We start from the raw sequence: 72,089 nt of genomic DNA on the forward strand, positions 1-72,089 counted from the left end.
CTTCGACCACAAGTACTTCAAGTAATACAAATTAGATGTTATTTTTATGTCTGCAAAATCATACTTCTCATGTTTGTTTAATGTAACTATCATGATAAATATGGAGGAAACTTTATTCAATCTCATTAAAAGTACAAGACATTGTACAGATCATAGGATTTTACAGATCGAAAAAAAGGCTTGGTTTTCCATTCCAAGTGCACACTCTGACACACTTACACATTAAAGAAAATTTTCATTTTCTAAAATATAAATTTATTGTATAAGCCAAAAAACTTATGTTAGCATGTACTGTACCATCAGAAATAGCAACTTGACTGACTTCCTTTGTCTTATAAATGATGAGATAGCCACTCAGAGTAAAAGTTTAAAAGCAACTTTGAAAAATTTGGAAACAAGTAAAAGCAGTATGTGAAAATAACTATTAATCGAAGGAGATCATCACACATGTTCTCAGAATGTTTCCATTCTGGTCCAAGCGATGGGTGGGACAGGGCTAGTTTCAAGGCCGACAATGAAGGATCACAGACTCAGTGACCTGTATGGCATTTCACCAGAAGCTGTGTTAGCATAAAAATGTTTTGGCTTTTCCCTTCTGCTCTGCCAGAGAAAATAATTTCCTCTGAGAATCTCTAGCTCAGAATCTAGGTTAATGGAAGATTTTTTCTAAACCAGCCAAATTTTCTTTTTCAGAATGAAACCACAGAAGTAAATATGGTTTGAGGTTAACTAAATCCCATAACGAGGAAGAAGGAAGTTCGGCAAATAAAAGCTCAAAGGGATTTTTGATGAAAGAATTACTTAAATTCCCTTCTTTTTCCCCCACTAAGAGAAAGAAATTCCACAAGCATATTAAGCCTTCACACATTCAATTATAAAACCTTTAAAAATGAAAGTAAAAAAATATATGTGTAACAATTAACTAACCACTTCAAAATTAAGCAATATTAACATATTATATTAGCTTTAGACCTTTTTTAATGTAAAAAATGATATAGGTACTAAAACCCCACTGGGTAATCCTCTTTTTCCCTTTCATTGCCAGACTCCTATAATAGTGTCATTCTCATTAATGTTGTGAACTAATGAAATAAAGTTCCTATGTTAAGGCAAGACAAGAAAAACTTAACATAAATTTTTTTCTCTGCCCATTTCAGTCTCCTCCCTCCTCTCTAGTGTGCATTATTCGTCTGGCTTATGCATTAACCAGACCTCCCCGATGGCAAAAATACCTGCTCAGCCACAAATTTCCATTTTTCTTCTTCTGGCACCAGCCATGCAACTCCTTTAGAAGATAACATTTCTTTCTCAGTCCTACAAAGGGTCACAATGACCCACCACTCGCCTTCTGTGCTCAGACCTCTTTGGTGAACCTAGGTGAGCAATGCCAATATATCATCTCCTTTAAAGATAGTGGTTGGTGCTCAGCAGACTGGTCAGACAGGAAGTTCTTAGTGTAAATACTTATGACCTTATTAATATTACTAGCTATACTGTTAGTATTCTGCCTATTTTATAAGATTATTGCTTCTTGCATTATCAAAATTTGTGACTAAGTCTCATATAAAATTAAAGTTGATTTGTTGTTATTTAGATGCTAAGTCATGTCTGACTCTTGTGACCCCACGGACTGTAGCCCACCAGGCTCCTCCTTCTTGTCCGTGGGATTTCCCAGGCAAGAATACTGGAGGGGGTTGCCATTTCATTCTCCATAATGTTGATTAGGTGACTTGAAATGATTGATCAAATATATAGTCCTGTAACGGTCTTTTCTGGTAGCTCATCTGGCAAAGAATCCGCCTGCAATGCAGGAGACCCCAGTTAGATTCCTGGGTTGGGAAGTTCTCCTGGAGCAGGGATAGACTACTCACTCAGTATTTTTGGCTTCCCTGGTGGCTCAGAGAGTCAAGAATCCCCCTGCAATGCAGGAGACTGGGGTTGGGAATATCCCCTGGAGGAGGGCATGACAACCCACACTAGTTATTCTTCCTTGGAGAATCCCCATGGACAGAGGAACTTGATGGGCTACAGTTCATGGGGTCACAAAAATTCAGACATGACTGAGCAACTAAACACAGCACAAGACAGCCCTGAGATCGATGATAGTAAGAGTGAAATTCTAGACATGGGAAGAAGCAACGAGAGGGGACCGTTTCTTGAACCGTAACAGACTAGGAAGGCAGGCAGTCCAGAGAATTTTGGCTATAGTTAACAGGGTTTAGTGCAATAATAGCACATTGAGTCGCTATTAACGAAATCTTTGCCTGACCTGGGAATGAGCATTCCAGCACTGTGGGACAAACCGGGCACAAAATGCCTCCCAAACCTCGGTTGAAATTAAAACCAGAAAAGAGGGGTTGTAAAATAAAGAATATTGCCCACCATCCAATTCTCCAAGAATCAAGTCACTAACCACTGGGGTCACTGACCTATAGTAATCCTGAAAGCAATTCATGGTGAAGATCAATATGAGGCACTGTGTGTCCTAGGAAAATTGGCAGAACAGGTCCTCAGACAGATATTTTCAGAAACAAGTATCCTGCATCTTTCCATACTAAAAACACTAAAACTATTAGCTAAGATATTCCTTGCAAATGGCAGTATCTTTCTAGCAAGATATGAGCTTGATTGCACATACACCTTCCTCAAAATCACATAAATAATAGCCACCCCTCTTATCTTTTCAGAACAGTCATCAGAGTTTTCTGAAAGATTGTCTCTGGATTAAAATCCTAAATTTGGCTTCAATAAAATTTTCCATTTCTATTTTAGATTGACTATTAAATTTTCATCAACAGAACCTTTCCTGTAATGCATGTTTCTAAATAATAGACGCAATACCATTATTTGGAGGCTTAACATTTACATGAAAGGCATTGTACTGAACATATCAGTTTTTTAATTCAAAAGTCTGCTTTAATCCAAATTAATCCAAGTATTTAATAGATGGAGTAGTTACTCTGTATCATGGCACTGTTTATTAAGTTAACTATTGAGGGACAGTAGCTGTCTCCACGATTTACTATTATGAGCAGTGTTTTATGAGCATTCTCATACATCATTTCTTCTGTACATGGTTGAGAATTTCCCTAAGACAGAAAGAAATGATAATACATATCTTCAATTTCAACCCAATATTGCCAAAGTGATTTCCAAGATGACTCTGTGCATTTACACTCTCTTCAGTGAGGAGTTCAGTCATGTCTGACTCTTTGTGACTCCATGAACTATAGCCTGCCAGGCTCCTCTGTTCTTGGAATTCTCCAGGCAGGAGTACTGGAGTGGGTAGCCATTCTCTTCTCCAGAGGACCTTCCCAATACAGGTCTCCCACATTGCAGGCGGATTCTTTTACCATCTGAGCCAGCAGGGAAGTCCACACTCCCTTCAGCCATGTCCAAGTTCTCATTTCCCCACATCCTCACCAAAAGTCAGGGTTACCAGATTTACCAATTTTGGACCACCTAATGGATATGAAATACTATCTCATTGTAGTTTAAATTTGTTTTTCTTTGATAATGAATGAAACTAAATATCTGTTAAGTTTCTGTGAATTACCTATTCACATTCTTTTTTATTTTTCTATTGAATTGCTTGTCTTTGTCTTATTGATATATAGCATTTGTTCTACATTCCAGATATCAATTGCAGAAGAATGAAACTTTTATTGAGACCATTTGCAAGCACCAGTTTCATTTTAACTTCAAGTGAAACTTAGTAGAAAAATTTTACAATTTGTTTCACTTCTGATTCTCAAGACTTACTCCTCAATATTATACAATGTTTACTTACCTATTCTAAATCTATTCTATAGGTTTACTTACCTATACCTTGAAACATAGATGGCAGAAATGCTAAGTTAGACCCTTTCCTAGGAGAGGCAGATCTCTGGCAGGTGACTTTGACACTCGGATTCTGCAAAGACCTTCCGAAACTTCCTTTGCCTGACAGTACAGTCTAAAATACCTCCATCCAACATACCTCCATTCCCCACATCACCCTGGATCAGACCTGCACGTGGTCTAATGACACTCCCTGTCTCCTCCAGCTCACTCCACTTTCTCTCAAATGCATTTAGCCTAACATACTTCTTGCATATCTAACCATGTCTACATCTGCTTCTCAGAGGATCTGAACTAACGCACACAGTTATGAGCACATCTTCAACTGCTGCCCCCCTTGCTATCTCTGAGTTAAGACAGTGTCACGGATTTCATCATCCCTTCCACATACAGTAACCCTCGATTCTATCGCCTCGGTCCACATTCCACAGTGAACTCTTCCCTATTCATCCACATTCTCTTATTCTATACTTTCTCACAGAACATTTACTCATTATTGTTTCAAGATTTCTTTTTATTGAGGTGTAACATACGTACCAAAAAGTGCACATATTACTAAGTTTAAACTGAACTAGCTCTCAGATCAAGACACAGAACATTACCAGTACAGAGTCTTCTTTCATCTTCCTTTCTAATTACATCCTGTGTCTCAAGGGTTATCGTAATTCTGACTTCTAAAAGCGCACATTGCTTTTTGCCTATTTTTCTTCTCCATATAAGTGCAATTGTTTAGTATATAGGTCACTGTGTCTGGTCTTTTGAACTCAACAAAAAATAAAGTTGTAAAAGTCATCTATATTTTTGCATATAATTGTAGATAGTTTATTTTCAATGCACTAACACTGTAGAATATGTGAAAATATCATAACTGACATGTATTTTATGGCTATAGACTTTTCAGTAATTTCCAATTTAGCACCATTACAAGTAGTATTGCTGTGAACATTCTACTACATCTTTTTTTAGGAATAAGTGTGCAAAGTACTATTAAGGTTACCTAAGGAAACATTTACTGGATTATAAATCATGTGTATGTCAGCTTTAGTAGATGCTGTCAAACAGATTTTCAAACTGTGCTATTTATGCTTCCATCAACAGGGTTTGAGCATTCTAGCTGCTCCAAATCTTTATCAAGACTTGGACTTGTCTGTCTCTTTATTTTTGCCATTTTGATGACTGTGTTCATTGCTTGTTTGTACTTAGATAGATCTCCTATTGCTTTGTTTCTGAATAGTTATATCACAGAGAGGGATTGCTATTGATTCTTATTCTGCTCTTCTACTAAGTTCTACCTGGCCTGTGAATGAGAAATGTTGCTAATTTTGTGTCTTTCTGGTGAATAGAATAATAGTTATCTTCCATTCCTCCTCCAGTTCTTTGCAGTCATTGATGAATAAGATGACTATTTCCTAAAGCAGTGCTTAAGTGATAGATCAGTGATACAAATTTTAGCAACTTACAGTAACCTGGATGTGTTCTTTGGAAATGATTTGCTAAGGTAATTCCTTGCAGGTATTGTCATAGCTGCCACACCCAAGGTGGCAGAAGTGCTATGTTCCCCTACTCTTTTGCCCTGAGGTTTGCCAAGATAAGAGCCTCATCCAGGTGGTTTCCAGTTCTACTGGCTTTGCAAGGATGAGTGACTTCTCTCTCATCTTCTTTCTACCTTTCTAATTTTTTTCTTTGCTATCCCAGAATGTAGAAAATGGCAACCCACTCCAGTATTCTTGCCTGGAGAATCCTGTGGACAGAGAAGCCTGGTTGGCTACAGTTCAAGGGGTTACAAAGAGTCAGACACGACTGAGCAACTAACAGACACAATAAATGCACCCAGCTTTGTTTCCAAATAGACCCAAATTCATTTTATTTTTTCAAAAACATCAAGTAACAATAGAACCTTTATTTGGCATGTATTCTGATCCCCAGCATTTGAATCTTATCTCCAGAACTGAAAGACTTCCAGAAGTCTCTTAAGTGAACTAGTTCTGCTTTTTCTTATCATTCGACTGATCTCTAATTCTATATGCCTTGATTTCAGACCAACAAATGCAAATTCTGCCTTTTGACTAGAGTTAACAAAAAAGAATACCAAAAAAAAAAAAAAAAGAAAGTGTAGGTGTTCCTCTTGGTTGCATAACTTGTTTTCATGATCCCAAAGCCATAATATATGCTAATAATCAAATCATTGCAGACTAAATTCTGCTCTTGTCTCAATACTTTTTTACCACAATCACCGTTACTACTGCGGTAAACGTAGGTTATGTGCTTAGAGTGGATTTACGCAAACACACAGGAAGAATTATCTTAGCAGGCTGACACAAGTCACACTTCTCAAGCAAGAGACCAATGATTTGCAACTTTTAGAGTTTCATTTCTTTGGATTGTTTTTCCAAGAACAAGTGACTAGATGATTATTAACAACCCTCTCAACTCTGCATCTCCATGATTCAATGCTTGGCAAAATCCCTAAAGGATGTAAATATATGTTTTGTTTATTTTGCATGTTTTATAGCCCTCACAACATTTGGCACATGTCATGGGCTCTTAATATATTTCATTCCAGTTTCTGTTTTTAAGAGAATAGTTATTACTACTTAAGAACTGAATTAGAGACTGAAAATTCTCTTTAAAAATAACACCTAAAGTTCTTAGAAAAGGAGTCCACATTTTCAAAAGTGATTTAGTAAGATGGAATATCAATAGATAATAACCACTACAATCACTGCCACAACAATAGCAGTAAAATATGATCTTGATCTGTCTACCATATAATATCATTTCTAATAATTACACCAATTCCTAACGACATTCCATCATAATTAAGTCCAGTACTTTTCCGTAGATACTAGTTACAGACTGCTGAGTATGATTATGCTGCAGTTCAATGAAATATTAATTTTCTCATTTGATATAAATACACTGTCCTCAGAGAGTGAGGATGAGGGAAAGAGAGGGAAAGAAAGGAAAATATAGTGAAAACAAAATATTTTGCTTACCAGGGTTCCCTATAAAATTAAAATTGTAATTTTCAACATAAACACAAATAGAAGATGAGCAAACGGAGGCATAGCTGAGTTTTCCAAATGGTACTAAATGTGAGTGAAATTATTGCATGTGAGAAAGCAGAAGAGTTTGAAAACAGAGGGAAAAAGAGTGGAAGAAATGAAGCAGTGAGATGTAGATTACTACATGATCTTCATTGGGCCCCTTCTCCCCCAAGTATTACTATGTATGATAGGTTTCTAAGTATAGAGACAGTATGGAACTTGAGAGTGTATGTTTAGGTATGTAATCTGGGGAGGACTTGGAGTTTTCACCCCAATGAATGAAACAGAATGAGTAAGTTCTAGAATCTCACAAAATTAATGCAATAGATTCTGGACTCTAACAAAGTCTTGAAAATTGTGCATAAGTCAAGTTTAACCAGATGCCCAAGGGCAGGAGGGCTCTAGCTGACATCTGGTTATAAAGATAATGGCTACAGTCAATTCAGTCAGTTCAGTTGCTCAGTCATGTCCAGCTCTTGGCAACCCCATGGACTGCAGCCCGCCAGGCCTCACTGTTCATCACCAACTGCCAGAGTCTACCCAAACCCATGTCCATTGAGTCGGTGATGCCATCCAACAATCTCATCCCCTGCAGTCTCCTTCTCCTCCTGCCTTCAATCTTTCCCAGCATCACCGTCTTTTCAAATGAAGTCAATTCTTCACATCAGGTGGCCAAAGTATTGGAGTTTCAGCTTCAACATCAGTCCTTCCAATGAATATTCAGGACTGATTTCCTTTAGGATGGACTGATTGGATCTCCTTGCAGTCCAAGGGACTCTTAAGAGTCTTCTCCAACACCACAGTTCATCAATTCTTCGGCACTCAGCTTTCTTTATAGTCCAACTCTCACATACATACATGACTACTGGAAAAACTATAGCCTTGACTAGACGAACCTTTGTTGGCAAAGTAATGTCTCTGCTTTTTAATATGTTGTCTAGGTTGGTCATAACTTTCCTTCCAAGGAACAAGTGTCTTTTAATTTCATGGTTGCAGTCACCATGTGCAGTGATTTTTGGAGCCCCCCAAAATAAAGTCTGACACTGTTTCCATTTTTTCCCCGTCTATTTCCCTTGAAGTGATGGGACAAGATGCCATGATCTCTGTTTTCTGAATGTTGAGCTTTAAGCCAACTTTTTCACTCTCCTCATTCACTTTCATCCAGAGCTTCTTTAGTTCTTTGCTTTCTGCCATAAGGGTGGTGTCATCTGCATATCTGAGGTTATTGATATTTCTCCCGGCTACTTGATTCCAGCTGGTGCTTCTTCCAGTCCAGCGATGTACTCTGCATATAAGTTAAATAAGCAGGGTGACAATATACAGCCTTGACATACTCTTTTCCCGATTTGGAACCAGTCTGTTTTTCCATGTCCAGTTCTAACTGTTGTTTCTTGACCTGCATACAGATTTCTCAAGAGGCAGGTCAGGTGGTCTTGTATTCCCATCTCTTTAAGACTTTTCTATAGTTTGCTGTGATCCACACAGTGAAAGGTTTTGGCATAGTCGATAAAGCAGAAATAGATGTTTTTCTGGAACTTTCTTGCTTTTTTGATGATCCAGCAGATGTTGACAATTTGATCTCTGGTTCCTCTGCCTTTTCTAAAACCAGCTTGAATATCTGGAAGTTCATGGTTTACATACTGTTGAAGTCTGGCTTAGAGAATTTTCAGCATTACTTTACTAGCATGTGAGATGAGTGCATATTGTGCAGTAGTTTGAGCATTCCTTGGCATTGCCTTTCTTTGGGATTGGAATGAAAACTGACCTTTTTCAGTCTTGTGCCACTGCTGAGTTTTCCAAATTTGCTGGCATATTGAGTGCAGCACTTTCACAGCATCATCTTTCAAGATTTGAAATAGCTCAACTGGAATTCCATCACCTCCACTAGCTTTGTTCATAGTGATGAACAAAGGCCCATTTAACTTCTCATTCCAGGATGTCTGACTCTAGGTGAGTGATCATACCATCATAATTATTTAGGTCATGAAGGTCTTTTTTGTATAGTTCTTCCATGTATTCTTGCCACCTTTTCTTAATATCTTCTGCTTCTGTTAGGTCCATACCATTTCTGCCCTTTATTGAGGACATTTGACTGTACTTATGTCAAATAGCAGTACCTATAGCTACTTCCTACCCAATACTTCCTAAGAAATGAATTGCATCTTAGTCACTCATATATAAGTTTACCTGAAGTTTCCAGCACAGAGATTAATAATGCATGTTTGATAATTAATTCTTGTGAAAATGATTTGAGTGAGTTTAATAAGATCTTGTGATGTAATGAAGAGAGAGGATTGACTTAGGGATCAAAAGACCTAAATTCAAATCTTAGTTTGAGATAAACTTTAGTAAGTTTCTTAGACTTTCTGAATTTTAGCCTTTTCAATTGCAAAATGGTATTTTATTACCTTTTTCAAAGTATTGCATTAGAATAAGATCATAAATTTACCAATTAGATAACGAGTTTATGAATGCAACACATGTGCTTAATTTACATTTTATTGTGAGGACTTCAAAGATTGTAAGTCTGTTACTCTACAAATCCATAGGGTAAAGGACTATCTTTCTTATATTTTGAACAATCCTTTTGCTTAATGCTGTATGGACCCTGGGTCCCTGTGAAAAGAGGTTCCATGAAAACTTAATGTGAAGTTTTCATTATAGTTTTTAGTATATCTATATACAACTTTTAGTGACCATACTCTTATCTCTGAGTAGTGAAATAACTAATAAATACACATGGTTCTTTTACAGTGTAAAATGAAACACAATGATTATTATCTTGAGAAGAATAAGTAGTTATTTATACTGAAAGTAAAGAAATATTTTTTTAAAAACAATTTTATCACTAACTTTTGCAATAATACAGTGCTTGCATAAAATATCTGACATTATTTGTTCACTATTTTCTTAGAAATTCAGAATTCAGAAATAACTTTACTGTTGCCATTAGCAGTGTATCCTCTCAGTAGCTATGACCTTTTTAAGCTTCTAGAGGAAAAGCTCAGCACTGCAGAATCCTGGGAAATTTTAAAGGCCTCATGATGACTATTGCCACGTAGACTTAGGAATACGTTCATTCTAAGCCCAACTCAAAACTGTAAATGCTTTTCAAATCTTTATATAGAATAATACCCATTTTTCTGTGGCTTTTTTAAAATAGTCTCTTCACAACTGGGCTTCGCTTGTGGTTCAGGTGGTAAGGAATCTGCCTGCAATGCGGGACCTGGGTTCAGTCCCTGGGTTGGGAAGATCCCCTGGAGAAGGGAAAGGCTACCCACTCCAGTATTCTGGCCTGGAGAATTCCATGGACTGTATAGTCCTTGGGGTTGCAAAGAGTCGGACACGACTGAGTGACTTTAATCTCGTGTTTGTGGCGCTTGCCATCTTATTTGTTTATTTCTTCACAGCCAGTGATTCTTGGGAGGGGAATTTCAGGAGATATTGAGCCACCTCAGAGAGCTCATTTAATAATTCAACATTTTTCTTATGAGTCCTTGGACCTTGTATCATATAACAACCACTCCTGAGTAAGAAAATAATCCCCACATGGATCCAGGTGTTCTTTGCATTTTGCCTCTCAAAATTTTGCTTCTTCATAAAAGTACATTTCCCTTAAAGTCGAGAACATCAGATAATACGAATCCTTCAAATTAAATTGGGGAAAGATCTAATATCACAAAAGTTATAACACATGTGATACCAAAGGCCCAAACAACAAAATAAAAGAAGAGGTAATTGGACTTCATCAAAATTAAACACTTGAGCAACTAAGAACACTCTTAACAGAGTGAAAAGGAAGCCCATGGAATTGAGAGAAAATATTTGGAAATCATATATCTGATAAGGAGTTAACACCTAGGTTATACACAGAACTCCTACCTGTCAACAACAACTAAAACAACTCAATTTAAAAATGAGCAAAGGACTTAGACATTTCTGCAAAGAGGATATATAGATAGCCAATAAGCACAGGTAAAGCTGCTCAATATCATTAATTGTTAGTGAAATTGAAATAAAAATCAACCTGAGATATCCTTTCATACTGATGAAGTTGGCTATAGAAAGAAAGGGGAGAAAGAAAGAAAAGAGAAAGAAAGAAAGAAAAAGAAAGGCAGGAAGGAAGGGTGAAGGAAAGAAAAGGAGAGAGAGAGAGGAGAAAGGAAAAGAGGGAGAAAGGGATAAAGTAAGGAAGGAAAGGAGAGGTCGAGGAAAAGAAATTATGGATTGGTGAGAATTTGGAGAAATTGGAATCCTATGCATTGCTGGTGGGAAGGTAAAATGGTGCCACTATGGGGAAAAGCTGTTGGGTGTTCCCTCAAAAGACAGAATTATCATTTGATCCATAAATTCCACTTCTAGGTATATTCCGCAAAGAATGAAGGCAGGAACTCGAACAGGTATTTGTACACCAACACGCAGAGCATTATTCACAATTCACATTCATAGCATTATTCACAGTAGCCAGAAGAAGGATATGACCCAATGTCTATCTATAGATAAATGTTTGAATAAAATGTATGTACATACAATGGAATATTATTCAGTCTTAAAAAGATAAGAAATTTTTACACATGGTACAACAGAGATGAACCTGTGGACATAGTGCTAAGTTACATAAGCTAGTCACAAAGGGAAGATATTGTAGGATTCCACTAGTGGTAAGCACCTAAACTAGTCCAATTCATGGCAGTGGAAAAATTGAATGATGGCTACCAGCGGCTGGAGGAGAAGGGCAAATGGAGAGTTACTGTCTAATGGGTACAGAGTTTCAATCTGGGAAGATAAAATTGTTAGTGATTATAGTGGTGATGGTTTCACAATAACATGAACACACTTAATGCCACTGAACTGTAAACCTGGAAATCATTGATGGTATATCGTGTTATATTTTATCAAAATAAAAAGTAAGTTTTAACACAATAGGCAATACAGGTGACCCTTGATGGATAAATGACAGATAAATAGCAGAGTAGATAGACAGGGGACTTTTAGAATTATTTATAAATGTCCTAACTTGAATAAAAAGGGTGGTAAACATATATAGGGCAGCTCTGAATCTGAATTTCTGTTTTGTAAACTGTGGAATCCAGTACAGCTTATCCAAATTCCATTAACTATTCCTCACCTATGTCTACTAAACATAGAATCAGGCTGTCTCAGACAGTCTCTGTCTTGGGTTGTCATGTTCTTTGTTTTTAGGGTCCAATTAAAAAAAAAATTCAAAATTATGTCAGAATTAAGCTGGAGGATGTTCTGAACAGTCAGAGGTAGACACAATACAAGGGGAAAGTTAAGGAGGTACCTAGAAATTCAATCTCAGTTAATACATCTAAAGAACAAGCGGGGGAATGTACTTAAAAGGAAAAAGAAATGACCAGAAGCTGAGGTTGCTAACAGAATGCAAGGCGAGAGAATATGTGGTTCAAGAAAAGTGGTTTGTTGGTTTGTTGCTTACATTTTTATTCATCCTGCCAGCATTAACTTAAAAGCTTGGAGAAATTGAAGCTCAGGCTTAGGGCACTCTTTGAGCCACTTACAGGTAGCTGGGGGAAATAGAGTGGAAAGGAGGCAGTCACTAATACTTTATTCTCTTAATTTCTTTAGTCCTTGCCTTGGACTTCCCAAGGGGTGCAGTGGTAAAGAATCTGCTTGCCAGTGGAGGAGACTCAAGAGACATGGGTTCAATCCCTGGGTCAGGAAGATCCCCTGGAGAAGGAAATGGCAACCCACTCCAGTATTCTTGCCTGGGGAATCCCATGGACGGAGGAGCCTGGAGGGCTACAGTCCATGGGGTCACAAGGAGTCACACATAACTGAGCATGTGCTTTGCCTCTATTTTGTTACATTTCTTTTTATTAATAATTGGGCTTAGTGTAGAAGTGAAGAATAATTTGACTTTTAAATCATGTTTATTGAAAAGCACTTTATTTGTGTTTTTCAACTTTCTCCACCATTCCATGTACAAAGAAATGAAAACACTGTTAACTGATCCAGCATTAATTACCCAATCTGAATCTAAGGCAAGTAGTCTTGAATGGAACCATGGAACTAATTAAAGAAAGAAAGCCTGCCATGGAATTGCTTAAAGAAGAAATGCTGTAGTGCCAGATTTAACTATCAGATTAAAAAAATTCGTTTGAGCAATTAGTTTTTATCAGTCAATTCTGCAGTCCAAACTGCCAGCCAAAAATGTTTCACTTGGCAAGTTCTGTGTTTAAAGATGATTTTAATTGTTATGACTCCAGGCAGACCAGTTCACCACAATTCCTATAACCTCTTACTGATGGTACTAAGCTATTACATACATTTTTCTAACATATTTCAGATATGGCAGGTTCTCAAAGCATGGCATTCTTCAGTAACAGACTTCAAGGAAGGGAAGACAAAACTATATATATCTGGTTAATGGTCAATTTAGCTCTATCATTGCATAAGCGACATGATTCCCACACACCACCTTCAAAGCCCAAGTTCCAGATTCATTTTTTACTGGTCAGTCAGTCAATTCAGTGACTCAGTCGTGTCCGACTCTTTGCGACCCCATGAATCGCAGCACGCCAGGCCTCCCTGTCTATCACTAACTCCTGGATTACTCAAACTCATGTCCATCGAGTCAGTGATGCCATCCAGCCATCTCATCCTCTGTCGTCCCCTTCTCCTCCTGCCCCCAATCCCTCCCAGCATCAGGATCTTTTCCAAAGAGTCAACTCTTCTCATGAGCTCGCCAAAGTATTGGAGTTTCAGCTTCAGCATCAGTCCTTCCAATGAACACTGAGGACTGATCTCCTTTAGGATGGACTGGTTGGATCTCCTTGCAGCCCAAGGGACTCTCAGGAGTCCTCTCCAACACCACAGTTCAAAAGCATCAATTTTTCGGCGTTCAGCTTTCTTCACAGTTCAACTCTCACATCCATACATGACCACTGGGAAAACCATAGCCTTGACTAGACAGACCTTTGTTGACAAAGTAATGTCTCTGCTTTTTAATATGCTATCTAGGTTGGTCATAACTTTCCTTCCAAGGAGTAAACGTCTTCTAATTTCATGGCTGCAATCACCACCTGCAGTGATTCTGGAGCTCCCCCCAAATAAAGTCTGACACTGTTTCCACTGTTTCCCCAACTATCTTCCATGAAGTGATGGGACCAGATGCCATGATCTTAGTTTTCTGAATGTTGAGCTTTAAACCAACTTTTTCACTCTCCTCTTTCACTTTTATCAAAAGGCTTTTTAGTTCCTCTTCACTTTCTGCCATAAGGGTGTTGTCATCTGCATATCTGAGGTTATTGATATTTCTCCCGGCAATCTTGATTCCAGCTTGTGCTTCTCCCAGCCCAGCGATGTACTCTGCATGTACTCTATACATGTACTCATGATGTACTCTGCATATAAGCTAAATAAGCAGGGTGACAATATACAGCCTTGATGTCCTTCTTTTCCTATTTGGAATCAGTCTCTTGTTCCGTGTCCAGTTCTAACTGTTGCTTCCTGACCTGCATACAGGTTTCTCAAGAGGCAGGTCAGGTGGTCTGGTATTCCCATCTCTTGAAGAATTTTCCACAGTTTATTGTGATCCACACAGTCAAAGGCTTTGGCATAGTCAATAAAACAGAAATAGATGTTTTTCTGGAACTCTCTTGCTTTTTTGATTATCCAGAGGATGTTGGCAATTTTTACTGGTAGAGAACTACAATTTACTACATGCTGTAGGTTTTTCATTTCTTTATTTTTGGTTCCCTTCTCCCCACTTATTTTGTTCAATAAGCATTTTTAAAGAACAGTTTTAGATTTACAGAAAAATTAAAAAGATATTACAGAAGAGTTTTTCACTTCTCATATATCCCATACTCTGTTTCCACTATTATTAACACCTTTACGTTAGTAGGGTACATTTGTTACAAATAATGAGCCAATATTGATACATTACTGTTGTGAACTGAATGGACTCCCCAAAATTCATATGCTGAAATCTTAATCCCCCAGTGAAACATTATTAAGAGGTGGTGACTTAGGGAGAAAAATAGGTATCAGAATGGAAGCCTCTAGAATGGGGGTTAAGATTACCCTCATGAAAAGAGCTTGCTCAGGCTCTTTGCTTCTTGCCATGTGAGAATACAAACAAAAGTAGTCAGACTGCAATGAGAAGGAAGGTCCTCACTAGAACTCCATCATGCTGCACAGATTTCTAGCCCCTGGAACTGTCAGAAATAAACTACCAAATCCATAGTACTTTCTTACAGCAGCCTGAACTAAGACAATTAATATTAACCAAAGTCTAAACTTTACTCATATTGAATGTCCTTTTTATGTTCTAGGGCCAATCCAGGAAACACTACATTTAGTTGTCATGTCTTCCTAAGCTCCCCTTAGATGTAACAGTTTCTCAGAATTTCCTTTATGCTGACCTTGATAGCTTTGAGGAGCACTAATCAAGTATTTTGTGGAATGCTTCTCTGCCAGAATTGTCTGTTTTTCTCATAATTAGACAGGGTTCAGGGGTTTTTAGGAGGAAGACCACAGAAGTAAAGTGCCATTTTCACTACACCATTGCATTTTATCAATATGCATTATCACTGTTGCTGTTGGCTTTGGTTGACATGTGTTTTTCAGATTACTCTACTATAAAGTTATTCTTCTTCCCTGCATTTCATGTTATATTTTTGAAACCAAGTCACTATGTGCTGATAACCCTTCAGGAAAACATAGTTATTTATCACCTGCTTGGGGAAGAAATGTCTATATAAATTCTTTGGAATTCATCATTTGTCTCCTCCATTTTTTATTTACTCAACCATTTATAACAGTATGGACTCATGAAGAGTTGCTTTGTGCTTGGGGTTATAATACACTATTTAATTTTGTTCTCAGCTTGGTCTAGTTCGAGCATTGTTCCAGCTGTCAGTTGGCTCCTGTTACCTTTTGACATAGCTTTATCAGATTTTTTTTTTTTTTTTTTTTTTGAGAAAGGCATTGCCTTATTCTCTGATGCTAGAAGATGCTCAAGGCTCCTCTTGTACACTTCCTTTCCAGTCCTATGAGCAAGGAACTTTGGTCCACTGTAATGGGAAATGGTTTCAGTAACCAAGATCTCAGTGCTCAGTTGCTGTTACTAGAGCATCAGTGCGTCTAGATCCTTTCGGCTAACAAAGGAAGGAAACGTGTTTACTAACCCATCTGTATACACGTAACTGTAAGTTCTTCTATATGTAGCCACCTGTATCTATAATATATTAAGCTAAACATGAATTCATACTGATTGCTCCAACCTTAATTCATTACTACATGGATGATGTTATTCTCTTCCTTTTAGCTTATCTGAAAATTTCCACTTTAACAGGGAGGAACCTGGCTCCCATTATCAGCCATTCATTAACTTAATTGTTCAAGTAAATTGTTCAGGTACTGATGTAACAGTATCAGAATTGTCAATCCATACCCTGTCTGACCATGGATATTTTCAGATGCCAAAATTTCAAAAGCTAAATCTAGAGAAACTAATGTATTATATTATGTATAAAGGATTAGTTCCTCGGTCATGTTCAGTTCTTTGCAACCCCACGTACTGTAACCTGCCAGGCTCCTCTGTCCATGGGATTCTTCAGGCAAGAATATTGGAGTGGGTTGCCATGCCCTCCTCCAGGGAGTCTTCCCAACTCAGGGATCATACCTGGGTCCCCCATATTGCAGGCATATTCCATCTGAGCCAGTAGAGAAGCCCATATGATGTGTAAATCAAGTATAAAAATGGCATTTACTCTATTCCCAATAAATCCACACAGAGCATAGCATATTTTAAAAAGAGAGCTTATGCATTTTTGTTCATTATAAAATACGGCCAAATTATTAAATAATTGGAAATGGTATGGATTAAGAAACTACACATAACTTATATAAAATTTATAGAACATTACATGTGGAAGGTATCATTTGAATTTCAGTAAGTAGATATTACTAACTTTTATCTCTATAAAGAAAGCTGAGCACCGAAGAATTGATGCTTTTGAACTGTGGTGTTGGAGAAGACTCTTGAGAGTCCCTTGGACTGCAAGGAGATCCAACCAGTCCATCCTAAAGGAGATCAGTCCTGGGTGTTCCTTAGAAGGACTGATGTTGAAGCTGAAACTCCAGTACTTTGGCTACCTGATGAGAAGAGCTGACTCACTTGAAAAGACCCTGATGCTGGGAAAGATTGAGGGCAGGAGGAGAAGGGGATGTCAGAGGATGAAATGGTTGGATGGCATCACCGACTCAATGGACATGGGTTTGGGTAAACTCTGGCAGTTGGTGATGGACAGGGAGGCATGGCGTGCTGCAGTTCATGGGGACACAAAGAGTTGGACACGACTGAGTGGCAAACTGAACTGAACTGAATCTCTATGTTATATCTCAAAACTGATCTCTAACATAGAGGTTCAGTTCAGTTCAGTCACTCAGTCGTGTCCAGCTGTTTGTGATCCCATGAACTGTAGCACACCAGGCTTCCCTGTCCATCACCAGCTCTGAGAGCTTGCTTAAACTCATGTCCATCAAATTGGTGATGCCATCCAACCATCTCATCCTCTGTCATCCACTTCTCCTCCCACCTTCAATCTTTCCCAGCATCAGGTCTTTTCCAATGAGTCTGTTCTTCTCATTGGTGGCCAAAGTATTGGAACTTCAGCTTAAGCATCAGTCCTTCCAATAAATATTCAGGACTGATCTCCTTTCGGATGGACTGGTTGGATCTCCTTGCAGTCCAAGGGACTGTTAAAAGTCTTTCCAACACCACAGTTCAAAACCACCAGTTCTTGGGCACCCAGCTTTTTTTATGGTCTATCTCTCACATCTATACATGACTACTGGAAATACCATAACTTTAACCGTACAGACCTTTGTTGGCAAAGTAATGTCTCTGCTTTTTAATATGCAGTCTATGTTTGCAATAGCTTTTGAGATAAAACAAAACAGAATTGTATTCAGTTGGGAGAGTGAAAAAATTCCTTCAGAAATAAAATATAGTGTTAGACAAGGAACAAGGAGAAGTCTTTTCATATTAGCAAAGGGACCTCACTCAAGCTTTACAGGAGGATTTTGTAACCATGAGATTTTTTAAAAAATCAAAGTATATAATTGGAAGGAAAGATATGACAAAACTAGACAGAGTATTAAAAAGCAGAGACATCATTGTTGACAAAGGTGCATCTAATCAAAGCTACGGTTTCTCCAGTAGCTATTTATGGTCAATTCTAAAGGAAATCAATCCTGAATATTCATTGGAAGGACTGATGCTGAAGTTTGGATACTTTGGCCACCTGATGCGAAGAACTGACTCATTGGAAAAGACCCTGATGTTGGGAAAGATTGAAAGCAGGAGAAGAAGGGAATGACAGAGGAGAGGTTGTTGGATGGCATCACCGACTCAGTGGACATGGGTTTGAGCAAGCTCCAGGAGATGGTGAAGGACAGGGAAGCCAGGCGTGCTGCAGTCCATGGGGTCGCAAAGAGTCAGACATGACTGAGCAACTGAACAATAAGAAATGTACAACCATAAGAGTTGGACCATAAAGAAGGCTGAGTGCTGAAGAAGTGATTTAGAATTATAGTACTAGAGAAGACGCTTGAGAGTCCCTTGGCAGTGCTTTAGAATTATGGTACTAGAGAAGACTCCTGAGAGTCCCTTGGCAGTAAGGAGATCAAACCAGTCAATCATAAAAGAAATAAACCCTAGATATTCATTGGAAGGACTGTTGCTAAAGCTCTAATACTTTGGCACCAAAAACCCAACCCATTGGGAAAGACTGATGCTGAGAAATATTGAAAGCAAAAGGAGAAGTGGGTAGCAGAGGATGAAATGACTAAAGAGCATCACTGACTCAATGTATATGAATTTGAGCAAACTTTGGGAGATAGTGGAGGACAGAGGAGTGTGGCATGCTGTAGTCATAACATCACAAAGAGTTGGACAAGACTTAGCAACTGAATAACAAAAATATAATTGTAAATAGAAGGAATAATAACATTTCACTTAAAAACATTTTGTAACAAACTGTTTACTGACATGGCTGGCATATACTAGAGAAGAACAAAACAAGTGTGGATAGTTGATGGGGGGATGATTCACATGTCATGATGAGGTTGTTAGAGACCTCTAAGGCCTGAGAAGAAAACATGGGTTTCCCTGGTGGCTCAGATGGTAAAGAATATGCCTGCAATGCAGGAGACCCGGGTTCGATCCCTGGGTCAGGAAGATCCACTGAAGAAGGGCATGGCAACGCACTCCAGTATTCTTGCCTAGAGAATCCCATAGACAGAGGAGCCTGGCAGGCTATAGTCCATAGGGATGCAAAGAGTCAGACATGACTGAGTGACTAACACACAAAGGATTCCTGTATGGGGGCATGGTGAATACCTGTGGAAGCATAAGGAAGTAAATCTAGAAAGTAAGTAAATCTAAATCTACATTTAGAATGTTTTCCCATAAACATGCTACTTAGGGAAACACTGAAAATATAAATGTGAGGATATTTTGAAAAGCATGGGATGAATACCAGACAATTAATTTAGGATGCAGACAGTGGAAACAATGAAGTCAGAACATGTTGAAAACGTTGGCTAAACCATGCCCTATGAAATAGAATCACTAGACACATTAAAAGCTTATCTTTAGCACTAGTACCAAGATCTTTTACAAACCTATTAGAATATTCCTCTAGATAAAATCTGAAGGAAACTTTGAGTGGAAGTATCTATGAATGCTTCCCCATTTTCCAACATGTTATGATTTTAAGTCCATCTATCATTTTAACTGCATAATGTTTAAAAGTCTTGAAACAATAATATTTCTCCAACATGATTTTTATCTATGGGAATGCAAAGACTATAGAAAACCATCTTTCTCTACTCATCAAGAGTTGGGTTCTTTGACCCTTAAGTAATCTTCTGGAGAATTTCTGGTTGCTCCATCTGTAACTCTTGCGGGAAGTAATAAGCCTGCTATTTACTCTGTTACATGGAAAAAATCCCCATTTGTTGTCTGATCTCTGCTCTGCAAATTCAGCAGATGGTTACCAAACTTGGGGCAGTTGCTGTCTGACCGATTTTTGAAGTGGGTAACGGAGAAATCACTATCTAAGCTTTTTTTTGTTATTGTAAGGTTAATACAGTCTTAGGCAATTTTTGAAGTTTTATTACTACCACAAGCAACAATCAACACATTAAGTTTTGCATCCTTTTTTCTGAAGTTTTCAAACATAGCCTGGACGCAAAATAGGCATTTTACAGTATCTAATAGTTATCTAATTATTTACTAAAACCTTGAATGAACAATTTTGCTTAGGTGACTTCAACCTATGAATCTACTTTCTAATGCAAAAAAAAGAGGCAATTATGAAAATTACTTGATTTGCAGGTTGGATGTACAATATATGTGTTACAGTATTTTGCACTTAATTCAGTGTGAAGGTGAACACTTTATCTCTCCATACTTTTTAAATTCTGTGTACCTCTATATTTACATTTGTATTTCTATTTGGAAAATCTTGATTTGTAATTTCTAATCCACAAAAGTGGATTAAATGCATGGGGTATTTTTTTTCCCTAACTTTGCAAAATATTTTATTGTGAGTATACCATACAGAGTAAAGGTGTATAACTGTGAAAATAACAAAAATCAAAGGAACAACCTTGTGCTTATCAACCAGGTTAATAAACAGAACATTACTAATATTTTTGAAGGCTACTGTATGCCTGTGGGGCAATTGATTGTTTGCTGAACTTTAGTTTAAATCTGTGTCTATACATATAAAACTTGTGTCTATATACATATTTTACTAATATAATTGAAACAAAGCAAAACAAAATTTTCAGTTCTGCAAATTTACTGGCTTTTCCTTCTCTTGTTCTCACATCCTCTGTTACTCTTTCTCATTTTTCCTTCTTGACTTGTTTACATGATGCCTAACCTTCAGTTTGATCCACTTAACTGCCTTTTCAATGGAATACTTTGTTGTCTTACGGATAGTGACAATATAGATGAGAGAGTGAGGAAAATCATTTGGCATATTTTAAAAGTGATTAACAATGAAAATAAAGAAATAGATTTTTTAAAGTATTCATTATTAAGATTCACCAAATTGGTTAGATGTCTGCACTTTGCCCTCAGGGTTGTATATTTGTCATATTAAGGATGTATACAAAACATTAAGAGGTTTTGTATAATGTTGAGAGTATTTTTGATAATTCAGCCCCCAAAATGACATTTAAAAGGCCCCAAGAACAGACTTTAGGTTGCTTTGTATGGCTTCCCATTTCTTTTTTGGAAGGAGACCCAGGAAATAGAATAGCTTATAATGCTCACCATTTAAAATGAAGGTAATGAAAAATAAATAAATAAATAAAATGAAGGTAATGGAATCCATTAGAATTTTTCAATTCCATATCCTAGCCCTTTAGACCTTTCCATTGTCCATTTAGCGCAATTTTATCTGTTAACATTTGTTCCATTTCAGGCCAAAATCCACTCACCCCCAAATTCTTTCACTTCTCAAATCACACAAATTACTTCCCCCCTTGTCTTCTAGTCCAGTCTTCCCACATGGTCTTCTTCCCTTTGTGTGGCTAACCCCTACTCATCTTTCAGATTTTAGATTTTCTCAGGACAGACTACCTAGGTTAGATAACTCCTTGCTGCCTGCTCCTGAAGAACCCTATATCTCTCCCATCATCATTTTATTAAAATAATTTGTTATCTGTTATATTCACTTTGTATGAGATCCACAAGATGACTACAAATGTGGGTAGGACAAGGGAATTATAAAAAATCCAACTGGGGTCTGAAGAGAATACTGGACATGAAATTTAAGCAGAACTCTGAGGAAGATGAGGCCCCACAGCATGGCTGGTAAAGATCAATAGGCAGAGAGAGTTTACCTCCAGAGGGAAACAAAGTTTTGAAGAACAGAAAACTACTGGCATTGAATTTTCAATTGGTTCCTGCTTGTGCATCACTCTTAAAAATTCTGTATATATGGAATCTAGAAAAATGGTACAGAAGAATTTATTTACAAGGCCGCAGTGGAGAAACAGACATAGATAATAAACTTGTGGACTTGGGGAGAGGGGAGGAGAGGGTGAGATGTGTGGAAAGAGTAACATGGAAACTTACAATACCGTATGTGAAATAGACAGCCAAGGAGAATTTGCCCTATGACTCAAGAAACTCAAACAGGGACTCTGTACCAACCTATAGGGGTGAGATGGGGAGGGAGATGGGAGGGAAGTTCAAAAGGAAGGGGATATGTTTATACCTATGGCTGATTCATTGGAAGGACTGATGCTGAAGCTGAAACTCCAATACTTTGGCCGCCTAATGCGAAGAGTTGACTCATTGGAAAAGACCCTGATGCTGGGAGGGATTGGGGGCAGGAGGAGAAGGGGACAACAGAGGATGAGATGGCTGGATGGCATCACCAACTCAACTGATGTGAATTTGAGTAAATTCCGGGAGTTGGTGATGGACAGGGAGGCCTGGTGTGCTGCGATTCATGGGGTCACAAAGAGTCAGATGTGACTGAGCGACTGAACTGAACTGAACTGAACTGATGGCTGATTCATCTTAAGGCTTGACAGAAAACAGAAAAATTCTGTAAATCAATTATCCTTCAATAAAAAAATTAATTAATTAAAAAACATTCTATTATGCTGCACATTTTTGTGTTAACGTGGATTGGGAATTAGAAAAGAGAATGGGCTTTGCTCCACACTGTTGATAATGTTGACTCAGAGAGAAAATGGCAGTTGCATGCATCTAGGGTGATTGAAAGGAGCTAAACAACATAGGAAAATTGGACTGCAACATGAACTAACAAATGAAAAAATAATAGAGGACTTTTCCTCATCCCAAAATGTGTAGCTTTTTATAATTAAAAAAAACAAGGGGACTTAAGATAACCACATCAATAGTAAATGTGTGCAGTTCAATTCAGTTCAGTCGCTCAGTTGGGTCCAACTCTTTGCAACCCCAGGGACTGCAACACCCCAGGTCTCCCTGTCCGTTACCAACTCCTGGAGTTTACTTAAACTCATGCTCATTGAGTTGGTGATGCCATCCAACCATGTCATCCTCTGCTATATTCTTCTTCTTCTGCCTTCATTCTTTCCCAGAATCAGGGTCTTTTCAAATGAGTCAGCTCTTTACATCAGGTGGCCAAAGTATTGGAGTTTCAGCTTCAGCATCAGTCCCTCCAATGAACACTCAGGACTAATCTCCTTTAGGATGGACTGGTTGGATCTCCTTGCAGTCCAAGGGACTCTCAAGAGTCTTCTCTAACACCACAGTTCAAAAGGATCAATTCTTCGGTGCTCAGCTTTCTTTATAGTCCAATTCGCATCCATACATGATTACTGAAAAAAACCATAGCCTTGACTAGACAGAACTTTGTTGGCAAAGTAATGTCTCTGCTTTTTAACATGCTGTCTAGGTTGGTCATAACTTTCCTTCTGAGGAGTAAGCGTTTTTTAATTTCATGGCTGCAGTCACAATCTGCAGTGATTTTGGAGCCCAGAAAAATAAAGTCAGCCACTGTTTCCACTGTTTCCCCATCTATTTGCCATGAAGTGATGGGACCAGATACCATGATCTTAGTTTTCTGAATGTTGAGCTTTAAGCCAACTTTTTCACTCTCCTCTTTTACTGTCATCAAGAAGCTCTTTAGTTCTTCACTTTCTGCCATAAGGATGGTGTCATCTGCATGACACCCATTCAGATGAGAAAAGCCCAGCCTTTCTCATGATGTACCCTGCATATAAATTAAATAAGCAGGGGAACAATATACAGCCTTGATGTACTCCTTTTCCTATTTGGATCCAGTCTGTTGTTCCAAGTCCAGTTCTAACTGTTGCTTTCTGACCTGCATACAGATTTCTCAAGAGGCAGGTCAGGTGGTCTGGTATTCCCATCTCTTTCAGAATTTTCCACAGTGTATTGTGAACCACACAATCAAAGGCTTTGGCATAGTCAATAAAGCAGAAATAGATGTTTTTCTGGAACTCTCTTGCTTTTTTGATGATCCAACAGATGTTGACAATTTGATCTCTTGTTCCTCTGTCTTTTCTAAAACCAGCTTGAATATCTGGAAGTTCACAGTTCACATACTGTTGAAGCCTGGCTTGGAGAATTTTGAGCATTACTTTACTAGCATGTGAGATGAGTGCATATTTTGTGGTAGTTTGAGCATTCTTTGGCATTGCCTTTCTTTGGGATTGGAATGAAAACTGACCTTTTCCAGTCTTGTGGCCACTGCTGAGTTTTCCAAATTTGCTGGCATATTGAGTGCAGCACTTTCACAGCATCATCTTTTAGGATTTGTAATAGCTCCACTGGAATTCCATCACCTCCACTAGCTTTGTTCCTAGTGATGCTTCCTAAGGCCCACTTAACTTCACATTCCAGGATGTCTGCTGGCTCTAGTAAATGTGCTGGGAGTTGGATAAACATTCAAGTTCTAAGATCCTTGTTTTTTGGCTAGAAATATAGAGTTAAGAATTGCCAAGTTGGATTTCTTAAAACTGATTGTTGTTTTTATTGTATGATTTCTGGATAGTTTTTGACCATTCACTTTAAATGTTGGCACTTTGCTCTCTCAACTGCTTGTAAAACTCCAATTGGACATCAATAAATTTTATCCCTGATTCTTCTATGTCTTTCTTTCTCTTTTTCTAATTTACTACATCTTTATATCTCTTTGTATCTCTTTAAATTCCAGATAAAATTTTTTGGATTTATTTATGATCTCTAATTTTCTTTATAGCTGTGTTTAATCTGTTATAAAACTCATCCACTGAGTGTTTTGGTCTTTTTGTTGTTGTTGTTGTTAGACTGTGGTTTTATTTTTAAGAGTTTTGTTTGATTTGTTTTCCAATATGCTCGGTCTTTAATTATATTTTAAATTTCTTTGTCTCATATGTATCAGTTTTCCTCAGTTAGCTGAGAAGTGCTTTATAATGAGTGCCCTCTTTCCTTTTTTCATGGAGTGTCCAGTTGGGTTAAGCTGCACAAACACCTATGTTATCTGTTGAAAATCTGAAGTCACCTTCATTTAGTAAAATGGTATACAGTGGGAAGTTGAGAAAATTTCCATCATTCTATGGAAAACACTACTGATTGTAATCTATCTCTGGAAAGGAGTTATGTTTATCTGCAAATATATTTCCCACATAATATATAAAATATTAAGGGTAAGTATTTATATGTTTTTTAAATTGAAACATGAATTTTAACATAAATGAATACAGCAACAAATCTTAAAACTACCAAAGAAAAACGAAGACAAACTCCTGATGACTCTGACAATGAATTTTATTTTAAATGTCTTATAGTTATATTCATAGTTTTGTACTATCAAAAACAATAGAAAGAACTGTGAACACATAAGGGCATCTTAAATTCAAAAATAAAATTGATGTTGGAATACACAATAACTTTATGAGATTCTAATTATTCAGAATAAATAAATAAATAATACAAAAAATTACTTAATTCATATTGCCTGGTAAATTTTTACAGATTTAAGAAAGATAGTCTCAGGATTCACATGATTCAACACATCATTGCATAATAAGGGCAAGACCAGGCCAGACATCTCAAAAGTAGGACTTCCAGTTCAATTAAAATTTCAGATAAATAATTATGTATTTGTATACTAAAAGTTATCCATTGTTTATCTGAAAGAAGAATTGACTGAGAGTCCTTTCTGTTTGTGTCTTTTAATTTGCTAATCTGGTAACTATGATTACACTATAACAATCTTGATCAAAACATCACTTAATATATAAAATTGTATAAATTTACTACCATTATTATACTATCTTTTCAACAATGCTTCTTTTCCATTTCTCCAAATTTGTGCACAAATATTATTACATTTGAAACTTAAATAAATATATAAATAACTAAATAAGTTACACTTGAAAATAATTTACATGACCAAATAAAAGTTAAAGTGCTTCCACATGTCCTCAGATCTCTGCGAGGTAGAAAGGTGGCTAAGACTTTTTTCTCCAATTTAGAAATAAAGAAACCGAGGCACAGTTGAACAGGCACTCGTGAATCCTGGCCAACAGTCTAGGGTTGCAAGATTAACAAAAACCAAAAACAAAAAAGCAGGATTTCCAGATTGATTGGAATTTACAGTATACAATGAATAGTTTCTCAAATATAAGCATGTCCTACATGGAACAATGTACCTGTGACACTGAAAAAATATTCATTGTTTTACTTAATATTCAAATATAATTGGACATCCTGTATTTTATCTGACAATCCTACACCAGACCCACACAGTACATGAGGCACTGAAGTAGATTTGCTTTGAAGTTTCATTGGCATCTTTACTGAGGAATTCTTGGAAGCAATGGAAAAAAGATTTTTGGTTGTTTTTTCTTTTTCATGGATCTTGCTTCTCTGCTCTGAAAATATATAAAATAAAACAAAAAGTTTAAAAATTAGCAATGTTCTAATAAGGAGAAAGGTATGGTTCCTAAAATATACTTAATATAGAAATTAAGAGAGTCTTAGATATTCATGTGAAAGAAAAGCTCTATATTTTCAACTACAGATAGAGAGATCAGATAAGTTATCTAAACTAGAATATTTCTGAGATTTATAGGGAGCTCTACTAATGACTTCTCTGGACAAACTGAGATATATGATCTCCCAGTCATGAGTACAACAAATTCACTATTGCTGCTATTTTTTTTTTTTAATCAAAGAAGCAGCTACTTAAAATAATTTTCAGCAGCCGCAGAAAATTTAAAGGCTGACCTTGGGAGTAAATGTCACAGGATAAATGAAGGATATAAATTCAAGAAAAACTTACCTCTTCACAAATACCTCCACAATCTTCTGCACCCACTTTTCCTTGGGGTCTAAGCAGACCTCTTTTCCGTTGGTAAGCTTAACACTGAAATGAGAGATATATGATTAAATTCAATATTTAACGGGCTTCAAACACCACCTTGCCATTCAAGTCATGGCTCTTTGAGTACAGGCATAAAATGGAAGTCCAAACTAATTTTTATCTCTGAGTCATGGAGAGTCTCATATTTAAATGCCATGAAGACAAAGAGTTTTTCCTTTCTATTTTTCTCACTATGTATTCCTAGTACCTAGAACTTCGTTGGATTCTTCCACATCTCAATTCTAGGCTGATTAAGTAAAATATCTAATCACTTTTGAAATTACTTACATGATTTCTGAATTTTCACAGTGTGGCCCACGCTCAATCACTCTCAGTTCTTTGATATGTTTGGGGTGGAAATATGCGGAATGTGTTTTTATGCATTGGCATCGAAGCTCGGTACTTATTCTTAACAGAACTGCAGCTGTGGAAAAAAATTAAGCATTTATTTCATCCATAAGCACAACTTGGCCAGCTTCATGCTTATTAATTCCAATGTGATCATTTAGTGAGGATTTGTTTGGTAAACATCACATCTTTAGCAAACTTATCCCTGAAACTGATGGCTGGATAGTCTCCCAGCCTCTGATTTCAATTTTTCTCTTTGTTTTAAAAAGAATCATTCCTGTCAACATTGAATGGTGTAAAGACTTAGAATTGTCTTTGGAGAATGTTGACATCTTCATGGTACATTTTCTCATCCTCAACACTGTATAATCCTCTATGATACCGCAATGTTATTAATGGCAGGCAAACTAAGATACACCAAAAGGGAAACTGCCTTCAGGAGGAATTAATAGAAATATATGTGTGTTACCCAGAGATTGTACTCTATCTTAATAAAATCCTTAATGTTTAAGAACATATATACATATGCCATATACCATATATAATGTTTATGGTATATGCCATAAACATTCTAAACTATATTTCATAAGAGTGCCTAAAGACAGATTATAAACTTATTGGCATCCCTGTTATGAAATATGGAATTCTCCAGGCCAGAATACTGGAGTGGGTAACCTTTTCCTTCTCCAGGGGATCTTCCCAAACCAGGGATCGAAGACAGGTCTCCCACATTGCAGGCAGATTCTTTACCAGCTGAGCCACAAGGGAAGAGCAAGAATACTGGAATGGGTAGCCTATCCCTTCTCCAGCGGATCTTCCCGACCCAGGAATCGAACCGGATTCTTTATCAACTGAGCTATCAGGTAAGCCCAAACATTCTTAACTGTATTTCATAAGAGGATCCCAATAAGGTTTATAATCTGTCTTTAGGCCAAAGAGCATGATAGTTGCCTGAAGCTACTCAATTGATAGTACATGGAGTAAAATAACCTGAGTTACCTTACTCAATATTAATAGATAATATGGGTAAATGTGGTCTTCAATAAAATATACTCTAAATTATAGATTTATGCTAATTATTTGTATACTACAGAGTATGAATGATGATAGGAACAGAATGTTTATATAAATCAAACTTTATAACTTTCTAAATATTTTGATACAACCTAAAAGATTAAAACTTCAATTTAACAGTAAATGACTGCAAAGATGGTTTGCTTGTTATCCAGGCATGAAGGATAATCTTGCTATCTGAGCATCACATTTAGACACAGGAAACTTCTATAGAGCAGAAGGGTATGCTCACCTTCACACAGAGCTGCAGAAAGCAGGAAAGCCACCAAGAGAGCAACAGCCAGCTTGGAAGTCATATTTGAACAAGATGCTTTTGGTTGGGTTTCTTCTGGCTCGTGTTCTAGATGCCTGTGAGCTCTGCTGTCCCAGAGGACCTCTGTTGGACAGGGAACTCCTGTGGCTTTTTATATCATCATAAGAGTAGGGAACAAGTGCACCATCATGCTTGCATCATGTCAGAGGAAATTCCACAATATGCAACCATCCGCCCTTTGAGAGCACATCTGAGTCATCTGACTCCTCTAGTGATTGGTTTCTTATCAAATTTTCTGTGTGACCCAAGTTTTATTTGATCTTTCAAATAATTTTATTGATTTTGTTTAAAAACATGTTTCTTTTAAAACATTTTAAAAACTTTTTTTTAATAGTCAAGTTTCTCAGTTTGGTACATTATTGTCAATGGTAGTCTTTTTTATTTGAGAACTTTATCATGGTCCCATCTGGCAGCTGTTAGAATAAGCTCATTTGTGATTGTTCTTTTATGGCACCGTCATTTCTTCAGGTAAATTTTATGTACTGTAATGATAGATAAGGCAACCTAGTCAACCACTTTTAATGGGGACACGATTTACAAGAAGTCCATTTCTAAGCATTTTGGAAAGTTTCCAGGACCAATTACTGCTCTCAAGGAGCATGTTACAACTTTTCCAAAGATTTGGTTCTCTAATATGTGTTTAACAGAACAAAAGGGAATATCTTTCACAAATATTTATCAGTTCCACAAATATTTATTGAGTAACTTCTGAGTAATGTGAGAAACTGGAGACAGATAAGACTAAGTACTTGTTTTTAAAGAATATGGTCTATCAGAAGAAGAAAGCAATATAAGAACCAGGATATATTACAGAACAGACAAGTGATACCAAGATATTTATTCCAACAAGAGCACAAGGGCAGAACTTTCCATAAGTTTATAGAGCAGGGTATTGAAGTATGGAGGACTCTAACAGAGAAGGATGAAAGAGAACACCTTCTAGATAAGGACACTGTTGAAAGATTCTCAGGTGGTAAAATAAAGAATTGTTTATGTTCCAGGATGTGGTTCAAAAGGAGTTACTTGGTTGGGGTGGGATGAGGTGATGTGTAATGGAAAGGTAAGCAGTATATGCTTAGTGGAAAGAGCATTTGGGTTTAAACCAGGGATCAGCCACCTACTTTTGTGTAGCTTTTAAGCTTTCTGAGTTCCAGTTTCTGTATTTATCAGTTCAGTTCAGTTCAGTCACTCAGTCGTGTCCAACTCTTTGTGACCCCATGAACCACAGCACGCCAGGCCTCCCTGTCTATCACCAACTCCCGGAGTCCACCCAAACCCATGTCCATCAAGTCGGTGATGCCATCCAACCATCTCATCCTCTGTCATCCCCTTCTCCTCCCTCCTTCAAACTTTCCTGGCATCAGGGTCTTTTCAAGTGAGTCAGTTCTTTGCATTAGGTGGCCAAAGTATTGGAGTTTCAGCTTCAGCATCAGTCCTTCCAAGGAACACCCAGGACTGATCTCCTTTAAGATGGACTGGTTGGATCTCCTTGCAGTCCAAAGGACTCTCAAGAGTCTTCTCCAACACCACAGTTCAAAAGCATCAATTCTTCGGTGCTCAGCTTTCTTTATAGTCCAACTCTCACATCCATACATGACTACTGGAAAAACCATAGCCTTGACTAGATGGACCTTTGTTGACAAAGTAATGTCTCTGCTTTTTAATATGCTGTCTAGGTTGGTCATAACTTTCCTTCCAAGGAGTAAGTGTCTTTTAATTTCATGGCTGCAATCCCATCTGCAGTGATTTTGGAGCCCAGAAAAATAAAGTCAGCCACTGTTTCCCCATCTATTTGCCATGAAGTGATGGGACCAGATGCCTTAGTTTTCTGTATTTATAAAATGAGTTAACAACATCCACTTGTCTCATAAAGTGAATTTATGTAAACTACCTAGCTTACCTTCTAAACTGGTAAATTCCCATCTACCCCAAGAGCCCTGGTTTGTATTTCTCATTTTTGTCAAATGACTGACTTTCAGACTACAAAAATATTTACCAAAAAATTATTTCCTAAAAAATCTTATTTGTCTTAGAGGATTTTGATGAAAGACTGACTTTTGAAATGCCAAGTTGAATCAGGTTACAGTATATAATTCAATAATAGAATAGAATAGAAACAACATCAGTGTGAGTTATGATTTACTAGAATGTAAAGCTTGAGATCAAAATCTGTTTGTATTAGAGAGCAAGTGACCATTTCAGATTGAAAATCTGAAGTACAGAGTCTTAAAAATCTATGTAATTCCAGAATACTTGAAGAAATAACTAGTTTAAATATTTATATAGGATTAAATTAAATTCTTTGACAAAGAGTTGTTGAAAATTAGACCAAGGGTAATGATATTTCAGAATGGGAATGTCTATGGTTTGGGGAGAAAACTTCCATTGTTTAAAGTTTTGTTTAGTGACCCCAACTACCTTCTTAAGTATCACTTCAATTTGCTTGATACCAGAGACTGTGTGTATGTGTTTTAATGACAACAGTAGGACGAGTGAGAATGTCCTCATTTTACTCATGAGGAAACTCAGTAACGTCTCCATGTTCATATGTCTAAGTATTAGTGGAGCTGATAGTTCTGGTTCTGGTCTAAAACACGTTTACAAAAGGTAGTTGAAATGACTTTTCTTCAGAACACTGGGACACAAAACCACCTTTGTATGACTCAATGACATTTCTTCATCCCTCATGAGTGTTGATTAGTCTAGACTTCCTTGGGAAGAGAATCCTAAGGGAGGCTGCATACAGTAGTGAAAGTCTGTCCACCTCTGGGCAAATACATAGCTTATAAAGAATGCAGCTTGATTCAATATCTTCTTTCCTGGAAGCTTGATAGAGCAATGAGCTTGTCCACACAAGTGTGTGTGGGGAATAGTAATGCCGTGTTTGAGGGCTTTCCAAAGAGGTTATTAGATTTCTGAACATCCATGTTTCTTTCTTCTTCCTCCAACTGACGGAAGACTAGAAGACAAGATAGAACCTTACATCAACTTCTGTAGCAATGCAATCCTTACTGTTTTTAAACTTACTATTTTAGGAACTTGATTGTTCACTTATTTATTTAATATATATTAATTATCAGCTAATGCCAGTCTTGTAGTAGGAGATGTGACTACTTTGTAAATAAGATATAGTCTGTGACTTTCAGGAGTGGAGGCAAAAGCAAATACAAGGTAATGAGATGTAAGACAATATGGCCCAGTTGGGTTCCTGAAATTGGTGAGCATAGTACAGAAAACATTTATGGAGTGAGGAAAGGAAAAGTTGGGGCCAGATATGTAAGAACAACCTGAATTTTAAAGAAAATTCACAATCTCTTTGCTTCAGTAATGCTGATTTCTTCAGCAAGGAAATATTCTCATATGGAAGGACCCTGAGGTGACTGGCTCTATGCATCATCATTAGGACCCAATTTTACCAGCAGTACCACTAAGATGGGGCTTCCCTGGTGGCTCAGACAGAAAGGAATCTGCCTGCAATTCAGGAGACCCGGGTTCAATCCCTGGGTCAGGAAGATCCCCTGGAGAAGGGAATGGCAACCCACTCCAGTATTCTTGCCTGGAGAATTCCATGGACAGAGGAGCCTGATGGGTTACAGTCCATGAGATCACAGAGTTGGATATGACTGAAGCAACTTGGCACACGTGCTCACACTTTTCTCAGAATGGAGCATTCATTTATAAAGCAAAAGGACATCTTTGCAAGTGTTGTTGATCTCTCATAATGTAACCTGGATGCGTTATGTCCTCAGTCCATCTATCAGAGACAAGGATGGACAAAGAAAAAGTGACTAGATGGGACATAATTCTGGTCTTGTCCCCCTTCTGTAAAGGTAACTCTATGAGCCACTACATAGTAAGTCGAAGGTCTAAATCAGGTCAAATGTCGGGGAGGGGGAAGGCTAATTAGCTTGTTTGAGGAAATATTACTTCAAAATAGGGCAAAGTGAAAAATTTAAAAGAAGAGAAAAGCTGCACATAAATACAAGTGACATTTTGTCATCCTCTAGGACTGAATGCACAGTTCATGGGACTCCTGACCATTGATCTGTTTATTTAAGTTCCACCCAGCACATAACAAAGAGCCTCCAGAGTTCTTCACCAAAACCATGGGACCAAGTCCATCATCCAAGAAAGGGAAGAGCTAAACAAAAAGCCAAGACAGACAAAGACGGGCATGTCCTTTTTCCACCTTGACAAGTAACTCTTCTTTCATCCAACCCTTCACAGGAAGGCTGAATGTCTTTTTGATGTGTTAAACACTTTAAGTCCCACCTGCATTCTTCACCCCACTTCCACTTCAAAAAGGTATTTTAGAATTAGGGCTTTTTTGTAAGCCTAAACTAAATTGTATTCACAAAATAAAGCAGAATGTGGTGCAAAGAACTTGGGTTTTTGAAGTGAGATGAAATTGGGTTTGACTATTCCCCCCACAGATTAATCAAGAGACTTTGAACAAACTAATGCTATGCTGGTATTGCATCTGCTACTGTTAATATCTGAACCATCTTTCCCAAAACCCATACTAAAGTTTGCATCTGGAATTTTTTTCTTCCCTTGAGGAAATTAGTCTCAGCTCAACAATCCTCAAGGTTAAGAGAAACATAAAGTGAAATTGTTATTCAGTCAGCCGTGTCTGACTCTTTGTGACCCCGTAACTTGCTAGGCTTCTCTGTTCATGGGATTTCCCAGGCAAGAATATTGGAGTGGGTTGCCATTCCTTTCTCCAGGGGATCTTTCCAACCCTGAAATCGAATTCAGGTCTCTTACATTGGAGGCTGACTCTTTACTGTCTGAGTCACCAAGGAATCCATTTAAGAGAACCATAGACAAACGCTAAATACATATCACTCAATTTTAATCACAGCATTGTTAATGCCAAGATCATAAACATAAAATACCTGCCCCCTGAAGCTGGTTGTGGAAACAGACATTTATTATGGACAGATCAGCTTGTCTTCAATACAAAAAAAGTTAAATGGAATTGTTTACTTGTAGTTATTTCTTTGTTAGATTTATGAAACAAAAGTTTTAGGACTGTTTAGTCCAGTGTTTATAATAAAATATTTATCTTTGAAATAGCAATCATATGTTATTTGGCACTAGAATTTCTTTCGTGTGAAAGAAAGATCATAGGAAATGAAATCATTCGAAAAAAAGGGAAGTTGCTATATTAGAAATGAGTGGACTTCTGCATGTGTTTAATTATGTCTTGAGGTAACCAAGACCCACACACGCAGTTGAGTCAAATGACAGTTGGAAGAAAAAGCTTTAAAATGTTGAGTCAAGGTTGTATAAATTTATGCAGCTATTTTCCCTCTTTCCTTAAAAGTTTTCTTTATTATTTTGACCTTTTGTTTTTATAGATATGTGAAATTTTTAAAAACTGAGTTGAGATGAAACTCTTAGCAATTTAATGAAAGTAGTTGACATGGAAAACAGATCTTTTGTCGCAGTTTCTGTATTTTTTCTCTCACAACTCTTCTTAAAATTTATTTTGAAATCTTTGTTTTAAAATGTGAGCTTCACCTTGACTAGTTTTTGGCCTTAGGGATCCCTGAAGTATTTAATGGTGTTTGAAATCCAAACACCATGCCAGATTCTGTTGAAGAGAGCTCCGCCCATCTGTGGGATTGTTGATATAAGATCACCTGACTGGAAATTCCACAGGGTCAGAGACCACATCTGCTTTGTTCAGAGACCACATCTGCTTTGTTCACACCGTGTGCCAGCTTCTAGCCCAGCGCTTGCAGTAAACATGTGCTCCACAAACATTTCTCCAATGAAAGTAAAAATTCCCCAGTTCCCAGAGTTTTCCCACCAAGAGCAGTATCAACAAAAGGAAGTAAAAATGTTTATCGTTGTCTATTTTTGCTCTCTCGCGGGGACAATTACTTTATGTACATGAACCCAAGAAGACTCCAGTATGGAAACTAGAGTTCTGACTTATGTTCTCATGTAATAGTGAACAAATAAAACAGTAGCCAATTCAGCAAGGCAGCAATTTTCCCCGTTGGTGAATTAACCATCCAGCACCTTATGGGCTGATCCAGGCTGGGGTAAGAGATACAAAATAGGAGGCAGGGTGAGAGGTGGAGGGAGAGCAATATGTAGGGACTGTGTCTAGCATCCACTGATGGATGCTCTACTTCCTTCGTCGCATTGCCTTTGTTTCACAGACCGTGGAAAATCCAGAAGACCACACAGACGGTACTTCCAAAAGCCAATGAATGAGCTTGAATGGTTGGAGATTAGCTTCCTTTGTATGTATCACACAACAGCTCCTGTTGTTCAGTTGCCAAGTCACGTCTGACTCTTTGCAACCCCATGGACTGCAGCACTTCAGGCTTCCCTGTTCTACACTATCTCCCTGAGTTTACTCAAACTCATATCCATGGAGTCAGTGATGCTATCCAACCATCTCATCTTCCGTTGACCCCTTTTGCTCTTGCCCTCAATCTTTCCCAGAATCGGGGTCTTTTCCAATGAGCCAGCTTTTCGCATCAGGTGGTCAAAGTATTGGAGCTTCAGCTTCAGTGTCAGTTCTTCCAGTGAGTATTCAGGGTTGATTTCCTCTAGGATTGACTGACTTGATTTCCTTATTTTAACCACTTAATCCTTTGAAAATGTAATGAAAGCTCTGCACCCTCTCCTTACCACTAAATCCACTTTAGCCTAAACGTACAAAGTTGTGTCAGCAATACTCAGGAATTCATTAATCTCTGTTAAAAAGTCTTAAGGAGTAAAACCAATAAATTGGATACCAGAGGTAAAACACTAGAGCATAATGAAAGGATCCTGAGTTTACTGTCTTTCAGGCAAGTCAACAGAAGTGATATTTTCTGCCTGCTGCTTGCTGTCCCTGCATACATTCAGGACAGAGGCTTCAGGAAGAAATTCATGATGTTTTCAAAAGAGGAGGTAGAGATTGGATAAGGACAAGAATGAGAGGGAGGAATAGAATCTTCATATTCAATAAAGATTTGGATGACCTATAACTTTCTTGTTGCCCATGAGAGCAAACCCAAATCAGTAAAAATGGTGAGTGCTGCTTTCAACTGATGCTACAGAGGAGCACCAGGGGCAAAAGGCAGCTCAGATAGAGAATGAAAGTTGATTCCTTTCATAATTCCCTTCAGCTTGCCAAATAGATAAAGAATTTAAGAAAAATCTATGTGTTTTCACTTAAAAAGAAAACAAAATTAGAAAATAGTTCAGATTGTGTATGGGTTTAGAGATGTGAGTCAGTCTCTCAAAATTCCCCAGATTTATGCAAAATTAGGATATAAAACTTCTTTATCCATTTCCCCTCAATCTGATGCCCTGCGTTATCTGACTTCCAGATTTGTGACCCTTTTGTCTCTAAGCAGTTTATTTTCTCATCTAACATAATTGACAATTTGGTGTTCTTTTTCTTGACCATATCATGTTACTTATCAAAATTAAATCTCTGCTTGTGGTCCCTAGACCAGGAAGGAGGAAATCAGCACCGGCAGAATCTGGTGGAGTTTTGAAACAAAGGAAAAACTGTCCACTCCAAACCTGTTGGATGAACTTTTCATGCACTTTCTTTCCCCCAGCTGTTGGGAGTGAACCTGGAAAACACCACTGACATCGTTGCTTGTAAAGTTGGAGATAAAAGCAAAATGAGCATAAGAGAGAAGAAACAGATAAGAACACACCCAGTCAGAAAAGCAGGGCCTTGAAAACACACACTAAAGAGACCCAAACAGAAATGAGCAGGCATTGGAGAGCCGAGGTTAATAGAGAAAATTAAAATGGCACATTTCTTTTCTGAGCTTCACTTACTCAGACCTTAGCAATGCGTGCAGCGAGTTCTCACTCAAGAATAATTGTATTAATAGGAGATTATTAGTATAGCACATTAGTCATAATAACCCTATATTTCTGTATTATATATTCCCATTTAACAGATGCCAGACGAGCCTCAAAGAGATTAAGCAATTTGCAAAAGGTCACCCAACAAGTAGGAGACAGAATCAGGAGGATGTGAACCTAAACAAGTCCAGAGATTCTGAGCCACCTCAACAGAGATTCTCACATGTCTGTAAGTCTCACAGACTTTGTTTTGAGCATATTTCCCTTCTTTTCCCCACCATTTCCTGTCCGAAAGGAGTTAGAAAGTTGGAGAAAAGGAACTTGATTCAGCGAGAGGAGGTGGACACATTAATCTAATAAAAGAACAACTTCCCCCTCCTGTCAAGGCTTTGGGTTTTCATTTGTGAAATGAAGAAATTTGTCTATATGGTCCTTACTGTCTGATGCTTTATTCTAAGAAGCACAGTGTATGTGTAATACATGAAGAATTGTCCCTGGGAAACCTGAACACTTGTGCCAGGAGAGGACAATTGCCCAAACCTGAGATCTTGCAAATCTTGCAGAGAATTTGCACTTGCCGTTAAACGTTGTTAACTAAAAAGTGTCCCTTGCAAGATTCTCATCAACTGAGAAGAGCCTAAATCTTAATGATTTTAATGAAGAAAGAGCTTAGAATTGGGGGTAACGGGGATGGGGAGTTTTACCACCGGACTCCTACCTATCCCTCCTGGGCCTTCTGAGATGGCTCAGAAGGTGAAGAATCTGCCTGCAATGCAGGAGACACAGGAGACGAGAGTTCAATCCCTGGGTCAGGAAGATCCCCTGGAGAAACCCACTCCAGTATTCTTGCTTGGGAAATCCCACGGACAGAGGAGCCTGGCAGGCCACAGTCCATGGGGTCACGAAGAAGCAGACATGACTGAGCAGCTGATCACACACACACCTATCCCCCCAACCTTCCAAGAATGAGAGGAAGTGCTTCCTGTGTTCCCTTGTCTCCTGACACCATTTCCTCTTACTTGGTTTCCTCATGACTTCGTAGATCAGTTGCAACTGTTGACCATTTATTGTGAAACAGGTAATGTGGTTGGAGTTGGAAACATTTTTTGAAGGAACTAAAGTTCATCTGATTTGTTGGAAAGCAAAAACATCAATTTAATGACTATTACTTGAAAATATATGCAAGCGACCTCATTTCCCCAACATTCATCCATTTAACAGATATTTTAAAAGTATCTTCTATATTTCAAGCCCTTTCTTCTAGTTGCTTGGGAAATGTTAGTGAATAACATGAATAGAAATAACTATCTTTGGTTTTAGGGCTTCCCAGGTGGCTCAGTGGTAAAGAATTTCGTCTGCCAACCAGGAGACACAGGTTTGATCCCTGGGTCAGGAAGATCCCCTGGAGAAGGAAATGGAAACCCACTCCAGTATTCTTGCCTGGAAAATTCTATGGGCAGAGGAGCAAGGTGGGCTGCAGTCAATGGGGTCTCAAAGAGTCAACAGGAGTGGGTACACAGCACCCTTGGTTTTGGTTGTATAAAAGTTATAGAGGGAAATATAGAACACAGCAGGGGGATCAGAGTGTCAGGTGGATGAGGGGGTGAGCAGATTACAGCACTGGGGAGTCTGGGGAGGCCTCCTTGAGAGGTTTAGATTTAACTAAGAATTGAAAGACAGAGAAATTGACTAAACGAATATGTGGGAGAATATTCCAGGCAAAGGGACAGTTAGAGGTAACCATTTGATTGGGAGCTTGGTTGTATAATTGAGGGATAACAAGGAGGCCAGCTGGTGCAAGAAGAGAGGAAATAATAGGAAAGGAAGACAAAGAGTAAGGGGGTGAATCAGATAGACTTTGTAGGTCATTATAAGGATTTCAACTTCTATTCTGCATGGAGAGTCATTGGAGGGTCTGAAGTAAATCAGTCAGATGATCTGACTCTCTACACTCCCTAGCTGCTGAGTGGAGGTCAAGTGGGGTGAGGGAAGAATCTGTAGAAGGCAAATTAAAGCGACCATTTAGAGGTTATTATTGAAAGCCAGGAGGGAGATAATAATTGTTTATACCAGGTCACAGCGGTAATAGCAGAGGTGGTAATTAGTGGTTGGATTTTGGGTATTTCAAATACAGCACACACTCCTGAAAGATTGGGTATGAGGTTTGAAAAGAGAAGTCATGGATGATGAAGACTTTAAATGTAAGCTATTGGAAGGATGGAGCCTCCATCAACTTGAATGCTCAGTATCTAAACTACGGTTGCAGAATTACTTAGGTATGTGACAATTCTTGCTTAATACAAGTCTTCCAACTGCACCCTGAGGCGAGTTCCTCAATTACATCCAGAGTTGCATGGAGTGGTGGCAATAGCTGGCAGTGCAAAGAAGACAAGGAGGAAGGAGGTGGAAGTGAGGGATAGATTAAAATTCATTGTGTTTCAGTCACTGTACTAAGTTCTTTTAAAAAAATAAAAATTAGGGACTTGCCTGGTGGTCCAGTGATTAAGAATCCACCTTACAATGCAGGGGACATGGGTTAGTCTATGGTCAGGGAATTAAGAGCCTACATGTCAAGGAAAAACTAAACCCACATGCTATACCTACTGAGCTTGTGTGCTGCAACTAGGGAGTCTGTGGTCCACCACAAGAGATCCCACATGACACAGAGAAGATCCTGTGTGCCTCAACTAAGACCTGATGGAGTCAAAAAATAAAAAATATTTTAAAAAATTTTGTGTACAACATGATAATTTGATATAGAAATGCATAGTGAAATGATTACTGAAGTCAAGTTAATCATCATATCATTGCCTACAATGTTTTTGTGTGATGAGAATACTTGAAGTCGACTCTCTTAGAAAATTTCTAGAGTTCTATACAGTGTTATGAACTAAGTAATTCACCATGCTATATATTAGATCACTAGATACATCCAACCTATACAATCTGTACATTAAATCGCTAGAAGCATCCATGCTACATGCTTGAAATTTTGTACCCTTTAACCAACATCTCCCCATTTCCCCCACCCTCCCACGCCTGGTAACTGCTGTACTATTCTCTGCTTCTATGTATTTAACTATCTTAGATACGACATGTAAGTGAGATTATGAAGATTTTTTTTCATCCTGTGTCTGGCTTATTTCACTTAGCATAATGCCTTCACATCCACACATGTTGCTGCAAATGGCAAGATCTCCTTTCCTAAGTCTAAATAATATTCATATTATGTATATACATATACATATATATATATATATACAAATATATATGGGCTTCCCTGGTGGCTCAGTGATAAAGAATCTACCTGTAATATAGTGGATTTGATCCCTGGGTGGGAAAGATCTCGTGGAGTAGGAAACAGCAACCCACTCCAGTACTCTTGCCTGGGACAGTCCATGAACAGAGGAACCTGGTGGGCTACAGTCCACAGGGCCACAAAAGATTTGGACATAGCTTAGCAACTGAGCAACAAAAGCAAATATGTATATATAGCAATTTCTTTTTTTTTTCTTCCAGCTTTATTGAGATTGTATAAATGTAATGTGTACAATATGTTGATTTGATCTACTCATCCACTGATGAATGCTTGGACTGTTTCCATATTTTGGCTCTTGTGAATAAGTGTACAATAAACATGGGAGTACAGATGTCTCTTCAAAGTATTTGTTTCACTTCCTTTGGATGTATGTCCAGAAGTGGGATTGGTTGTTGGATCATATGTATTTCTACTTTTAGTTTTACAAGCAACTTTCATACTATTTTCCATAGCGGCTACATCAATTCATATTCCCACCAGCAGTATACAAGGGTTCCCCTTTCTCTACATTGTGGCCAACACTTAAATTATCTTTTATGGTTTCATTTTTGCTTTATAAAAACTTCTGTAATAGCCATACCAGCAACTGTGTGACGTCTCTTTGTGGTTTGCATTTTCCAGCTGATTAGTGATGTTGAGCACATTTTTATATACCTATTGTCCATTGTATGTCTTCTTTGAAAAAAATGTTTGCAAGTCTTTTGCCCATTCCTTCATCAAGTTGGATTTTGGGTTTTGTTGCTGTTGTATTGCTATTGAGTTGTATGAGTTTCTTGTATTTTGGATAGTAACACCTTATCACTTATATGATTCGAAAATATTCTCTCCCAATCTCCAGACACACTTTCCAGTTTGTTGATTGTTACTTTTGTTGTGCAGAGGCACTTTAGTTTGATGTAGTCCCACTTGTTTATTTTTTCTTTTGTTGTCTGCATTTTTGGTGTCATATCCAAAAAAAATCACTGCCAGGGATGATGTTGAGGATCATTATTCTTATGCTTTCTTCTAAGCATTGTGTAATTTTATGTCTTATATTAAGTCCTTAATTCATTTGGAGTTGATTTTTGTGTATAGTGTAAGATAAGGACCCAGTTCCTCTCTTTTGCAATGTGGATATCCAGTTTTCCCAATACCACTTACTGAAAAGACAATTCTTTCCCCATTGTGTATTCTTGGTGCCTTTATTGAAAATTAATTGACTTTATATACTTGGGCTTACTTCTGGGCTCTCTATTCTAGTCCATTGATCTATGTGTCTATTTTTATGCCAGTATCATATTGTTTTGTTTATTATGGTTTATAAGATAATTTGAATCAGAAAGTGTGTTATCTCCAACTCAATTCTTTGTTTTCAATATTATTTTGACTCTTCTGGGTCTTTTCTAGTTCTACACAAATTTTGGAATTTTTTCCCATTTCTGTGAAAAAAATACCACTGAAATTTTGATAGGGATTGAATTGAATGTTTATTTAGTTTTGAGTATACTGGATACTTTTTATAAGTTAATGTATTTAATTCTCAAAAACAAATTTATGCTTTTGATGCTATCATCTTCATTTTATAAGTGAGAAAGCAGAGGCTAAGCGAGTAAAAATTGTGTACACATAGCAAACGAGCAGTTGGGCTCAAATCTGAATTCATATCTGAACCTCAGTCTCTCTGATCCCATAGCCTGGGCCTTTTACTCTCTGCATAAAGAAGGCCAGGCTGGGTGTGGGTCCAGCAGCCTGGAGAGAGTTTGCACCTCAATGGCCTAAGTTCTGAAAAACGGCAAAGGATCATTTTAAGATTAGAAATTAAGGGTTACAAGAATATCAGGAAAAGCTACTGACAGGTCTGAAACTGTTTAGAGGAGCAAAATTGCCCTGTCACCACCCCCTCCACGAATCTATTTGATAACATCTCTGGTTTATAGGCAGTTTATCAACAAGGTGGAGGTGAGGAATGGAAGTATATTTGCCTAGAGTCTTATATTCACAAAAACTCTTAAAGCCTGTCTTTGATGTTATCACTGAATAAGGATACACTGTCATTCACAGAGATACATTGATAGGATTGAAAACATTAGATAGTGTTCAACTTTGAACTGTTTATCCTATCCTGGACAAAGAACCTGAATGAACTATGAAGTGCTTACATTTTTAATAACCTGACTACTGCAATATATTTATGCAATCTCAAGGGTATCATTTATTAAATACAAGAAATTGATTTATTTTAAGAAGTCTTATAACCCTGTTTGACATTTCTTTTCCTTCTTCCTCTTCTTTCTTCTCCTCCCCTTCTCTTCTTCAATAAAGAAGAAATACTTCACATTTCAATAAAAGAGAGAAAAAGAAGGGATAGCTCAGGTTCACCTTGACCTTTCAAGGGATTCATGAAGGAACCCTACAGCGCAGCCAAGCATTTCCTACCTTCACAAAGATACCCTGTTGAGGGAAAAAGAGATTCTGAAAAAATATATTTTATCTTTTCTTGTTAAATAAGTGCTCCTGATGCAAGTCTTAAGCGATGCACTAATTTCACCCTGGGAGATTTCAGAATCCTGTGGACCGGTAAGTCAGCATGTAGTAAGCTACTGTTGGTTGCCCTTAATCATATCTGGGTGGCACTGTAGAAAGAATGCTAGATGTAAAAGGCCAACACGAAGAATCCTTGAGTGATTCAGTCTGTCCCAATACAAGCCCCACCTTGTGGTCAGAAAGCAGCAATATCATTCTCTTGTCTACAAAAGAATTACCAAGAGCTGGGGCTCAGAGTTTCAGGAAATGCAGCTAAGCCTTTCTAGGCAAGCTTGTCATCCTTTATTTCTCAACTTTCTCATTTCTCTGTAATTGTACTAGTTCACTTGCTTACTCCCCAGGGGCATGTCTGTGCGTGCATGCGTGTGTGCGTGCGTGCGTGCGTGCGTGTGTGTGCGTGTGTGTGTATGTGCGCGTGCGTGTGTGTGTGTGTGTGTTTGCCATTACGTTTAAACACCTGAGCTTGTCATTGGCTACATCTACCACCTCTCAGATTCATCTTCATCACAATTTCCAAAGCCTTGCTGAAATCTGGCTTCCCGGATGCTTATTCTTCAATTTACAATGTTAGGCTCAGGTGAGCTTGGTCTGAATTGCCTCAGATTGGAATCAACATGAGGATTAAGGTGCAGCCTCAGCAGCGGTGGCTGAGATTGTTTATGGCTGTAGGTTATGTGCAAGTGTGTTGAAGAAAGAGGGGGTACATCTGTCTGTCTGTTTGTCCAGGGTGGGGAAAGGTGAAAGGAGGAGAGAGGAAAGGATGAATAAGAAGACGATGGGCAAAGGTTTTAGGACACCTCAGTTATCTCTGAAAAAAGCAGGCAATACCTTAATGTCAAGGACTATTAAAATGGTCACATCAAAACATCTCTGGAATATGTACCAATACAGTGTAAGATAGCATAGACTTTTTTAAAAAATCATGGTAAAATACCACAACATAAAATTTTCCACCCTAACCATGCTAAGTGCAAAGATCGATGAGAGTATATCCTCAGTGTTGTACAACCATGAAACCCATCCATCTCTTAACTTGTAGTGCCGACTTCTGAATAAAAATAATCTTAGTTCAAATTGAGGTTCTGATGTTTAGCAGAATCATATGCCTGAGACCTCAGTTTATCTCACCTGTAATTTTTTTTTTCTTTGAAGCAAACCAATATGGTTACTGTGAGGATTAAATAATAGTGTTTATAAAGTGCTTAGCAGAATGATAAATGATTCATTACTGTTATCAGTATCAGTTCAGTTCAGTTCAGTCACTTAGTCGTGTCTGACTCTCTGTGACCCCATGAACCGCAGCACGCCAGGCCTCCCTGTCCATCACCAACTCCTGGAGTTTACCCAAACTCATGTCCATTGAGTCGGTGATGCCGTCTAACTATTTCATCCTCTGTTGTCCCCTTCTCCTCCTGCCCTCAATCTTTCCCAGCATCAGGGTCTTTTCCAATGAGCCAGCTCTTCACATCAGGTGGCCAAAGCATTGGAGTTTCAGCTTCAGCATCAGTCCTTCCAAGGAACACCCAGGACTGATCTCCTTTAGGATGGACTGGCTGGATCTCCCTGCAGTCCAAGGGACTCTCAAGAGTCTTCTCCAACACCACAGTTCAAAAGCATCAATTCTGCACTCAGCTTTCTTTATAGTCCAACTCTCACATCCATATATGGCTACTGGAAAACCATAGCCTTGACTAGACGGACCTTTGTTAGCAAAGTAATGTCTCTGCTTTTTAATATGCTGTCTAAGTTGGTCATAACTTTCCTTCCAAGGAGTAAGTGTCTTTTAATTTCATGTCTGCAATCACCATCTGCAGTGATTTTGGAGCCCAGAAAAATAAAGTCAGCCACTGTTTCCACTGTTTCCCCATCTATTTGCCATGAAGTGATGGGACCGGATGCCATGATCTTAGTTTGCTGAATGTTGAGTTTTAAGCCAACTTTTTCACTCTCCTCTTTCACTTCCATCAAGAGGCTCTAGTTCTTCTTCATTTTCTGCCATAAGGGTGGTGTCATCTGCATATCTGAGGTTATTGATATTTCTCCCAGCAATCTTGATTCCAGCTTGTGCTTCTTCCAGCCCAGCATTTCTCATGATGTACTCTGCATATAAGTTAAATAAGCAGGGTGACAATATACAGCCTTCACCTAATCCTTTTCCTATTTGGAACCAGTCTATTGTTCCATGTCCAGTTCTAACTGTTTCTTCCTGACCTGCATACAGGTTTCTCAAGAGGCAGGTCAGGTGGTTTGGTATTCCCATCTCTTTCAAAATTTTCCACAGTTTATTGTGACCCACACAGTCAAAGGCTTTGGCATAGTCAATAAAGCAGAAATAGTTGTTTTTCTGGAACTCTCTTGCTTTTTCGTTGATCCAGCATAGTTTCCTGGAATTCTAACCACTTGTTACTTCTGCATGAATAACGTGAAACCTTTCTCCCATCATCTTGTGATGCTAAATCTCTCACAAATAAACCTTGTTGCTACGTAGATTTCTGTTTTTTAATTTTCATTTTTTTTTAGAACTGTGTGTCATTTCCCATAGCATGGAAATGGGCCCAGAAAAAGAAAAAGCAACTGCCAAGGCAATCAAAGAACAATCTTTTGAACAACTCTGTTCCAGCACATTCAAATCATCTACTTATCTCAACAATTAGAGCCACAAATCCTCTCTATCAGTGAGGCAAGGCCTGGGGGAGGGCAGGATCTAGGCAGCCAGTCCTTGGCACGGCTTTGGGAGGGTAGCATCCATCCAGGAAGTCATAAAAGACCACGGCTTCTCTATGCGCACAGCCCTTCTCATGACTTCTGTAGCTCAGGATAACACACTGGACTGTCAGGGACAGCCCAGCCTACTTATTCTATTTATTCCTCTATCTCTATATTCACTATATATTCATTTTCAATGATCTCAACCTTCTCTGCCCCACAGTATACCTGAGTTCAGGGCCATAGCCCGTCAGTGATACTTTATAGGCATTTTTTTTTTCAACTTTTTGGCCATGGCAGCAACATGCAGGATGCTAGTTCTCCCACCAGGTATTGAACCCATGCTCCCTGCAGTGGAAGCACAGAGTCTTAACCTCTGGACCACCAGGGAAGTCCGAATGGCAATTTTAAGGCGGATTAAATCTAGAAGACCATTGTAGGGACTATAATTTATCTCTGACTTCCCATTTATTGTCCCATTTGGTCCTCAAATATGAACCTCTCTCCCTTCCTCCCTTCCTTTCTTTTTTCTTCCTTCGTTCCTCTTCAACATTTGTAGTTCTTGATTTTAAATATAATTTCCTTTCAGTGTTAGAAAATTGAAGAAATAAAGAAAATATAAAGAACCCAAAATTATCTGTAATCGCACCACCCAGAGATAAAGATTTTCATATATATGCTTCAATATTTGTTTTTATAAGCATGTATTTCAAAATTTATATTACACTGTATAGAGAGCTGTCTTTTCTATTTAGTTCGCCTTCCAGATCCTTGTCAGTATTTACTACTAGTCAGAGTTCCAAAGAAGAGCAAGGAGAGATAAGAAAGCCTTCCTCAGTGATCAGTGTAAAGAAATAGAGGGAAACAATAGAATGGGAAATATTAGAGATGTCTTCAAGAAAATAAGAGAAACCAAGGGAACATTTCATGCAAAGATGGGCACAGTAAAGGATAGAAATGGTATGGACCTAACAGAAGCAGAAGATATTTTAAAAAGGTGGTAAAAATACACAGAAGAACTATACAAAAAAGATCTTCATGACCCAGATAGTCACTGTGATGTGATTGCTCACCTAGAGCCAGACATCCTGGAATGAAAAGTCAAGTGGGCCTTAGGAAGCATCACTAGGAACAAAGCTAGTGGAGGTGATGGAATTCCAGTTGAGCTATTTCAAATCCTGAAAGATGATGCTGTGAAAGTGCTGCACTCAATATGCCAGCAAATTTGGAAAACTCAGCAATGGCCACAGGACTGGAAAAGATCAGTTTTCATTTCAATCCCAAAGAAAAGCAATGCCAAAGAATGTTCAAACCACACAATTTCTCTCATCTCACGCGATAACTAAGTAATGCTCAAAATTCTCCAATGTAGGCTTCAACGGGACGTGAACCATGAACTTCCAAATGCTCAAGCTGGATTTAGAAAAGGCAGAGGAACTGGAGATCAAATTGCCAACATCTTTTGAATCATCAAAAAAGCAAGAGACTTCCAGAAAAACATCTATTTCTGCTTTATGGACTATGCCAAAGCTTCTGACTGTGTGGATCACAACAACCCATGGGAAATTCTGAGAGAGATGGGAATACCAGACCACCTGATCTGCCTCCTGAGAAATCTGCATCCAGGCCAGGAAGAAACAGTTAGAATTGGACATGGAACAATAGACTGGCTCCAAATTGGGAAAGGAGTACATCAAGGTTGTATATTGTCACCCTGCTTATTTAACTTATATGCAGAGTACATCATGAGAAATGCTCGGTTGAATGAAGCACAGGCTGGAATCAAGATTGCAGGGAGAAATACCAATAACCTCAGATATGCAGATGACACCACCCTTATGGCAGAAAGTGAAGAAGAACTAAAGAGCCTCTTGATGAACGTAAAAGAGGAGAGTGAAAGAGTTGGTTTAAAATTCAACATTCAGAAAACTAAGATCATGGCATCTGGTCCCATCTCTTCATGGAAGATAGATGGGGAAACAGTATAACAGTGGCTGACTTTATTTTTTTTGGCTCCAAAATCACTGAAGATGGTGATTGCAGCCTTGAAATTAAAAGACACTTACTCCTTGGAAGGAAAGTTATGACCAACTTAGACAGCATATTAAAAAGCAGAGACATTACTTTGCCAACAAAGGTCTGTTTAGTCAAGGCTATGGTTTCTTCAGTAGTCATGTATGGATTTGAGAGTTGGACTATAAAGAAAGCTGAGTGAAGAAGAACTGATGTTTTTGAACTGTGGTGTTGGAGAAGACTCTTGAGAGTCTCTTGGACTGCAAAGAGATGCAACCAGTCCATCCTGAAGGAGATCAGTCCCAGGTGTTCATTGGAAGGTCTGATGTTAAAGCTGAAACTCCAATACGTTGGCCACCTGATGTGAAGAGCTGACTCATTTGAAAAGACCCTGATGCTGGGAAAGATTGAGGGCAGGAGGAGAAGGGGACGACAGAGGATGAGATGGTTGGATGGCATCACTGACTCAATGGACATGAGTTTGAGTAAACTCTGGGAGTTGGTGATGGACAGGGAGGCCTGGCGTGCTGTGGTTCATAGGGTCGCAAAGTCAAACATAACTGAGCAACTGAACTGAACTGAAGTGGTATAATATAATATAATCTATTATAACAGATGGTTTTTCCAAGTCACTGTTTCAAACATCTCTTCTATTAGGGTTCTTCTCCAGCCACTGCACCACTATGAAAATTTCCTCATTGATCTAATCTCCAGCTTCATCCCTCCACTGTCTCCTCATTTCTGCCAAGTGAACTTTCTAAAATACAGATCTAACTCTGTCTTTCCCTGGTTTTAATCTTCAATGATCTTCAACAAGTCATCATTTGAGATAAGTCCTTCTCCACTGGGTGCCTCTGGACTCTTCACACCCTGAGTCTGTCTGTTTCCTCTCCCTTCCTTGGCTTCGGTCCTTCCATTCTTGGCTCTTGCAGCCCAGTATACTCTGTCTGGAACACATTTCTCCACTCCTTCCCTTTTTTTTTTTCCTCAGAAAATCTACTGGCTCTTTACAAAGTATAGGCAATTGCATCCTCTCTCCCTCACCCTCAACTTGCCCAGTCTGGATTCAGGTCCACCTTAATTCAGTGGGCCTGCCTTGATCCCAATGGGCACAGCAGAGTCACCTGGAAGGTTTGTTGAAACACAAGTCTTGTAAATTTACTCCTAGTATTTCTGTTTCAGAAGGCCTGGGAGGGGGCCAAGATTTTGCATTTCTACAAGTTCCCAGCTGTCACCTCTCCAGGGAACAGCCTTTCAGCCCTACAGCTATAGCCTAATGTACTGTGATCTAAGTGATCTTTTTTCTCCTTCTGGTCAGTAACTTTCGGTCTGAAGTAACTCCCAAGATCCTAGTTCATGACGAGCACATAAAAACATCTCCTGAAGAAAGGAGCTTTTCCAGGAGTCCTGACTCAGCAGCAGAATGGTAACCATGACCATCAGCAGTTGGCTTCCTCTGCAGGCTCCACTGTGATGAATTCCTGAGGGGTGACTCAGTAGAAATTCCTGACTCATGCTGTTTGCAGACATGCTGCAGGAGTCATGAGTATGAGCCCTTTGACCACGTGTGGAATTTCCTGAGGATTTTGGAAATCTCCCTTTAAATCCCCTTTCCTCAGTGAGTTTTCTCTTACTAATGGCTCACAAATAAAAATAATGGGGCATTGTTTTCCCATAGATATATCATCAATTGAATAAATGTCTCTAACTTTGCTAGTAAGAGTCACAAATAAGATATGGAGGAAGTTACATGAAGATTATTTCAAAATTTTGGTAAAATTTTTTTCACATGCAGATTATTTTATTTCTGGCAGAGGCTAGAGAGCAAAAAAGCAGAACTCTATGTCAAGGAAAATATAATGTCATGGGAAGGAAATCCCCCTTTGGATGTGACTTACAAGGGTTTGTTGAAACAGATTCTGTTTTATCCACTTCCCTATTAATCAAACATGTCAAATCTAAATCTAAGTTTACCAAATTCAGGTAAATGACTGGTCATTCAACTTCTCATAAACACATAAAGCTAGGAACCAAAGTGGGTGTGTGCTTAGCCACTCAGTCTTGTCCAACTCTTTGTGACCCCATGGACTGTAGCCCACCTGGCTCCTCTGTCCATGAGATTCTCCAGGCAAGAATATATTGGACTGGGTTGCCGTGCCCTCTTCCAGGAGATCTTCCTGACCCAGGGATCTAATCTGTGTCTCTTGTGACTCTTGCAGATTGTTCTGGTTTCATTTTTACATGTTAAACTAGTAGGTCTTTTTGGAAGTGTTAATAATTTTTATATGAGTAATTTCTATAACTCTATGCAAATAGTTTCTTTAGAGGTAATAGATGAAACAGTTCATACTGGCTCTGTCTTTTTCATGACACTCTGAAACAAATTTCAGTTTCCTTAGGCTAGCTTGCATTAGACAGGCTTAGAAGCAAGCTTTCCTTCCTGGTACTGAAAAGAGGAACCAGAGCAATAGAAGGATTTTCCTTGAATCTTGTCTTTTTTTTTTGCAATTATAGCCCAGTCTTTATGGGGTCATGTCTTTATGGGGTCAGTGCCTTTATGTTTGCTTTCTTCCTTCATTGAAAGTTACAAGTTTTAGTGGCTCAGTTGTGTTCAACCCTTCTGCAGCCCCATGGACTCTAGCCTGACAGGCTCCTCTGTCCACGGGATTTTCCAGGCAAGAACACTGGAGTGGGTAGCCATGTCCTTCTCCAGGGCATCCTCCTGACCCAGGGATAGAACCAGGATCTTACAACATTGCAGGCAGATTCTTCACTACCTGAGCCACTATGGAGATGTAAGAGACACAGTCCATGGGGCTGCAAAGACACGACTGAGCACCTGAGCACACACACACACAATAATGCAGACCCATTTCAACTAATTTCTACCTATAAACAATATAAAGTATAGGAATGAAAGGACCCTTTCCCCTACTTCCTAAAATAGGAGCACAAGATTTGGTTTGAACAATTCAGGTGGCTCTTTCTTTAGTTCTATCCTCTTACTAGGCATATATAGTAATTCAATAAGCATAATAAAATCTCAAGAGTTTTGGTCTTTCACTCCAGCAGCAAGTGATCAGTTCTAAGTTGCAGTGCAGAGAAAAACTTTCTGCAACATTATTCAACCCTGAGTTGAAATTCAGAGAAGCCAAAAGCTATACATAAAGACACACACATACACAGAATGTCTGTAATGAAAGTTGAGCAAAATTACAGAATGATAAAATGATGACTCATTTTAAGATTGCTTTCAGTATAAACTGATAAAGCCATTTAATTGAAGTTTTGATGGTTTGACCTTATACTTTTAATTTGCCAAAATACACAAGTAACAGAAAATGTCAAGAGTTTGTCAAGCATATAATTATGGCAGCACTTTACTTCATCTTTCACTGCTTTCCCCCCCAAAAATTCTGCAGTTAATTTTGTTCATTAATGTGTTTGTTTCATTCATCCATTGGATTAATATTTATTGAATGCATTAAATGCTAGACCTGATGTTAGGTACAATTGAATTTTATTGAAATTTATTAATGCTTTTCACTAAATTTTTAGTAAAAGTCTAAGAAATTAGTGAAAGCAATATTATTTTAAACACAAAATTTACCTTCAGAAAGCTCACCCTCAAAAATAAATTCTTTGTAATGCAAGTGAAAGTGTTAGTTGCATCCGACTCTTTGCAATTCCTGTGGACGATTGCCCACCAGGCTCCTCTGTCCATGGAATTCTCCAGGCAAGAAGACTGGAGCGGCTAGCCCTTCCCTTCTTCAGGGGTCCTTCTCAACCCAGGGATCAAGCCTGCGTCTTCTGTGTCTCCTGCATTGTAGGCAGATTCTTCACCATCCAGCTACCAGGGATGCCCAATACAAACAGATCACCAGCCCAGGTGGGATGTATGAGTCAAGTACTCGGGCCTGGTGGACTGGGAAGACCCAGAGGAATCCGGTGGAGAGGGAGGTGGGAGGGGGGATCGGGATGGGGAATACGTGTAACTCTATGGCTGATTCATATCAATGTATGACAAAACCCACTGAAAAATTATATATATATATATATATATATCAGTTCAGCCTGGAAATTATAGAAAACTATAATACATTTCCCTGACTGTACAAACAAAGGAAAACTTAGTATCATCATTATACAAAACTCTGACTAATGTCCAGAGTAAGGAGGGGACTGGGTGGAATAGAGAATGTGCACACTCTGCTTCTATTTAGCTCTATTTGCTTCCAGGTGACCATGTACTAGCTTCTTCTTGTTCATGCTGCTTAGCACAGGAAGAGGAAAGCCTATAAATCCTGGAGTTCAGATAGGAAAATTAGACGCACAATAGGCACAGCTCAGTGCTGAGAAGGGTTATGACCACCATGAAGCTTCTACATGAATTTAATTTTTCCCACATCCTCTCTCCTCTCTCGGCCAGTTTGTTTATCCAAACGGTGTTGAGCTGCACAACAGGTTTTACTAGGTGTGTGGAAGAGAAAGCACAAGCTACTCTAACACTTGCTTCCTTCCTGATGATGACTCAGAGCTACACAGGCAACTGGAGGTGACGAATGGTAACACAAACACAGGAAATGTTGCAGGTGTGAGGCTGCGTGCTTCCATACCGTCAAACACATGATTGGAGCACCCTGGTCCCCAGGGTTACAGAGCTTGTATAAGATTGTAAGAGAAGCTGTGGGTCCAGGCAGGCATCACCCTGAAGCATCAGTTTTAATGGGTGTAAATTAAAATCTTACTTTTATAATAAATTAATATTATCAAGGAAAACTTATTAAGTAGGAAATGTTGCTTGAATCTTCAAGGTAAAACAAGTGCTTTCTTTCTTTTCACAATTTTTTAAGCTTTTTATTTTGTATTGGGGTATAGCCAATTAGCCCTGTTGTGATAGTTTTAGGTGAACAGTGAAGGGACTCAGCCATACTTATACATATATCCATTTTCCCCTAAACCGTCCTCCCATCCAGGCTGCCACATAACATTGAGCAGAGTTCCATGTGCTATGAACCAGCAGATCCTTGTTGGATATCCATTTTAAATATAGCAGTGTGTACATGTTTGTACATGTTTGGACTCCCTAACTATCCCTTGCCCCTAGCAACCATAAGTTCATTCTCTAAGTCTGTGTGTGAGTCTCTGTCTAAAATGAGTGCTTTCAAAGGAATATCACACTTGTATGGCTCCTCAGGCTTCTACATCTGATGCCAAATCCTTCGGCTCCCTCTGCACTCTCTTGGGTCATTGGCGCTACCATCCCTACCATTACCCTGTAATTTGAGGCCAAACTACACCAGCAGAATTGATAAGCCCCACCCATCAGCAGAAAAATGGATTAAAGATTTACTGAGCATGGCCTCCCTTACCAGAGGAAGATCCAATTTTCACCACAGCCAGTCCCTCTCATTAGGAAGCTTACACAAGCCTCTTACTGTCATCCATCAGAGGGCAGACAGAATGAAAAACACAATCACAGAAAACTAACCAAGCTGATCACATGAATCACAGCCTGTCTAACTCAATGAAACTATGAGCCATGCCATCTTGGGCCACCTAATACAGATGGGTTGTGGTAGAGAGTTCTGACAAAATGTGTTCCACTGGAGTATTCTTGCCTTGAGAATCCCATGAACAGTGTGAAAAGGCAAAAAGATAGGACACTGAAAGATGAAGTCAGTAGGTGCCCAATATGTTACTGGAGAAGAGCGAAGAAATAGCTCCAGAAGGAATGAAGAGGCTGAGCCAAAGCAAAAACAACACCCAGTTGTGGATGCGACTGGTGATGGAAGTAAAGTCCGATGTTGTAAAGAACAATATTGCCTAGAAACCTGGAATATCAGGTCCCTGAATCAAGGTAAATTGCAAGTGGCCCAACAGGAAATGGCAAGAGTGAACATAGATATTTTAGGAATGAGTGAACTAAAATGGACCAGTATGGGTGAATTTAATTCAATGACCATTATATGTACTACTGTGGGCAAGAATCCCTTAGAAGAAATGGAGTAGCCCTCATAGTCAACGAGAGTCCAAAATTCAGTCCTGGGGTGAAATCTCAAAAGTAACAGAATGATCTCTGTTTGTTTCCAAGGTAAACCATTCAATATCACAGTAATCCAAGTCTATGCCCCAACCACTAATGCCAAAGAAGCTGAAGCTGAATGGTTCAATGAAGACCTTTAACACCTTCTAGAACTAACACAAAAAGTGATATCCTATTCCTCATAGGGAACTTGAATGCAAAAGTAGGAAGTCAAGAGATACCTGGAGTAACAGGCAAGTTTGACCTTGGAGTACAAATGAAGCAGGGTAAAGGCTAATAGAGTTCTGCCGAGAGAACCCATCGGTCATAGCAAACACCCTCTTCCGACAACACAAGAGATGACTCTACACATGGACATCATGTTCAGTACCAAAATCAGATCGATTGATTATATTCTTTGCAGTCAAAGATGGAGAAGTTCTATACAGTAAGTAAAAACAAGACTGGGAGTTGACTGTGGCTCAGATCATGAACCCCTTATTGCCAAATTCAGACTCAAATTGAAGAAAGTAGGGAAAACCACTAGACCATTCAGGTATGAAATAAATCAAATCCCTTACAATTACACAGTGGAAGTGACACATACATTCAAGGGATTAGATCTGATATAGAGTGCCTGAAGAACTATGGATGGAGGTTCTGTAACATTGTAGAGAAAGTGGTGATCAAAACCATCCCCAAGGAAATGAAATACAAAAAGGCAAAATGGTTGTCTATGGAGGCCTTACAAATAGCTGAGAAAAGAGAAGCAAAAGGAAAAGAAGAAAAGGAAATATATACCCATCTGAATACAGAGTTCCAAAAAATAGCAAGGAGAGATTTAAAAAGCCTTCCTAAGTGAACAATACAAAGAAATAGAGGAAAACAGTAGAATGGAAATGACTAGAGATATCTTCAAGAAAATTAGAGAAAATTTCATCTAAAGATGGGCGCAATAAAGGACAAAAATGGTATGGACCTAACAGAAGCAGAAGATACTAAGAAGAGATGGCAATAATACACAGAAGAACTATACAAAAGAGAACTTAATAACCCAGATAACCACGATGGTGTGATTACTCACCTAGAGCCAGACATCATGGAGTGAGAAATCAGTTGGGCCTTAGAAGGCATCACTACAAAAAAAGTTAGTGGAGGTGATGGAATTCCAGCCTAGCTATTTCAAATCCTAAAAGACTATGCCATGAAAGTGCTGCACTCAATATGCCAGCAAATTTGGAAAACTCAGCAGTGACCATAGGACTGGAAAGGTCGGTTTTCATTCCAATCCCAAAGACAGGCAGTGCCAAAGAAATTCCAGTGCCAAAGAAGGTTCAAACTACTTCACAATTGCACTTATTTCACATGTTAGCAAAGTAATGCTCAAATTCTCCAAGGAAGGCTTCAACAGTATGTGACTCAAGAACTTCCAGATGTTCAAGTTGGATTTAGAAAAGTTAGAGGAACCAGAGATCAAATTGCGACATCCACTGGATCATAAAAAAAGCAAGAGAATTCCAGAAAAACATCTACTTCTGTTTCACTCACTATGCTAAAGTCTTTGACTGTGTGTATCACAACAAACTGTGGGAAGTTCTTCAAGAGGTAGGAATCCCAGACCACCTTACCTGCTTCCTGAGAAATCTGTTTGCAGGTGAAGAAGCAACAGTTAGAACCATCTTCAGTTAGAACCAGACCTGTAACAACAGACTGGTTCCAATTGGGAAAGGAGTACATCAAGGCTGTATATTGTCACCCTGTTTATCCAACTTATATTCAGGGTACATCATGGGAAATGCCAGGCTGGATAGAGTACAAGCTGGAATCAAGATTTCTGGGAGAAATATCAATAACTGCTGATATGCAGATGACACCACAATTATGGCAGAAAGAGAGAGGAATTAAAGAGCCTCTTGATGAAAGTAAAAGAGGAGAGTGAAAAAGCTGACTTAAAACTCAACATTCAAAAAACTAAGATCACGGCATCCAGTCCCATCACTTCATGGCAAATAGATGGGGAAACAATGGACACAGTGACAGACTTTATTTTGGGGGGCTCCAAAATCACTGCAGAAATTAAAAGATGCCTGCTCCTTGGAAGAAAAGCTATGACCAACCTAGACAGCATATTATCTATGTTGAACTATACAAAAGAGAGTCTTTGCCGACAAAGGGCAAGATGTTTGGATGGTATCACTAACTCCATGGACATGAGTTTGAGCAGGCTCTGGGGGATGGTGATGGACAAGGAAGCCTGGTGTGCTGCAGTCCATGGGGTCTCAGAGTCAGACACGACTGAGCGACTGAACAACATCACTTGCAAGAGTGAGAAGTGCTGATGGACTGTGATTTTCCATTGGGCCCCCCTCATGCCCCTTCGTTCTGCTGTGTTTAACATGGGGTTGCAAACAGTCAGACACGACCGAGTGACTAACACTTTGGGCTACCCTGGTGGTTCTATTGGTAAAGAATCTGCCTGCGATGCAGGAGACCTAGATTTCATCCCTGGGTTGGGATGATACTCTGGAGAAGGGAATGGCTACCCACTCCAATATCTTTGCCTGGAGAATTCCATAGACAGAGGAGACTGGCAGGCTACAGTCCATGGGGTCACAAAGAGTTTGACAAAGCTGAGTGACTAGCACTAACAATTGCTGTAGTTACTTAAGTGTGTCTGTGTTCTGTCCCCTACTGGACTGGCAGTCTGTGAGGAGAGAGACTGTGTCTACCTCCTCCACCATGCCCAGCATGTGGCTTAGTGCACTGCAAACAGATCAGATTCAGTAATTCCAGAACAAATGTTACTTTAGAAATAGTCACATGGAGAGTTGATTACAAGTCAAATTGTGGAGAAGTCTGCTATCAAAGTTCTTGAGCTACCCCAATTCTATGCTCTACTTTTAGGTCTTAGGACCTTTCTTTTCTCTTCTTTCCCCCTTTTCAAAACTTCTCATTTTATCTGCTTTTTACAGTAGGATGTAAGTGATTAATAAAACTTGAGTGTTCTCCTTAATAGAAAAATGTGTGTTTGAACAAGGCGTGGATCCTTAAACTAAAGAGAATTGCAAGCATCCAACAGTGGGTGGAGAGAAATTAATTTTGTCATAGGTCATTCCCAGTTCTCCTAACCCAGAGACAATTACAAATTCCAGTGACTTATAAGGCCAGACTTGAAGTAATCCTTTGCTGGATCACATGAATCAGGTTGAGCTCATTTTTTCTGAAAAAAAGTCATTTTCAAAGTCCAAAATGAGCTGTCATCACCAGATGACCTTATACAGCATAGAAACCATTGGGATTAATTGCATGGGTTTAAATCTATGGTAGTAGAGCTCTATTCTCTGAAATAAAGAGAATGTCACTTATCCTGGTAGATTTCACTTCCCTCATCTATTAAATGAGGATCTTAGGCAGTTGGAGCAAAGAATATTTAACAGTGCATTTTCTGCATAATAAGAACTTTTTTCTGTGGCTTCCATGTAGTGAATCTTATAACAACCCTGAGAGGTCAGTACTACTATTGCCCTCAATTTGCAGATGGGGACCCTGAGGCTGAAGAGGCTACACAGCTTGTCCAAGGTCTCATGAGGGTGAAGTGGTAGAACAACAGTCAAACTCTGATATCACATTCCAGAACCAGCCTTCTTAACCCTACACCACGAGCTATGATGCTCTTCCAATACTAAGAATCTATAAGTCTCTTGCATTCACCTGGATGCACATCTGATAAAATGGCATTAGAATGAAGCATCATAACAAAGAAACTGGCCAATCTACAATAACTGCATAATGAAGAAATCATGAAGCTGGTGATGTTTGTCTCCTGTGTCCAAGTTCCTTGCTATTATGATGATTATTTGAACAAGAGTTATCTAAACCTCTCTGCTTACAGGTTATTTTAAAGTTCCATGGCATTTGGATTCTGAAATACTGAAAACACTAATAAATAATCATTAATGTGGAAAGTTTTCATTTTCCCATTAGCTGACCCTAGCAGAATGGACACATTTATCGCATGTAATCCCACTGTATGCAAGAGACAGCAATTACCAGACAGGGACACACCTAGGATTTGAGAGCAGTAAGTGTTCTTAGTAGTCATCTAGTCTAAGTTACGCACTGCACATTATTATTTTCCACCTTTCACTTGTTGTGTATCCAGATCTTGAAGTGCAGCTACAATTCAAGGAGTCAGAAATATTTGGCTATGTTTTTTCATGGGCAAAGGATTTCCATTTATAAAGTAGGATAAAACCTCCAAACATTAAAAGGGACAACATTATTTATGGCACAAGAAGTAATCTATATTTCCTCAATAAAGAATCCTTATCCTGTAACCTGACTTGGATTTGGTATTTCATCTAATGGACTGACCTAAACAAATCACTTTCCTTTATTTCCCTTTCACTCAGAGATTTGGGTAATTTTTTCACAATAATACATTTATAGAACTCTTAAATATTAAAATCTTGCTCATCAGACCAGACAAACTTCAAATAATGAAGTCTATCCTGAAATGGAAAAAACTGACCATTAAATATATTAAATACTTTTACTCAATGTCTCCTTTGCTTAAGTACTTTCCAGGAAGTCTACACTGGCTGAAATATCAAGGAACTGGTTTCTGAGCTCTTGTTCATCTGCTTGTCTGCTCTGTGACCTTCAGAAATCTACTCAATCTCTTTTGGACATAAGATCCTTCATCTACTAAAGTAAGGGGTAGAGAATTTCCCGGTGGCTGAGTGGTAAAGAATCCACCTGCCAGTCCAGGAGATGTGGGTTTGATCCCTGGGTCGGGAAGATCCCCTGGAGAAGGAAATGGCAACAACTTCAATATTCTTGCCTGGGAAATCCCATGGATGGAGGAGACTGGCAAGCTACAGTCCATGGGGTCACAGAAGAGTGGGACATGACCTAGGGACTAAACAACAACAACAAAGGGAATATTCTCATCTTTATCATTCCTTTCTGCAGTTGTCCTAGTGATAAATTTACAATGGAGCTTCAACAGTGTTGGTATCATTTGATGAAACTATCAGAACAATTAAATGTCATATTTTTTAAAGTTACTCCATCCAGCCACTCACAAAAAGTTGAAGTTTCTCAAAGCACAGCTATAACAACACCATGATATGGTTTGCTTTTGTCATCTTTTTCCTTTGAAAAACAAATTTTCATATGTAAACCTGTGGCTGATTTGTGTCGATGTATGGCAGAAACCAACACAATATTTTAAAGTAATTATCCTCCAATTAAAAATAAACAAGAAATGAAATTTTGTGTATTTCAGAAAAGAATTCACATATCTAATGTGTGTGCTTATTTTAAAATCATAGTGTCTTTAAGTTATAGGAGCGCTTATAAAATCAAGCTTGAATATGCTGTTCTAAACAATAAACAAGCATTAGAAGGAAAGCTTAAAGCAGTCTCCACCGATGTCTAGTATACACTTCTTATTTATTTGAACTACCCTAGTGTGTAAGCTAGTCTTAATTTGCTGCTGCTGCAATTTAGTCACTAAGTTGTGTCCCACTCTTTTTCAACCCCGTGGACCGTTGCCCACCAGGCTCCTCTGTCCTTGGGATTTCCCAGGCAAGAATACTGGAGTGGGTTGCCATTACCTTCTCCAGGGGATCTTCCAAAACCCAGGAATCAAACCCACATCTCCTGCCTGGCAGGTGGATTCTTTTACCCCTGAGCCACCTGGGAATCCCAGTCTTTGTTTACTGGTGTGTTACTTTGAAATTTCTTCCCTTGGCTTCAGATAATTTTTGCATCTTTAGGGAATTAATTAAGTAAAATGAATTTTAAAAAGAGAAAGATTACAGTCTATCAGTAAATGTATCTGGATTAATTTCCAGATTAGATGTATTTTAATAAGCAATCATTATCAGTATCTTGAAGTTTGAGTAATTGTTAAGAATATAATTAATGAACCTGGGGAGAATTTCCATGAGTTATTTACTGATTTTCAGAAACATCAATTTGTTTTCCGAATAGATTCACATTAGTAGATGCCATACTATTTGACTGCCATCCTTGAAAGAGAAAATGATCAACATTTCTCAAACGATAACCAATTTTGGTTTTAGAAAAGGTAGAGGAACCAGAGATCAAATTGCCAACATCCGCTGGATCATCGAAAAAGCAAGAGAGTTCCAGAAAAACATCTATTTCTGCTTTATTGACTATGCCAAAGCCTTTGACTGTGTGGATCACAATAAACTGTGGAAAATTCTGAGAGAGATGGGAATACCAGACCACCTGATCTGCCTCTTGAGAAACCTGTGTGCAGGTCAGGAAGCAGCAGTTAGAACTGGACACAGAACAACAGACTTGTTCCAAATAGGAAAAAGAGTATGTCAAGGCTGCATATTGTCACCTTGCTTATTTAACTTATATGCAGAGTACATCATGAGAAACACTGGGCTGGAAGAAGCACAAGCTGGAATCAAGATTGCCGGGAGAAATATAAATAACCTCAGATACGCAGACGACACTACCCTTATGGCAGAAAGTGAAGAAGAACTGAAGAGCCTCTTGATGACAGTGAAAGAGGAGAGTGAAAAAGTTGGCTTAAAGCTCAACATTCAGAAAACTAAGATCATGGCATCCGGTCCCACCACTTCATGGGGAATAGATGGGGAAACAGTGGAAACAGTGTCAGACTTTATTTTGGGGGCTCCAAAATCACTGCAGATGGTGATTGCAGCCATGAAATTAAAAGACACTTGTTCCTTGGAAGGAAAGTTATGACCAACCTAGACAGCATATTAAAAAGCAGAGACATTACTTTGCCAACAAAGGTCCATCTAGTCAAGGCTATGATTTTTCCAGTAGTCATGTATGGATGTGAGAGTTAGACTGTGAAGAAAGCTGAGCAATGAAGAATCGATGCTTTTGAACTGTGGTGTTAAGAGAAGACTCTTGAGAGTCCCTTGGACTGCAAGGAGATCCAACCAGTCCATCCTAAAGGAGATTAGCCCTGGGTGTTCATTGGAAGGACTGATGTTGAAGCTGAAACTCCCATACTTTGGCCACCTCATGTGAAGAGTTGACTCATTGGGAAAGACCCTAATGCTGGGAAGGATTGGGGGTGGGAGGAGGACAGGACGACAGAGGATGAGATGGCTGGATGCATCACCGACTCGATGGACATGGGTTTGGGTGGACTCTGGGAGTTGGTGATGGACAGGGAGGCCTGGTGTGCTGCAATTCATGGGGGTCTCAAAGAGTCGGACACGACTGAGCAACTGAACTGAACCAATTTTGGAGAGTATTTATTTTAAAAATGAGATCATGCCAAAAATATTTCATGGGAGATTTGAAACATCTCTGTTTAGCAATAACATTTTTACCTAGCTTCCTCAACTCAAGTTAACTTGATCTGACTTTTGGTAGCTTGTGTTTATCTTTTGCAGTGACTGAGTCTGCCAAACTTCTCATTACCCACATTTTCTTTATATTTTTGAATCATGTACCCACAATGACATTAAAAAATTGAGCAACCATGCCCCAAGGTTGGAAAGATTTTCTTTCCCAACCTGTGAAATATGTATTAAGAATAATCCCTCACCTTAGTCCTCATTCTCATGTTTTACAAAATAATTCTACCACGTGGTTCCTCACTTGTGATTCACCAGTAGGCAAGGGCCCTCCTTTAATGGCTCTTGGTAATCTCTTTGCTGGTTTTTGGTAAATATCTAAGAGTAGTTCATACCACTATATTTACCCCCTCTTCCATGTTCTGGTGTTTAGGCTTAGGTCTTACTTATAAAATAAAAATATAGACATGAGCGTATTTTCATGTACCCTTGATTCAACTCTACAGAGCACAGACGGTGTGGTTTGGCAAACCTGGCTTCCAACCCTAAATCTGACACACTTGCCAGTGGTATGACCTTCAAGAAGTCATTAAATGATTTCTCTGATTCCAGTGTGCGAATTTGGGATAATTATAAGTACCTTAAAGGATTAACCAGTATGATGAATGTATGTAGAATAATCAACACACAATAGGCACCCAATATATAGCTCAATTATTATCACTGTCATTAGTTGAGACAATTACTTATAATTTCTCATTTCATGTTATTGGTACTGTCTTGAGACAGCATTTCTTATGATGATTTAGAAAACTTGTCCCTCATACAAGAAAATAAAAGTCATTTGGATATGCCTACCATTCTTCTGTGAAGAAAGCTGAGCGCCGAAGAATTGATGCTTTTGAACTCTGGTGTTGGAGAAGACTCTTGAGAGTCCCTTGGACTGCAAGGAGATCCAACCAGTCCATCCTGAAGGAGAGAAGTCCTGGGTGTTCATTGGAAGGATTGATGCTGAAGCTGAAACTCCAATACTTTGGCCATCTCATGCAAAGAGTTGACTCATTGGAAAAGACCCTGATGCTGGGAGGGATTGAGGGGAGGAGAAGGGGACGATAAAGGATGAGATGGCTGGATGGCATCACTGACTCGATGGGCATGAGTTTGAGTAAACTCCGGGAGTTGGTGATGGACAGGGAGGCCTGGTGTGCTGCGATTCATGGGGTCACAAAGAGTCAGACACAACTGAGCGACTGAACTGAACTGAACTGAACTGAACCATTCTTCTTGTGCTCAGCTTGTAAAGAATCCACCTCCAAAGCAGGAGACCCTGGTTCAATTTCTGGGTCGGGAAGATCCCCTGGAGAAGGGATAGGCTACTCACTCCAGTATTCTTGGACTTCCATACTGGATAACACCAATGGACAGAGGAGCCTAGCAAGCTGCAGCCCATGGTGTCCCAAAGAGTCAGACATGACTGAATGGCTAAGCACAGCATCATTCTATTCAGGATTCTGATTTAGAAAGTGTAAAAGGACATGACTATAAACTTTGACATCATGAGTCTAGCCTTACAGACATACAAGGCTATAGTTTTCTTAGTTCCTTTTCTTTTTTTAAATTTTAACATTTGCGTTACCATCCTAGGCATGTTCATATATGCTATCTTGTTTCATTTCTGTGAGATGGGCAATATTATTCCCCGATGTCAGCTTGTCATTGGCTGTGAGCTATCAGAGGAAGAATGTGGGTGTATGACCACTCCATACAAGGGCATGTCTCTTGGCAAGTGGGCAGCTGTAAGTCATTTTTAGCCAGCATTTCTGGCAGCTAGGAAAAAGAGGATATGGATGGGCACCAGGAGGACCTACTATATCCTACTTTTGCAGAAAGTAGTAGGGAAATGGGAATCAGAGACTTGAAGAGATTTTACCAGGTTCCTCTATCTGGTAGTGAAAAACCAGTCTCCAAATCAGACTGCTTAGAAATAAAGACACAGATGTAGAGAACAATTGTATGGATACCAAGGGGGGAAGAAGGAGAAGGGATAAATTGGGAAATTGGGAATGACACATATACATAGTACTGATACTAAGTATAAAATAAATGACTAATGAGAACCTACTGTATAGCACAGGGAACTCTACTGAGTGCTCTGCAGTGAACTAAATAGGAAGGAAATCCAAAAAGAAGGGATATACGTATATATAAGTATGGCTGATTCACTTTGCTGTACAGTAAGAACTAACATAGCATGATAAAGCAACTACATGCCAATAAAAATATTTTTCAAGATAAAATCCATAAAAATCAATCAGTCAGACTGCTTAATTCCAAGTCAAGTGCTCTTTCTGTCACACCATAGCTGAAGGATACTTGAAGGACTGTTGTGAATTTATAGAAACTTATGAAGTAGTAGGTTGGAAGAAAGACTTTAAGTACATTACTCACTATAAAAGGTGATAATTCCTTAAAATCTCGAGGCATTTAGTCCTTCTTAGGTTTAGCTGATGTCCCTTCACCTTTGTTCTATAGGAGCTGGAAAACAAGTCCGTGGGCTCTCTATCCATGACATCCAGGACTGCATGTGACTCTATTTCAAGTCTTTTCAGAAATTCACTGCAAACTCAAGTCCTGTCCCGTGCGGCTGATCTCAGAGTAGTTTTTTCTTTTTATCTGTTTAGAATAATGATCAAGTTTGGGACTCGACCACAAAAAGTCTGATATTAAATGTGCCTTTTCTTCCATGGTACATGTCCTATAGCTCCAGTCTGAATGACATCTATGGTCCACCCTTAAACATTGACCACTACAAAGCATCATGATGGTGGAATGGCCAGAATTTCAATTAAGTAATTATGGATACTATTTCATCCAGGGGCTTCCCTGGTGGCTCAGGCCTGCAATGCAGGAGACAGGGTTTCGAACCCTGGGTCAGGAAGATCCCCTGGAGGAGGGCATGGCAACCCACTCCAGTATTTTTGCCTGGAGAATCCCATGGTCAGAGGAGCCTGGCAGACTACAGTCCATAGTGTTGCAAAGAGTCAGACACAACTGAAGTGACTTAGCATATGCACATTTTGTCCAGAATGTTTCATAAGAATAAGCTTGGAAGGAGATCCTTGCTGCAAAATAGTTTTACATTTAACAACTTATTGACCAGAGATGTATTAATACGACTTTTGTTACCCAGATGTTACTGACCAGAGTATTTCAATATTCATTTATGTAACAAATCATCGGCCATAGGCACTAGTTTCTCCAAAAATTCTTGGGTCAATAATGTTTAAGGAAAAACTGGAGAAACACTTAGATACAGAAAACACAGAAGCCAAGAGAAGAGAAGTTCATTCTAAGTGAGAGGATTGGGAAAAGATTCTGGGAAGGGAATGTAATTAAACTAGACTTTGAAAATGAAGGAAAAAGAAAGAAAGAAAGAAAGAAAGAAAATGAAGAAAATTTCAGTGAATAGTCATTTGAAGGAAAACATGAATAAGAAAGATCAAGGGACATAATTTGAAGGGCAAACATTACTAGCCTAAAGCAAGCCAGTCCAGTTCATTCGTTCAGTCGTGTCCAACTCTTTGCAACCCCATGGACTGCAGCGTGCCAGGCCTTCGTGTCCATCACCAACTCTCAGAGCTTACTCAAACTTATCTCCATTGAGTCAGTGATGCCATCCAACCATCTCATCCTCTGTCATCCCCTTCTCCTCCCGCCTTCAATCTTTCCAAGCATCAGGGTCTTTCCCAGTGAGTCAGTTCTTCACATCAGGTGGCCAAAGTATTGGAGCTTCAGCTTCAGCATCAGTCCTTCCAATGAATATTCAGGACATATTTCCTTTAGGATGGACCGGCTGGATCTCCTTGCAGTTCAAAGGACTCTCAAGAGTCTTCTCCAACAGTACAGTTCAAAAGCATCAATTCTTTGGTGCTCAGCTTTCTTTTTAGTCCAACTCTTACAACCATACATGACTACTGGAAAAACCATAGATTTGACTAGACAGGACTTTGTTGGCAAAGTAATGTCTCTGTTTTTTCATATGCTGCCTAGGTTGGTCATAGCTTTTCTTCCAAGAAGCAAGTGTCTTTTAATTTTATGGTTACAGTCACCATCTGCAGTGATTTTTGGAGTCCAAGAAAATAAAGCAAAAGTCAGAACTATAATCAGGAAATAAAGCAAGTAGATAAATACCTGAAACCAAGACCTAGTAGTTCTGAGTTTGAAAACACAATGAGGGTCCGATTTAGGACCGGATGTAAACAAATCTAAACCCCAAAACAAAACCTGGGATCACAAGTTAAAACAGATAGACATCACACCTAGAAGGATGAACAAAACCAACTGGAACCTAAATATGCAATGGGAAGTTTGACAGAGCCTGTTATTCAAAAGGAAGCTACGCAAAGACTTAGTTTAGGCAAGTTCATACCGGAGATAGAGGGGGATCATTAGGTAGCTTTTGCCTTATCTGACCAAGGTCGTCCTGAAGCTTCAAATCACAACCAGAACACTACAACTGCTTTTGTTCGTAACAGCTCATGAAGACATTTTACCCAAAAATCTCTTTGGAGGAGCAAGAGGTCTTCCTTGGTCCCTTTTGTAAGAGAAGCATAGATCCATTCAGCTCAGCACCGGTTCTGAGAAGTGTAAAATGAAATGGCTACCCTTCTTGAATGTCTTAGGTCTAATCACACAGGTTAGCAATGGCCTTTGACAACTTAGGGCTTTTTTCTTTCTCTTTTTCCCATGCCAATTTTGGATCACTTAGCAAATCTTTACTGACCATTCTTTAGTTCCAGAAAATGTTCCACACCTTACTACTCTTACCAGACTAAAAACCAGATAATGTTCCACACCTTACTACTCTTACCAGACTAAAAATCATAGTAATAGATTTTATCTTCATACAGTTGAAAAGCAGATGCAGTCTTATTCAGGAACAAAGAAGGAGTGATGAAAATGTATTATTTGTTTCATCTTTTATTGGACAATTACCCATAACTGGCATCACAGCTTTTAAGAAATCACTTGCATAACAAAGTGTAGCCATGCACAGTTTCTGGGGTTGAATGAAAATCATTACAGCTTTCTGGGACCTTGCTATATCTCAGTGAGACCACTTTTAGCTCCACTTTTTTTAAATATCTATATAGATATGATTGAAGATTAAAATATTTTGATAAATATATTATAGGTCTACTTACTCTCTGGTGGTGGTTTAGTCACTAAGTAATTTCCTTCTCTTTGCAACCCCATGGACTGTAGCCTGCCAGGGTCCTCTGTCCATGGGATTTCCCAGGCAAGAATACTGGAGTGGGTTGTCACTTTCTTCTCCAGGGGATCTTTCTGACCCAGAGATTGAACTGGCATCTCCCACATCTCTTACTTGGCAGGCAGATTTTTTACCATTGAGCCTTACTCCCTACAATGAGAATTAAGACCTAAACAGTTCTTGGTCTTTTGCCTACCACAATGTAGAATATTGTTACTTGATTCAACAGAGATTTTGTATTTAGACATGTCAAGATGTTGTTGAAATGGCTGGAGTTTCACAAAATCATTTTTTAAATATTTGGCACAGAGATTTAAGATAGCACTAAATAAAAATTTTAGATTATCGAATTCTGAAAACCAATTTATGCACTGACTGTCCTATCAACCTACTTTCTGTTAATTGAGAATCTTTCTTTCTTTCTTTCTTTCTTTTTTTTTTTTTTTTTTGATGTTTCCTGTTTTCTGTAAAAGAAACCTACTTTAAAGTAATATTTTTGGGTACCTGCTCTGTGCCCAGTTCAAGGAAGCTAATCATAACAAAAGAGGGAGTGGAAATTGTTCAGTCGTGTCTGACTATTTGCAACCCCGTGGACTATACAGTTCATGGAATTCTCCAGGCCAGAATACTGGAGTGGGTAACCTTCACCTTCTCCAGGGGATCTTCCCAACCCAGGGATTAAACCCAGGTCTCCCACATTGCAGGAGATTCTTTACCAACTGAGCCACATAAGGGAAACTCAGTGGTGTGGATAGCCTATCCCTTCTCCAGGGGATCTTCCAGACCCAGGAATCAAACTGGAGTCTCCTGCATTCCTGGTGGATTCTTTACCAACTAAACTATCAGGGAAGCCCCACCAAAAAGGGGGTGATAAACAGCAATTCACCCAATGGAACTCATGACAGGATTCTCATGACTGTCTAGCACTTAATGCTAATCTTGTCCATATTTATCACTACTTTTCACCAAGTACCTTTTTTGATAAATTAGTTGTTTAAAAACTAATTATTAACAATCTAGGCTAAGGACTATGAAGTCTTTGGGATAAAGTGGTCAGTGTAATAAATACAGTTTCTGCTCTCATAAAGTATACAGTCCAGCAGACTCAAAAATCCCCGTCTTTGAAGATTCTAGATTTCAAAGTAAGTCATTCCACAATTTCCAGAGCAATTATTCACATTTCTCTACCCCTTGGTCTAAAGTGTCAACATTAAAAATACTCTGTGTGGGCTTCTCTTCCGCTCACAGTGAAACTATTTGTCATGCTGGTGGAATGAGGCAGAAATCATTCATACAGCAAATGTTTATTGAATACTAAGTATAAACTAGAAGATAGGATTTATATTTATGACAACAGTAAACATAGTCTCAGTTCTCAGAAAATTTTACATTCTGGAAAGAAGGATGTTTAAAAAATTGGTCATTAAATTATCATGCGGTACAGCACAGATCCCAGGAATAGGGTTCACTCTCTACACAATGAAGTAAGTTTATCCCCACCCAAGTACCCATTATAAGATCTCACACCTGCTTATGGAACCCCATTTACTGATTGTGGCCTTGAAGAACCTAGTGTCCTATGCAAACAGAATCCACAAGTGACAAAAGTACTACATTCAACTCGTATTCATCTCCAAGGCAAAATCACTTGGCCACTTCTAACAGGGTAATCTGCCAGAAAATCTGCAGATGACACAAGTGAGGGCATTTCTCAGTAGTCTAGGCTTACCTGCTCAGAGATGTTATGTGTGAGCATCAGAAGACAACAGCAGAGAGCTTGTAACCCTGGCTATGCCTCCTGAATCCTTCCCCATCATCTGGCTATAGGTTTAGAAAAAGTCATTTGACATTGCTTATCTCTAACTGAAAAATGAAGGACTTAGGCCAGAAGAAATAGAAAATTTTGAAAATTGCATTTCTTATTCATGTCATTCCAAACTTTGGAAGTTTGGCTGAAGACACTGTAGAAGATAAATACATATATCCAGGCTTTGGTAATTATACTTTTCAGTGCAGGTAAATAATACAGCTTCTCTCTTAGGATAAGTCGTTCTTGGAATTTGGAGAAAAGAGTCCCATGGGAGGGGTCTCACAGACCTCAGCTCACATGGAAGGTATTATACGAGCAGATATACTTGGGCCACTGTGTTTCCAGTGGTTGGAAAGAGTCATTTCCAATTTTGGGGTTAATGTGAAAATTAAAGGAGATGCGCTTATAAAGCATCTGACAAAGTACCGCAGAAATTAAATATGAAGAATCCTTTATTTTACTCTATTTTCCTTTCCTCCTTCTAGCTATTATATTTTGTTAATGTATAAATACATTTTATGGGGAAAAGAGAACCTTGAGTTTTTATGAAGTTCCTCTAAGACATGTTTTATTTCCTTGCATTTAAAAACTTTCATTGTCTTCAGAGATATAAAGTCATTCATTTTATTAGCAGATAAAATATCTTTATGAAATTATGAATATGATTAAATTTTACTTTGGGAGATCCCAAAGAGATTCCTTTTTTTAAAAAAAGGAAGCCTTAAGTGGGTTCTTGTTTTGTGCCAGCTGTTGTGCAGGGAATTATGCTGTGCTATACAAATATTGCTTTTATTTAATCCATGCCTGAATGCTGTGAGGAGAGTATTAACTTATCTCCAGCAGTTCACCTAGAAGCTCACTTCCTCTTGCTCAGTTTACCTTTGGCCCTTGGCTTCCAGGACACTGCACTTGCCTGACCTTACTCTGCCTCTCCCATCATTCTTAGACCTCTTCCCTTCTCTACTCACACCACTTCTGCTGATCTGGAATGTCTTCAATACCTGACAACTGCCATAGTGCTGATCTCTGCTACCCCCAGACTTGGCTATCCAGCTGGCCTCTTGATATCTCACTTGGGCAACAACAGGAATCTCAGAATTTTCTTGTCCAAAATCATGTAGGGTTTCCTTCCCCAGGGTTTCCCATTTCTGTAGCTGGAAACCCCATCTTTCACGTTTCCCTGATTCCGCTGTCGTTCCCATGCCTTCTTCATTTCCATTCGGTCTGTTTCAACCACTCTGATTTGTCCCCTTGATCTCACCAGGCAGGTCCCTGACTCAAAGCCTTTTTACTAGCTCTTCCCTCTGCTAAACAGTCTTCTCTCAGAAGTCTGTTTGACTCCCTCCCTTTCCTTCACTGGAATCTTTGCTTCTTGGTGAAGACTTGTTGATCAACCTATTAACTATTCTAACTCTTCACCATCCTCCGCTGCCCATCTCTACCCCAACAGACATGTCTTCACACCCTCCCTGATCTTTTGTTCTCTTCTATATTTATAAGCATTTGACATACTATGTATTTCACTTTTTCATTGTTTTATTAGTTGACTCTTCACATTGCCCCCTCCTCCTACACATACAATAGAAAATAAACTCAACAATGGTGAGGATTTTTGTATGGGTTGTTCACAGGCACAGTGCCTGACACATTATGGGCGTTCAATATATGTTTGTTGAATAAATCCCCATTTTGTAACCAGAGCAATATGGCTCAACGAGATTAAAAACATTAATGTAGATCAGTTCCATTCAGTTCAGTCACTCAGTCGTGTCTGACTCTTTGCAACCCCATGAACCGCAGCACGCCAGGCCTCCCTGTCCATCACCAACTCCCAGAGTCTACCCAAACCCATGTCCATTAAGTTGGTGATGCCATCCAACCATCTCATCCTCTGTCATCCCCTTCTCCTCCTGCCCTCAATCTTTCCCAGCATCAGGGTCTTTTCCAATGAGTCAGCTCTTCGTATCAGGTAGCCTAAGTATTGGAATTTCAACTTCAACATTAGTCCTTCCAATGAACACCCAGGACTGATCTTTAGGATGGAATGGTTGGATCTTCGTGCAGTCCAAGGGACTCTCAAGAGTCTTCTCCAACACCACAGTTCAAAAGCATCTATTCTTCGGCACTCAGCTTTCTTTATAGTCCAAATCTCACATCCATACATGACCACTGAAAAAATCATAGCCTTTGCTAGATGGACTTTTGTTGACAAAGTAATGTCTCTGCTTTTTAATATGCTGTCTAGGTTGGTCATAACTTTCCTTCCAAGGAGTAAGCATCTTTTAATTTCATGGCTGCAATCACCATCTGCAGTGGTTTTGGAGCCCAGAAAAATAAAGTCAGCCACTGTTTCCACTGTTTCCCCTTCTATTTGCCATGAAGTGATGGGACTGGATGCCATGATCTTAGTTTTCTGAATGTTGAGCTTTAAGCCAACTTTTTCACTTTCCTCTTTCACTGTCATCAAGAGGCTCTTTAGTTCTTCTTCACTTTCTTCCATAAAGGTGGTGTCATCTGCATATCTGAGGTTATTGATGTTTCTCCCAGCAATCTTGATTCCAGCTTGTGCTTCATCCAGCCCAGCATTTCTCATGATGTACTCTGCATATGAGTTAAATAATCAAGGTGACAATATACAGCCTTGACATACTCCTTTTCCTATTTGGAACCAGTCTGTTATTCCATGTCCAGTTCTAACTGCATACAGTTAGACCTGTATGTTAGAACTGCATACAGTTCTTGACCTGCATGCAGATTTCTCAAGAGGTAGATCAAGTGGTCTGGTATTCCCATCTCTAAGAATTCTCCACAGTTTAGTGTGATCCACACAGTCAAAGGCTTTGGCATAGTCAATAATGCAGAAATAGATGTGTTTTTACACATATTTAGTACACACTGATTAATAACTCAGAAGGACATCACAGATTATGGTAAGAATATATAGCTTTGGGAGGCAGAGTGCCTGAGACTTGAACCCCAGTTCTACTACATATGACTTCCCTGGTGGCTCAGATGGTAAAGAATTTGCTACAATGCAAGAGACTTGGGTTTGATCCCTGGGTTGGGAAGATCCCCTGGAGAAGGAAATAACAACCCACTCCAGTACTCTTGCCTGGGAGGATTCCATGGATAGAGGAGCCTGGTAGGCTACAGTCCATTCAGTCCATGGGGTCACAAAGAGGGAGACACAACTGAATGACTAATACTTTCACTTTTCTACTTCATACTACTGTATGTGATCTTGGGCAAGTGACATAAGCTCTCTGTATTTAGTTGCTAATTCATAAATTTAAGGTTAAAAGAGCACCTACTTGACCGTAGTGTGAGGACTTGATGTTGTGAACTGAAAATATCTCCTGCCATATCAAGAAATGTCATAGCCATCATTTGATTTCTGACCTCCAAATGTGAATGAGGGCACCCAAAACTGTGATCCAGAAGATGCCACCAACCCCTAGGGTGATGAAGAGCTGGGGGGATGGCAAGAAACAAGATGAACAAGGGAATAGGATTGGCCCCAGATAGGTGAGGTGCATATGAAAGGAATGAATTCAGTGAGCCCCAAGGCTTGCATCTTCCCATACATTGAATGCTAAATTCTTTAACTTGATACCTGATCTTTGTTGTTCAGACTGCCTGCTCCCTTTGTTGCAAACTTGTATATAGCCTGGCTTCCTCTCAGGCTTCCATGAAGCAGTTTTCTGAGACACTGAGAGGCTGTCTCCTGGGCTTTGAGTCCTAAACATTCCCACCAAAAAAAATAACTACTTCCAGGTTGTGACTATATTTTTTGGTAGACAGTGTGTTAACACAGGTGCTACAAAATTGTTGTCATTATTATTGCAAATCTTGATCTCCACATGTAACAGTGTGACTGGAAACCTATCTCAATGACGTCTTAAAGGAGCTTCTTAAACCTTAACAGAGCAGTGCTTAGGAACACATGTATGAAGTCAGATAACACGGCATTGAAGATACTTTTCCAAAGGTGACCATCAATATGGATTTACAACTCATTCTTTCCACATCCTCTCACTCAGTCAAAAACATGATGCCAGTAGTCCTACTCCAAAATTAAGTCCCTACAGTAAAAGATTAAGTTAGTAAGGAGCTAAGTAAAGTCTTCAAATAGAATTTAGTGCACAATTAGTGCTAAGTAATTAGAAGCATTCATTCTTACCACAAATAAATCAAGCTAAATTACCAGATGGAAATTTTAAAGCTTAGTCCAAAGAATTATCTGACATATGTAGTCTTACATACTATTTCCTTGCAGAGAAAAAGCAAAGAAAAAGGAGGAAGGCAGGGAGGAAGGAAGGAAGAAGGTGGTGGTGGTGGTTTAGTCACTAAGTCGTGTCTGACTCTTGCGACCCTATAAACTGTAGCCTGTCAGGTTCCTCTGTCCATGGGATTCTCCAGGCAAGAATACTGGAGTGGGTTGCCATTTCATTCTCCAGGGCATCTTCCCTACCCAGGGATTGAACCCAGGTCTTCTGCATTGCAAGCAGTTTCTTTTACCAACTGAGTTACAAGGGAAGCCCCAAGGAAGAAGGAAACAGTTCTTTTATGAAAAAACTTTAAATCTTCAACCTTTTTACAGCTCTGTCCTTGTCATTCAAGACTAAGCCAAGGATAATTGCCCAAGACACTGATCACAATTGGAATCCAAGAGTTGTTGATAGTTTGGGCAGGCTTGTTCCT

At 38.9% G+C, this 72,089-nt stretch overlaps 1 protein-coding gene across 1 annotated transcript; it reads right to left on the reverse strand.

Annotated features, from left to right (window-relative positions):
- Positions 1–25,203: 25,203 nt before the first annotated feature.
- Positions 25,204–28,618, reverse strand: CXCL8 (C-X-C motif chemokine ligand 8). Its single transcript, XM_065914589.1, has 4 exons — positions 28,479–28,618; positions 27,113–27,248; positions 26,744–26,827; positions 25,204–26,333 (listed from the first exon to the last, which is right to left on the reverse strand). The coding sequence occupies exons 1-4, from the start codon at positions 28,540–28,542 to the stop codon at positions 26,312–26,314; spliced, it is 306 nt and encodes a 101-aa protein (XP_065770661.1). The 5' UTR covers positions 28,543–28,618; the 3' UTR covers positions 25,204–26,311.
- Positions 28,619–72,089: the final 43,471 nt, after the last annotated feature.

Source organism: Muntiacus reevesi, chromosome 22 (genome assembly GCF_963930625.1).
Source record: "Muntiacus reevesi chromosome 22, mMunRee1.1, whole genome shotgun sequence".
Taxonomy (NCBI): Eukaryota; Metazoa; Chordata; class Mammalia; order Artiodactyla; family Cervidae; genus Muntiacus; species Muntiacus reevesi.

Excerpts from the sequence above, each read along its gene's own strand:
- CXCL8 (XM_065914589.1), bottom strand. The coding sequence starts at position 28,542 with ATGACTTCCAAGCTGGCTGTTGCTCTCTTGGTGGCTTTCCTGCTTTCT. Across the intron at positions 27,249-28,478 it reads TTCTGCAGCTCTGTGTGAAG|CTGCAGTTCTGTTAAGAATA; the intron begins GTGAGCATACCC and ends TTTTTTCCACAG. Across the intron at positions 26,828-27,112 it reads TGTGAAAATTCAGAAATCAT|TGTTAAGCTTACCAACGGAA; the intron begins GTAAGTAATTTC and ends CTCTCATTTCAG.